This window comes from Euprymna scolopes, chromosome 46 (assembly GCF_053919585.1).
Source record: "Euprymna scolopes isolate OS-2025 chromosome 46, ASM5391958v1, whole genome shotgun sequence".
NCBI classification, from domain to species: Eukaryota; Metazoa; Mollusca; class Cephalopoda; order Sepiida; family Sepiolidae; genus Euprymna; species Euprymna scolopes.
In genome coordinates this window covers 215997852-216069940 of record NC_136527.1, presented here as the reverse complement: position 1 = coordinate 216069940, position 72089 = coordinate 215997852, and the positions used below count along the sequence as shown (strand labels likewise).

At 37.5% G+C, this 72089-nt stretch overlaps 2 protein-coding genes across 3 annotated transcripts; one reads left to right on the top strand and one right to left on the bottom strand.

Annotated features, from left to right (window-relative positions):
• The first annotated feature begins 12644 nt into the window (after positions 1 to 12644).
• Positions 12645 to 44849, top strand: LOC145271049 (uncharacterized). The gene is made up of 2 exons (XM_080126595.1): positions 12645 to 12713; positions 40532 to 44849. Exon 2 carries the CDS (start codon positions 40792 to 40794, stop codon positions 43393 to 43395), a length of 2604 nt encoding a protein of 867 aa, XP_079982721.1. The 5' UTR covers positions 12645 to 12713; positions 40532 to 40791; the 3' UTR covers positions 43396 to 44849.
• LOC145271057 (uncharacterized) lies at positions 16913 to 71169 on the bottom strand. 2 transcript variants are annotated; one of them, XM_080126604.1, is made up of 2 exons: positions 70641 to 71169; positions 16913 to 18290 (listed from the first exon to the last, which is right to left on the bottom strand). In XM_080126604.1, exon 2 carries the CDS (start codon positions 17892 to 17894, stop codon positions 17322 to 17324), a length of 573 nt encoding a protein of 190 aa, XP_079982730.1. In that variant the 5' UTR covers positions 17895 to 18290; positions 70641 to 71169; the 3' UTR covers positions 16913 to 17321. The 2 variants fall into 2 exon arrangements, 1 of the variants encoding a protein (XP_079982730.1); XR_013865674.1 differs by lacking the exon at positions 16913 to 18290 and adding an exon at positions 58949 to 59289.
• Positions 71170 to 72089: the final 920 nt, after the last annotated feature.

The window sequence follows — 72089 nt, the reverse complement described above, 5'->3', positions numbered from 1 at the left end:
CTTAAGGGTGCGGTTTATCAGGAATTTGTTTATGTTGGACTTGAAGACAATCAAATTGGAGATTTTATAAATTGGATTACTTAAGGGTGCGGTTTATCAGGAATTTGTTTATGTTGGACTTGAAGACAATCAAATTGGAGATTTTATAAATTGGATTACTTAAGGGTGCGGTTTATCAGGAATTTGTTTATGTTACACTTGAAGACAATCAAATTGGAGATTTTATAAATTTGATTACTTAAGGGTGCGGTTTATCAGGAATTTGTTTATGTTGGACTTGAAGACAATCAAATTGGAGATTTTATAAATTGGATTACTTAAGGGTGCGGTTTATCAGGAATTTGTTTATGTTGGACTTGAAGACAATCAAATTGGAGATTTTATAAATTGGATTACTTAAGGGTGCAGTTTATCAGGAATTTGTTTATGTTGGACTTGAAGACAATCAAATTGGAGATTTTATAAATTGGATTACTTAAGGGTGCGGTTTATCAGGAATTTGTTTATGTTGGACTTGAAGACAATCAAATTGGAGATTTTATAAATTGGATTACTTAAGGGTGCGGTTTATCAGGAATTTGTTTACGTTAGACTTGAAGACAATCAAATTGGAGATTTTATAAATTGGATTACTTAAGGGTGCGGTTTATCAGGAATTTGTTTATGTTGGACTTGAAGACAATCAAATTGGAGATTTTATAAATTGGATTACTTAAGGGTGCGGTTTATCAGGAATTTGTTTATGTTGGACTTGAAGACAATCAAATTGGAGATTTTATAAATTGGATTACTTAAGGGTGCAGTTTATCAGGAATTTGTTTATGTTGGACTTGAAGACAATCAAATTGGAGATTTTATAAATTGGATTACTTAAGGGTGCGGTTTATCAGGAATTTGTTTATGTTGGACTTGAAGACAATCAAATTGGAGATTTTATAAATTGGATTACTTAAGGGTGCGGTTTATCAGGAATTTGTTTACGTTAGACTTGAAGACAATCAAATTGGAGATTTTATAAATTGGATTACTTAAGGGTGCGGTTTATCAGGAATTTGTTTACGTTAGACTTGAAGACAATCAAATTGGAGATTTTATAAATTGGATTACTTAAGGGTGCGGTTTATCAGGAATTTGTTTACGTTAGACTTGAAGACAATCAAATTGGAGATTTTATAAATTGGATTACTTAAGGGTGCGGTTTATCAGGAATTTGTTTACGTTGGACTTGAAGACAATCAAATTGGAGATTTTATAAATTGGATTACTTAAGGGTGCGGTTTATCAGGAATTTGTTTACGTTAGACTTGAAGACAATCAAATTGGAGATTTTATAAATTGGATTACTTAAGGGTGCGGTTTATCAGGAATTTGTTTACGTTAGACTTGAAGACAATCAAATTGGAGATTTTATAAATTGGATTACTTAAGGGTGCGGTTTATCAGGAATTTGTTTATGTTGGACTTGAAGACAATCAAATTGGAGATTTTATAAATTGGATTACTTAAGGGTGCGGTTTATCAGGAATTTGTTTATGTTGGACTTGAAGACAATCAAATTGGAGATTTTATAAATTGGATTACTTAAGGGTGCGGTTTATCAGGAATTTGTTTATGTTGGACTTGAAGACAATCAAATTGGAGAGTTTGATACCCCCAAATTCAACGACAGGTACTTGTGCTCCCTTTTTTTTTTCTCATTTTTCTTCCTTGACATGTGTGTATGTGTGTGAGTCTATATGCTTGTGTGTGTGCACATGTGTTTTTGTGGGTGTGTGAGTGTCTGTAAATGTCTGTGTGTATTCGGGTGCATGTGTGTGTGTGTGCATATGTGCATGCATCCATGTGTCTGTTTTTTTTTAATTTTTATTTTTTATTTTTCTTCCTTTGAAGATTATAATGCTGGGTATGGGACAGCCAAACCAGCTGCCAACGTTCCCCTGCTTTTTATTGAAACCAACCGAGAGCTCTTTTTAGTATCCTCGCTGTTCCCTTAAGTGCAATTGTCTGAATCTCTTTTGCACTTGGTCCACCAGGAATATTAGTTAGGTAGGACTTCAGGTTCTTCTTCATAAGTCCTGTGGCACCTATGATGACTGGTATGATCGATATCCCCTTTAGGTTCCAGTTTTTTTTTACACGGTGGTCACCACTTATCAAGGCCCGGAAGCCACTCAGGGATAAGGGTTATTGCAAGTACATTATGTTAGTGTGGAGATTTGATGAAGTGTTTACTTAAGGGGGCGGTTCATTAGGAATTTGTTAACATTGGACTTGAACACATCCAAGTTGTAGTCCGGTGGGAAGCAGGCAGACGGAACAGAGTAGGACCAGGTTCTTCTTCATAAGCCCTGTGGCACCTATGATAACTGGTATGATTGATATCGCCTTAAGATTCCAATTTCTTTTCATATAATAGATGAGACCTTGGTATTTGGTCTGTTTCTCTTTTTCAGCTCTGTTCAGACTGCCATCATTAGGAACACTCACTTCAATCAAGGTTGCAACTCTCTCTCTGACTTATTCCATATAACTATGTTAGGTTTCACAGCAGCATTTTCAAGGTAGGTGGCTGTAGGGATTACATGGTCGTAATGTATGGTATATAAGTCATTTCCAACTGTTCTTTCAGGTTGATGTTCCCAGGACTTGCTGCTACACTGGATGTTTAATTTTTTACAGATAGTCCAGTGGAGGTACTTGCATACTCCATCATGTCTCACTGTATAGTAGCCGTCCCCTAGAAGAACTTTGCAACTTGATATCAGATGACTAACACTTTCCAATTCTGTATGGCAGAACCTGCATTTATTGTCATTACTGATCCCTGCCATCTTCTTGAATGCATTGGTCATCAATCCCTGGTCTTGAGCAGCCGTTATGACCCTTTCCTGATAGTGGTGGAGGGCTCCCCTTTTGAGCCAGTCCAAGTAGTCCACTGTCAATAATTTTCCCCACTCTCTACCTGTGCCAAAATCAAAACGTAGATTCCATGAACAAAGTTTCTTTCTTCTTAGTACCAAATAAAATTGGTGAACTCGACGTGATATGAAAACACAACCCCCTTGATATTTTCAAGTCTAACATAAACAAATTCTTGATGGACCGCCCCTATTCTGCAGATCCCCATACCAGCCTCCCAACCAAGTATAGTAGCCCCACCCCCAAATACATTGCAACTTGATATCCCCCTTTGCTGATGTTGGTCACATTCTTTATATATATATATATATGTGTGTGTGTGTGTATATATATATATATGTAAACTCTGTAACATTATCTTTGTATAGATACTTCCTCAGGCATTTGTCTATAAAAATTGTCCGTGGCGATGGAAAAAATGTCACGTGTGTAGCCCTGAAATGCTGGAAGCATGTAATAATTGATCTGCCATGTGTGTATGTATGTATGTTAATATGTTAAAAATTATGTCAGGTCATGTCATATGCTACTGGTACCATGTAACCCAGTACTACCTGCCTCATGGTCGGGTCACCGGCGACTAAACTGGTTCCCCCACCAGACTTGTTTGGTGAGGAGGGTGGCTAGTCTCCCTGAAGGATTAAAAACAAAACTTTCCAAAGGGCGAATGAACTCTTTTTCTGGGTCAACGGCCAACTAGCACCGTGTATATTTATGTGTGTGTATAGGTGTATTGGGATGGAGAGGGCTCCCGTAAGCCGTGGTGAAGGCAACCTTTCTAGGAGAAGCAAATCTTTGATTTAAAAAACCATAAAGCGGAAGACCATTACCCGCATTAAGCTGGTCTGCAGTTTAACTTGTTGCTGCTTATCTTGCTCTTGCTTGTTGCTGGATCTCAACATTTTGAACCGAGAGAGAGACTTAGCTGTCGTACAAAGCTAAGACTCTGTAACATCATCTTTGTATAGATACTCCCTCAGGCATTTGGGCTCATGGATTTCAAATGTCTGAGGGAGTGGCACTCGTCTGACAAGACGTTGCAATCATCATCATCATGTTAATATATGTACTAGTGTATGGATGTGTATGTATACCTATTTGTATATGTATGTATATATGTATGTGTGTATATATTTTTATTTATTTATTGTGTATACATGTTTATGTGTGTTTGCATGTATATACGTATATATATTTGTGTGTATGTATATGCATATGTACATATGCATATATATGCATGCGTATAGGTGCATATATATGTATGTGTATGTATATGTAGGTAACTTTATGTGTATGTATTTATATGTGCATACATGTGTACATATATATATGTGAATATGTATGTATATGCGTGTATGTATTTGTATATGATAGTATATATGTGTATGCATATATATGTATATGTGTGTGCTTGTGTGTATGTATATGTTTGTATGTATGTGTTATATGTATTGTGTATGTATGGATGTATGGATGTGTGCATGTGTGCATGTTTATGGGTATGTATATGTATATATATATATATGTATGTACATATGTATGTATGTATGTATGTATGGCCCGCATTAAGCTGGTCTGCAGTTTAACTTGTTGCTGGCTATCTTGCTCTTGCTTGTTGCTGGATCTCAACATTTTGAACCGAGAGAGAGACTTAGCTGTCATACAAAGCTAAGACTCTGTAACGTCATCTGTGTATAGATACTCCCTCAGGCATTTGTCTATAAAAATGGTCCTGTGGCGATGGAAGTCATTTTTTGGGCTCATGGACTTTAAGTGCCTGAGGGAGTGGCACTCGTCTGACAAGACATTGCAATCATCACATCATGTATATATGGATAGATGTGTGCATGTGTGTATGTTTATGGGTATGTATGTGTATGTATGTGTATATATATGTATATATGACTCAGAAGTCATGGAACTACGCACGCGGGACATGAACTGGGAGCACGGGAGGGAGGGGGGCGGTCACCAACAAGGTTATCCTGCAGAATATGCGGCAAACTGTGCAGGCCGGGTGGGGGCTATGTGGAATCATATGCGGACTCACTCACACGCCATCATATCGTGAGGGTTGGCCGTCTTCTGTAAAGAAGTGGCAGTCACCATATATGTATATATATGTATGTATGTATGCCAAGGACCGTCTTTAATGTCATGTCTGCTTGAGCGTGTGAATTCGCTGGTAGGACTAAAAAAGAAAAAAGAAAAAAGGTTATTTTCGGGCTCATGGACTTTCAGTGACTGAGGGAGTGGCACTCGTCTGACAAGACGTTGCAATCATCATATATATATATGTGTGTGTGTGTGTGTGTGTGTGTGCATGTTTCATTGAAGAGGGGAGACAACTCTTGTTTGTTTCTTTTGCAATCCTTTTTTTCTTTTTGATGGACTTGTTTCCAAACATTCTGCTCAAGTGTCAAAACAAATTTATCGTATTCGCAAACGTTTTCGACCCCCACAGGTCATCCTCAGGCGATTGATAAAGATTAATAAAAAGTAGAAAATAAAAATCCAAAACATCATTTTTTTTTTTTTAAGTTAGGAGTTTTCCTGGAAAATCTGTTCCGTTACTTTTTTACTTTTGCAGTTTAATTTACCATTTTTCCGTAAGTAAAGCGACGACATTTACCAAGTGGAATACGGTTCAACATTTCACAAAAATTCTGTTTACATTGGAGAGGCAAGTGGTTGAGGAACGCGAGTGCATTAAAAACTACATAACACACAGACAAAAAATGAACCACATTGGGGTTTTGTTTTTTGCAGGGCCGCTGCAAGAAAGGTAGGCTCTCTCTACCGTGCTAGAAAACTACTAACACCCGAAAGTATCCTGTACCTCTATAAGGCCACCATTCGCCCATGTATGGAGTATTGCTGCCACATCTGGGCTGGTGCATCTGCTACTAGTCTCTCGCTCCTTGACAAGGTTCAAAAGAGAGTCGCAAATCTGATAGGCCCTGAACTGGCATCTAAGCTTCAGCCTCTGTCCCATCGACGAAATGTTGCATCCCTCTGCCTGTTCTACAAGTATTTTAGTGGTGAATGCTCTGATGAACTGCAATCACTTGTGCCCCCACGACGCGAGCACCCTCGACAAACCCGACAGGCTACTAGATCCCACCCCCACACTGTAGAGGTCCCTAGATGTAAAAGATCTTTTTACTCCAATAGTTTCTTCCCCAGAACCGCAAGACTCTGGAATTCCATTCCAGGTCCCTGCTTCCCCAACAGTACTGACGTGCAGAAGTTCAAGTGTAACGTGAACCGACACCTTGCTGCCCAAATCCCTACATAGTACCCCAGTAGTTGTTGCCCCTGATAGTAGCCCCCTACACCAAAGTGGCAATTTGCCTTGTTTGGGGTGAAAATGTAATAAAAAAAATAAAAAAAAATAAAAAAAAATTTAATGTCTACTAAAGATTCCTCCATGAAGTGATGATTCACTTCCCTATTGAAGGCGGTAAAATGGTGCAAAATAGTCCCAGGGCCCAGGGGTTCATACCATTCAAATGGTAAATTTGCGATGGGTTTGATTATCAGCGACCTCGAATCCCCCTAAAAAAACAAATTAGAGTGGTCGGTGTTCTGTTGTAGCGTAAGGTAATGTTTACCAGTTTTGGCACGTGTGGCCTTGTTTTCAATTATATAGAACTTGTGTAGTTTTTAACAGGTGCTTCTGCAGTTTAAACAACTGGTTTTCCGTAAGTGACGTGCCAAAATTAATTTTTGGCAATCTTGTTTCCGAACATTCTGCTCAAGTGTAAAAAGAAATTTGTCGTATTCACAAACGTTTTCGACCTCACAGGTCATTCTCAGAGTGGTCTCAGAGATTCACTACCATCTACGGCAGCGCATCAAAGGCCTTAAATAACCAAGTTCTCTCTGATTCTCTCTCCTCTGATCTTGAACATGTGGTACAATGGGGAAAAAAGTGGCTGGTTACTTTTAATGCATCTATCTGTTCGCGGTTATTATTATTTTTTTAAAAAATTTAACAAAAAAAAAATGTAGATCAGAGATGCGCCACTGTACAACTCATACTCTCTGCTGGTCCATTTAATGACAACAGGACCATTGCCAGCACCCTCAAAATGCAAATACGTACGGTTAAATCTATTTAAAGGGTGGAACAATCAAATTGGCTTTCTAGAAAGAGTAGCATGGGTGCCCGGCATTGCCCAGGTGTTTGGAGGCGTGCGTTGAGCAAAAACAAAAAAAAAATGTGACTGGTTACTTTTAATGCATCTATCTGCTCGCGGTTATTATTATTTTTTTTTAAATTTAACAAAAAAAAATGTAGATCAGAGATGCGCCACTGTACAACTCATGCTCCCTACTGGTCCATTTAATGACAACAGGACCATTGCCAGCACCCTCAAAATGCAAATACGTACGGTTAAATCTATTTAAAGGGTGGAACAATCAAATTGGCTTTCTAGAAAGAGTAGCATGGGTGACCGGCGTTGCCCAGGTGTTTGGAGGTGTGCATTGAGTAAAAACAAAAAAAAAATGTGGCTGGTTACTTTTAATGCATCTATCTGTTCGCGGTTATTATTATTTTTTTTTTTAATTTAACAAAAAAAAAATGTGACTGGTTACTTTTAATGCATCTATCTGTTCGCGGTTATTATTATTTTTTTTTTTTTAATTCAACAAAAAAAAAATGTGACTGGTTACTTTTAATGCATCTATCTGTTCGCGGTTATTATTATTTTTTTTAAAAATTTAACAAAAAAAAATGTAGATCAGAGATGCGCCACTGTACAACACATGGTCTCTACTGGTCAATTTAATGACAACAGGACCATTGCCAGCACCCTCAAAATGCAAATACGTACGGCTAAATCTATTTAAAGGGTGGAACAATCAAATTGGCTTTCTAGAAAGAGTAGCATGGGTGACCGGCGTTGCCCAGGTGTTTGGAGGCGTGCGTTGAGCAAAAACAAAAAAAAATGTGACTGGTTACTTTTAATGCATCTATCTGTTCGCGGTTATTATTATTTTTTTTTTTTAAATTTAACAAAAAAAAAAAAAATAATAATAATAACGTTGAGCAAAAACAACAAAAAAAAAGGTAATCTCCAAAAATACCGTTAGGGCTTACAACATGGCCGCCAGAAGAGTCAACAAAAAACTTCGAATAAAATATAAAAAAAACTCGTAATTTCTGTTTTTAAAGTGGGTTGTCAATTTTCTTTATGAAATATACTTCCAAAATAAACTATTACAGTCGTTTAAAACATAATAGAAGTATTATTTTTTATTTTTTAAAAACAATGTTTACAAAATGTCTACGCATGTTCGTTTAAATATAAACTGTTTTTTTTTTACATCATATTTTTATAACATTACATCTTAAAAAAAATGAACACCTTGTTTTAAATACCATTTTTATGAAAAACTCTGAATAAAATATTTTTTATAAACACTGTTTTAAAAAACAAACAAACTGTGATTGTTTCTCAACAAAAAATTAAATGACCGTTCTAAATAGGCAAACTTTGAGAAACAATCTTAGGTTGTTTTTAGTTAAAACAGTGTTTTAGGCGGAATTTTTGACACCCCCAACAAAAAACTGGGAATAAAATATATAAAACTCGTAATTTCTGTTTTTAAAGTGGGTTTAACTTTATGAAATATACTTCCAAAATAAACTATTACAGTCGTTTAAAACATAATAGAAGTATTATTTTTTTATTTATGTTGTAAGCCCTCACGGTATTTTTGGAGATTACCAAAAAAATGTAGTAGTAGGCAGACAGACTCGAACCCATGAATGTGGATAGAAAAAAAAGTGGTACTAGGAAAATCTGACGTCTTAGCTGATGTCTCCATAACGCGACCGGAAGACAAAAACGTTGAAATTAACCAAAAAAAGTTGATGAACAAAAATCCTGGCCCAACCCTCTTCCTGATCTACATCAATGATCTCCCGAAACACATACTTAAATCATTCGTTGACATCTATGCTGATGACACGACCATCTACGGCAACACTTTCTTAGAACTGCACGCCTGTGGAACTCTGTTCCGTCTGCCTGCTTCCCACCTGACTACAACTTGGATGTGTTCAAGTCCAACGTAAACAAATTCCTAATGAACTGCCCCCTTAAGTAAACACTTCATCAAATCTCCACACTAACGTAATGTACTTGCAATAACCCTTATCCCTGAGCACGGTGAAATGGTGCAAAATAGTCCCAGGGCCCAGGGGTTCATACCATTCAAATGGTAAATTTGTGATGTTTTTTTTTGTTTTTTTTTACAGAGAGGTCACCACTTACCAAGATTACAAGGGACAAGGGTTATTGCTTGTACAGTAATCAATGAGATAGTATCGAAGAAATCGTTAGTATTGGAGATTTGATTAATTGGATTACTTAAGGGGACAGTTCATCAGGAATTTGTTTATGTTGGACTTGAAGACAGCAAAAGTTTGTCAAAACACGGGGCCTCTCTCAGACGAGAGCCATCCATCACAATTGATGCCAGATGGGGATCAGAGCGTTGATGATGTAAGGATAGGAGTTTGGTCTTAGATGCATTAAAGGTAACCAGCCACGTCTTCCCCCACTGAACCATGCGCTCGAGATCAGAGGAGAGAGAATCAGAGAGAACTTTGTCATTAACAGCCTTTGATGTGTTGCCGTAGATGGTCGTGTCATCAGCATAGATGTCAACGAATGATTTAAGTATGTGTTTAGGGAGGTCATTGATGTAGATCAGGAAGAGAGTCTGTTTGTTTGTTTGTTTTCATATTTTCAAACTTTATCTCCTCCGAAACTAAAAGCTGCAAAGCGGCGCTAGGGGCCTATGGACCATTCTTTTATGGGTGTTTAGCCAGGTAACGTGAGATAATATTTACCAGAAAGTAGTGTCTTTAGGTCTGGCCATATCGGTGTCAAACGAAAACCTCTTTTTTTACCACTTATCAAGGCCCAATGGCCACTCATGGATAAGGGTTATTGTGTGTGTACAGTAACCAAAGGGATAGTGTAGCAATAGTATTGGAGAATTGGTAAGGTGTCATTACTTAGGGGGGGGCGGTTCATCAGGAATTTGTTTGTGTTGGACTTGAAGACATCCAGGTTGAAGTCGGAAGGGAAACAGGCAAGCGGAACAGAGTTCCACAGGCGTGCAGTTCTAAGAAAGAAGTTTTGTTCATGGTATCTACGTTTTGATTTAGGCACAGATAGGGAGTGGGGAAAATTATTGACGGTGGTTTCAGCTAGTCGGGTGTTTTTTGAGAAAGATTGGCGAGGGGGGACCAGAGAATGGAGCTCAGACGAGCACCTGCCATGGAAATAATGATAGAACACTGACAGGCTCGCTACGTTTCTTCTGTGGGAAAGAGGTTGCAGGGTAGAAAAAAGGGCATCCCCTACCAAGCCACAGATCCCCATAAGATGAGTGGGTTATGGGCAGAAATCAGAGGCCCACAGTATTAATGCTGGAGTCCCTCAATCCTGGGCCCAACTCTCTTCCTGATTTACATCAATGATCTCCAAAAACACATACTTAAATCATTCGTCGACATCTATGCTGATGACCATCTATGGCAACACGTCAAAGGCCGTAAATGACGAAATTCTCTCTGGTTCTCTCTCCTCTGATCTCAAGCGCGTGGTACAGTGGGGGAAGAGGTGGCTGGTTACTTTTAATGCATCTAAAACCAAGCTTCTATCTTTACATCATCAACGCTCTGATCCCCATCTGGTATCAATTGAAATGGATGTTTTGATAAGCTTCTGGGTTTGACCTTTACTCCTGATCTGAAATGGAACACGTACATCAAGTCTGTTGCCAAGGTCGCTGTAAAGATAGTGGGATCCTTCTACCGCTCCAGAAGATATCTCACTACTGATGCAATTTTTTATCTATATAAAAACCAAGTATGTCCAAGGATAGAAAACTGTTGCCACATCTGGGCGGAAGCTGCTAAAAACAGCCTATCCTGCCTTGACAGAGTACAAAATAGACTTTGTGGCTTAGTGGGGGATGCCCTTTTCTTTTCCCTGCAACCTCTCCCACAGAAGAGATGTTGCGAGCCTGTCTTTGTTTTATCATTATTTCCATGGCAGGTGCTCGTCTGAACTCCAGTCTCTTGCCAATCTTTTACGAAAAATACTCGTCTAGCTGAATCCATTGCCTGAGCTCAAATTTCTGACCCACCCCCGCCAATCTTTCACGAAAAACATGCAAAACCACTGTCAATAATAATTTTCCCCCACTCTATATCTGTGCCAAAGCCAAAACGTAGATTCCATGAACAAAGCTTCTTTCTTCAAAATGCACGACTGTGGAACTCTTTTCCATTTGCCTGTTTCCCATCTGACTACAACTTGGATGTCTTCAAGTCCAACATAAACAAATTCCTGATAAACCGCTCCCTTAAGTAAGACACTTTATCAAATCTCCATTACTAACGATTACTACGATATTATCCCATTGATTACTGTACACAAAATAACCCTTATCCCTGAGTGGCTTCCGGGCCTTGATAAGTGGTGACTGATAGCATGTTGCTAAAAAAGAAAGGTTAAATTTTTATGGAGCAGTTCTGATTTCTGATTGGTTGGTAGCAGAACGTGAATTAATTTGATTCGTCAGTTCCTAGCAGTATCATTTATAAATAGAATCTCCCAACTAGAGTACTCGTCAAGGATCCGTTCTTGACACTCAGCCCGACAGGTGAGGTGCGGGGCCAGGAACCGGCCCTGTACCTATCAAACTGAGGTACACCGCTTGGGTATCATACTTGACAGAGTACAAAGTAGACTTCGTGGCTTAGTGGGGGATGCCCTTTTCTCTACCCTGCAACCTCTCTCCCACATAAGAGACGTTGCGAGCCTATCCTTGTTTTATCGTTATTTCCATGGCAGGTGCTCGTCTGAACTCCAATCTCTGGTCCCCCCTCGCCAATCTTTCACGAAAAACACCCGTCTAGCTGAATCCACTGTGAAAAATTTCCCCCACTCTATATCTGTGCCTAAATCAAAACGCGGATTCCATGAACAAAGCTTCTTTCTTAGAACTGCACGCCTGTGGAACTCTGTTCCGTCTGCCTGCTTCCCACTGGACAACAACTTGGATGTGTTCAAGTCCAATGTTAACAAATTCCTAATGAACCGCCCCCTTAAGTAAACACTTCATCAAATCTCCACACTAACGTAATGTACTTGCAATAACCCTTATCCCTGAGTGGCTTCCGGGCCTTGATAAGTGGTGATCACTGTGTAAAAAAAAAAAAAAAAAAAAAAATCATCCAGGAGGTCCACCCTCCCAGGCCTTGCCACCCGGCTTTCGGGTGGGGCAAATTTATTGCTTGTTGCCTAAGGTGCCCCGACCGGGGAATGCCGACGGGGATGCCCAGGCAATACTTGTTGAAGCAAGAGTGTCCCTCCTTTAGGGGAGCTAATCTATCCACCACTTTCTTGACCTTGAGTCACACATTGCTCTGGTGGGAAGCAATCAAAGATCCACCCGTATGAGCAGTTGTTCGGCCTTTGTCAAATTAAATGTATTTCAAAAATGAAAATAAATATTTATCCCCATGAATAGTCCAAAATATTGCACCAACCCCGATTTTAAATTGAAAAAAAAAAAAAAAAGTACCGAATTATCTCCCTTGTAATCTCTATACCGAATTATCTCCCTTGGAAACTTCATACCGAATTATCTCCCTTTAAAACTCTTCTGTTTTATTGTTGTTGTTTTTTTTTTTTTTAAACAACCCAACAACACGTGGTTATTTTTATTAATTTCATGTTTTCGCGGATTACACAAACCAGGTAAGTCGACTGAAAATATTTTGCTATACACATAGATTCGAAAAAGTGGTAAAAAAAAAAAAAAAAAAGGGGTTTGTATTACTGTACACATAGATTCGAAAAAGTTGTCAAAAAACCAAATATATAACAAATAAATGTTATCAAAGGCAAGATAAGTTACTTTTTTGCCAAACTGGATATATTTTACGTGTTTTTATTCAATGTAACATGTTTATTCAGATCGAAAAACATGCAGTGTTTATCGATGTATTGGAACATTCAAAATGGCGCCCGACTGTTTCTTTAACACGGTAAGTTTGGGAAAAGGTGTTATAAATATAAAACTAGACAAAATACTGTTAGAAATTTGCTCAATATATGTTACCGTGACATAGGTTGACATATATTCGGTGTTTTTTAATAGTATTTTGTCAAGTTTATTATTTATAACACCTTTTCCCAAACTTACCGTGTTAAAGAGAGAGTCGGGCGCCATTTTGAATTTTCCAATCCATCGGTAAACACTGTATGTTTTTCGAGCTGAATAAACATGTTACATTAAATAAAAACACTAAAAACATATCCAGTTTGGTAGAAAAGTAACTTATCTTGCCTTTGATAACATTTATTTGTTATATATTTGTTTTTTGACAACTTTTTCGAATCTATGTGTACAGTAATACAAACCCAATTATATTTAGTGGAGAAAATAAAAAAAATTAAAAATAAAATTTAAAAAAAAGCAAAGAAATAAAAGTATGAATCAAATTCACAAAAGTAAAAATAAAAAAATAAATAAATGATCGGTGTTTACTGATGTATTGGAAAATTTAAAATGGCCCCCGACTCTCTGTTGAACACGGTAAGTTTGGGAAAATGAGTTCAAAATAAAAAATTAGACAAAATACTGTTAAAAACTCACCGAATATATGTCAGAAACTACGTGAAAAATATTTTTAATTTTCAAATAAACCGATAACACTGTATGTTTTTCGAGCTGAATAAACATGTTACATTAAATAAAAACACAAAAATTATATCCAGTTTGGTAGAAAAGTAACTTATCTTTCTACCAAACTGGATATGTTTTTAGTGTTTATATTTAATGTAACATGTTTATTCAGCTCGAAAAACATACAGTGTTTACCGATGGATTGGAAAATAAAAAATGGCGCCCGACTCTCTCTTTAACATGGTAAGTTTGGGAAAAGGTATTATAAATAATAAACTAGACAAAATATTATTTTAAAAAAAACACCGAATATATCAACTTATGTCACGATTGAGCGAATTTCTAACAGTATTTTAAGATGTAATGTTATAAAAATATGATGTAAAAAAAAACAGTTTATATTTAAACGAACGTGCGTAGACATTTTGTAAACATTGTTTTTAAAAAATAAAAAATAATACTTCTATTATGTTTTAAACGACTGTAATAGTTTATTTTGGAAGTATATTTCATAAAGAAAATTGACAACCCACTTTAAAAACAGAAATTACGAGTTTTTTTTATATTTTATTCGCAGTTTTTTGTTGGGGGTGTCAAAAATTGCGCCTAAAATTCTGATACACCTAGTCGACCACTTGTTTGTTCTGAATAAAATACTTTTTATAAACACTGTTTTAACTAAAAACAATCTAAGATTGTTTCTCAAAGTTTGCCTATTTTTATAACAAAATTATATCAACAAAAAATTAAATACAAACAAATTGTGATTGTTTGTCAAAGTTTGCCTTCAAGGCTGCGTTTTCCATTTGCACGATTCATGTTTTGGATCAACCGGATCACGTGACTCTTCTGGCGGCCATGTTGTAAGCCCTAACGGTATTTTTGGAGATTACCTGATAACATTTATTTGTTATATATTTGTTTTTTTTTTTGTTGTTTTTTTGGTACTAGTGCACTTATTGATCCGTGCTGAAATAATAACGTTATTATTTAAAAAGCCGTTCTTAACATAGGGAGGTTTTGTATACGATTTAAAAAATAGCGCGGATCTTTTTTTTTTTTTTTTTTTGACAACTTTTTCGAATCTACAAAAATATTTTTATTTTATTTAAAAAAAAAAAGTTGGGTGTTAGAAGCAAAACAAATATATAACAAAAAAAATCGGGTTTGTATTACTGTACACATAGATTCGAAAAAGTTGTCAAAAAACAAATATACAACAAATAAATGTTATTAAAGGCAAGATAAGTTACTTTTCTATCAAACTGGATATGTTTTTTGTGTTTTTAGTCAATGTAACATGTTTATTCAGCTCAAAAAACATACAGTGTTTACCGATGTATTCGAAAATTCCAGATGGCGTCTGATTCTCTCTTTAACACGGTAAGTTTGGGAAAAGGTATTATGAATAAAAAATTATTTAATGTAACATGTTTATTCAGCTCGAAAAACATAGTGTTTACCGATGTATTGGAAAATTAAAAATGGCGCCCGACTCTCTCTTTGACACGGTAAGTTTGGGAAAAGGAGTTAAAAATAGTTTGTACTGATTATTCCAGCGTCCCAAATTATATCTTGCAAAATATGCTTATTTTTGTTATGTCCATGGTGATTTATCTCCCTTAGATTTAAGGATCCGTTGACATAAGCGCCGAATACTGGAAGGGTGTAGTGAGTTCAATCTCGGCTGAGACCGCAAGATTATGATTTTTTCCTTATTATGGTTATTATTGCTGTAGAATATTGCTTGTCCAATGAAGATGTTGTGCTGAATGGATGCGATAATTGACTGGCAGAAGTCTAGAACAGTAAAAACCCCTGAATGCCAGAGTAGCTGGCATTTATAGAGTGGCACCTGCCCCTCCTGGCATGTTTAGCCAATCAGGCGCCTCAAAATAGAACAATCCACCATCCCTGACTAATTGTAGGCTGGTCCAATGTCAATTAGCATACCACTAATTGCTATTGAATAAATGTGTTGAAATTAGTTAAATGGTCCATAATGGTGGAGAGGGAGGGTAAGAGCATTCTTGATTCTTCCAGTTGTCCATGCTGGTTATCTCCCTTAGATTTAAGGATCCGTTGACATAAGCGCCGAATACTGAAAGGGTGTACACTGTAATGAGTTCAATCTCGACTCGGACCGCAAGATTATGATTTTTTTCCTGTTCTTTTTTTTTAATTTTTTAAAAATTTTTTATTGGGTTTGTATTACTGTACACATAGATTCGAAAAAGTTGTCAAAAAACAAATATATAACAAATAAATGTTATCAAAGGCAAGATAAGTTACTTTTCTACCGAACTGGATATATTTTACGTGTTTTTATTCAATGTAACATGTTTATTCAGCTCGAAAACCATACAATGTTTACCGATGTATTCGAAAACTCAAGATGGCGTCTTATTCTCTCTTTAACACGGTAAGTGTGGGAAAAGATGTTATAAATAAAAACCCAGATAAAATACTGTAAGAACTCGCTCAATATATGTTACCGTGACATAGGTTGGCATATACTCGGCGGGTTTTTAATAGTATTTTGTATAGTTTTCTATTTATAACACCTTTTTCCATACTTACGGTGTTAAAGAGGGTGTGAGACGCCATCTTGAATTTTCCAATACATCGGTAAACACTGTATGTTTTTCGAGCTGAATAAATATGTTACATTGAATAAAAACACAAAAAATATATCCAGTTTGGCAGAAAAATAACTTATCTTGCCTTTGATAACATTTATTTGTTATATATTTGTTTTTTGACAACTTTTTCGAATCTATGTGTACAGTAATACAAACCCTGTTTATTTTTTTAGTTTAATATTGATTGGACACTAAAATACCAAATAAGCTCATAAAAAAAAGTAAATATTTCGACATTTGAAAACGGTGCTCAATTTTTAGTTATAACGTTATAGTAAATCGATCCCTCATTTCGTAAACAAGGAAATTTTGCATTTTTTTTTTTTGTGGGGGATGTATTACTGTACACATAGATTCGAAAAAGTTGTCAAAAAAACAAATGTATATTTACATATATATATATGGTGTTTGCCGATGTATTGGAAAATTTAAAATGGTGCTGCCGGACTGCCGGACTCTGTTGAACACAGTAAGTCTCAGAAAATTAGTTAAATTTAAAAAACTATACAAAATACTGTTAAAAACCTTCCGAATATATGTCAGCCTATGTCACAGTAACATATATGGAGCGAGTTTCTAACAGTATTTTGTATAGTTTTTTAGTTTTAACTCATTTTCACAAAATCAATCTAAGCACCTAATTACCTTATTTGTTTAAACCCAATATGTTGATTAACAAACACCGGGCCCAGATCAAAGTGTAGTATCTGTTCTTCATTGTTACACTTCAATTTCTTGTTCTCTGTTAGTGGAGGAGAAATCCTTCACGACTGAGACAATTTAAAATTTTTGTTCCTTTTCTCCACTTTAAAAACCGACCCTGGTGTCTAACTCTGTCCGGTGGGGAGGCTTTTTTTTTTTTTTTAAGGAACAAGTACCAGGAAATCCTTCTAGAGTGAGGCAATTCTAAATAATTAGTTAAATTTAAAAGACTATACAAAATACTGTTAAAAACCTACCGCATATATGTCAGCCTATGTCACAGTAACATATATTGAGCGAGTTTCTAACAGTATTTTGTATAGTTTTTTAGTTTTAACTCATTTTCCCAAACTTACTGAGAGAATCAACTGCCATTTTAAATTTAACGGTAACATATACATGGTGTTTTAAAAGTCTTGGGAACATAACGATTTTTAATGACTCAAAAACTATTAGGAGTTGAAAAATGAGAACGTCATCACCTCGCCCAGATCTCCCAATCCATCTACCAGGCAGCCTTGTGTTAAGAAACTGCCTTACTCTAAGACTCCAGTGTGGTGGTGCACCATCTTGTTGAAAAATGAAGTCATCAGATTCTGCTTCTTCCAACTGAGCCATTAACCAGTCTTCCAGCATGTTGAGATAGGATTCACCAGTGATAGTTGCCTCTTCAAAGAAGAACGGTCCATAGACACCTTTCTTGGAAATTGCACAAAACACGTTCACTTTTGGCGAATCTCGCTCGTGCTCAAGAAGTTCATGAGGATTCTCAGTACCCCATATGCGAGTGTTATGCTTGTTAACTTTGCCATTCAGATGGAAGGTCGCCTCATCGGTAAAAACAAGCCGGTCATCAAAGCCGTTATCTTCCAACTTCTCTTGCTTGCATTGCAATGCAAAAGTCATGGCGAAGTGGCTTATCAGTGTCCTTCAACTTTTGGACCAACTTGAGCTTGTAAGGTACCATTTGCAGTCGTTTCCTTAAGACACGCCAGACAGTTGCTGGAGCAAGCTGAAGTTCCCTGCTGGCTCTTCTCACTGATTTACGGGGGCTCCGCTGAAAGGCTGTCCGAACTTGCTCATCTGCATCTTCTGAAGTTGAAGGGCGACCTGTTCGCTTACTTGGGCACAAACACCCATCTTTCACAAATTTAGCATGCCATCTGACAATGGATTTCCTTTCGGGGGCTTCTTTTTTAAATTTCCTGCGAAATGCACGCTGAACACATGTCCACGATTCCGTCTGTGCAAATCTGAGGACGCAAAATGCCTTGTCTTGTTTAGAGAACGCCATTACTGCACCTGGAAAGATAAGACGAACATCATTAGTATGACCAAAAACTTGATTAAGCAAGCTTTAAAATGGCACCAGTTTCATTTTTCTACCTGGAATAGTTCATGAGATATACGCATTTGTAATGTTCCCAAGACTTTTGAAACACCCTGTATTAAGCGGGGTTTGTGACCTATTTGCGTTAACAAATTTTTTTTTTTTTTTCAATTTTCACCCCAGACAAGGCACAGTGCCACTTTGAAGTTGGGGGCTACTATCGGGGGACATGAGTTGCAAGGGCAGTATTAAGGGAGATGAGTAGCGAGATGTTTGTTCACATTACACTTGAACTTCTGCATGTCAGTAAAGTTGGGAAAGCAGAATCCCGGAAGGGAATTCCAAAGTCTAGCAGTTCAAATAAAGAAACTATTGGAGTAGAAAGCTTTCTTACACCAAGGGATCTCCACTGTGAAGGGGTGGGATTTAGGTGCTTCTCGGGTCTGTCGGAGGTATTTACGTCGAGGAGGTACAAGTGCTTGTAGTTCATCAGAGCATTCACCACTAAAATACTTGTAGAACAGGCAGAGGGATGCAACATTTCGTCGATGGGACAGAGGCTGGAGCCTAGATGACGGTTCAGGACTTATCAGGTTGGCGACTCTCTTTTGAACCCTGTCCAGGAGCGAGAGACAAGTAGCAGATTGACCAGCCAAAATGTGATAACAATATTCCATACATGGGCGAATCGCGGCCTTTCGGGTGTTAGTAGCTTTCTAGCATGGTAGAGAGAGCCCACCTTCTTCGCAGCAGCCCTGGCAATGCTCTCAATATGTCTGTGCAAACTCGTGTCCCTGTGAACGCTAGGCAGAGGCGTTTAAAAGAAGTTAAAAGAAACTAAAAATAATGATCAATTAATGTAAAACTTGTGGAGAATGCTCTGTTTTACGGTCGTTTTAAAAATGGAACGGAAATCTAAATTTCGTTCCATTTTAATCTTTTTTTAAACTGGCTTTAAGAATATCTTTCAGAATAGACATCTCCAACCTCCGCATGTTAAGAACGGCTTTCAGAATAGACACCCCCCAGCTTCCCATGTTAAGAACAACTTTCAGAAGAGATGCACCCAATCTCCCATGTTAAGAACGACTTTCGGAATAGACACTCTCCAAACCTCCCCATGTTACGAACGGCTTTCGGAATAGACACTCTCCCAACCTCCCTATGTTAAGAACGGCTTTCGGAATCGACACTCGCCCAACCCCCTCATGTTAAGAACGGTGTTGCAATATTTTGAAGCTATAATGGAGTATGATCACACACAGTCGGACGATTCTATATATAAAAGATGCTGCTAAGAACTGACGAATCAAATTAACTACATTCTGCTATCAACCAATCAGAAACCAGAATTGCTTCATTGAAGCTTTTTGGTGCATTTTCCATTGGATAGTAATAGTCGATTTGATAATCTTTTATAGTGTCGACCACAACAAAATCGGATCGTCTTCTATTTCTTTTGGGATATCTTTCGACTTTATCATCATCATCATGGACACTCGTCTCCGTCATTTTTATTGTTTTCATTTGTTCTAATTATTTGAGGTAATATAATTTCATCCTCTTCATATGACGGGTTTTCGTCTGTAAAATTAAACGTATCCGTGAATTTTACACACCGGATTCTTTTTATTTTATTTTTTTCGGGAAAAAATATTAAATTGGCTGGACTGTTTTTATCGTATCCAAGAAATATACCTCTGTCGGCTTTAATATTCAATTTACTCTTTTTATCTATATATGCGAAGCAAGTTGAACCAAATATATGCATTCTGCTTAAATTTGTTTTTTTACCACAGAAAGATTCATATAGAGTTTTAGATAGTGTTTTGTTAAAGCACCTGTTACGTATATAGGCTGCCGCCATAAGTGCATACGTCCAGAGGTTTTTAGGGAGTTTTGATTCAATGAGTAGGCATCTTGCCATTTCAAAAAGTGTCCGCCACGCATGTTCAGCAGTCCCGTTTTGGTGTGGCGATCTAGGAGCTGATGTTTCATGCCTGATATGATGGTTAATTAGTAAAAGTTCAAAGTCTTTATTGGGGAATTCCGTACCATTGTCAGAGCGAATACACTTGATTTGCAATATTTTGATCCTATAATGGGGTATGATCCCACACAGTCGGACGATTCTATTTATAAACGATGCTGCTAAGAACTGACGAATCAAATTAATTCACGTTCTGCTACAAACCAATCAGAAACCAGAATTGCTTCATAAATATTAAACCCTTTCTGGAGCAATTTCACATGTTCTTTTCCCGGGTTTCGACACGGTAAGAATATTTTGTTCTGTGGAACTGTCTACTACAAACAAGTCACCTCCCAGGACTTGTGTGTAACAGCTAATGACAGAATGGAATGGACACTCTCCCAACCTCCCCATGTTAAGAACAGCTTTCGGAATACGCTCACCCAACCTCCTCATGTTAAGAACGGCTTTCGATATGGACACTCGCCCAACCTCCTCATGTTAAGAACGGCTTTCAGAATAGATACTCTCCCAACCTCCCCATGTTAAGAACGGCTTTCGGAATAGACACTCCCAACCTCCCCATGTAAAGAACGGCTTTCGGAATAGACACTCTCCCAAACTCCCCATGTTTAGAACGGCTTTCGAAATGGACACTCGCCCAACCTCCTCATGTTAAGAACGGCTTTCGGAATGGACACTCTCCCAACCTCCCCATGTTAAGAACAGCTTTCGGAATACGCTCGCCCAACCTCTCCATGTTGAGAACGGCTTTCGGAATAGACACTCGCCCAAACTCCCCATGTTTAGAACGGCTTTCGAAATGGACACTCGCCCAACCTCCTCATGTTAAGAACGGCTTTCGGAATGGACACTCTCCCAACCTCCCCATGTTAAGAACAGCTTTCGGAATTCACTCGCCCAACCTCTCCATGTTGAGAACGGCTTTCGGAATAGACACTCGCCAAACCTCCTCATGTTAAGAACGGCTTTCAGAATAGATACTCTCCCAACCTCCCCATGTAAAGAACGGCTTTCGGAACAGACACTCGCCCAACCTCCTCATGTTACGAACGGCTTTCGGAATAGACACTCCCAACCTCCCCATGTAAAGAACGGCTTTCGGAATAGACACTCTCCCAAACTCCCCATGTTTAGAACGGCTTTCGGAATAGGCACTCTCCCAAACTCCCCATGTTAAGAACGGCTTTCGGAATAGACACTCTCCCATCCTCCCGATGTTAAGAACGGCTTTTGGAATGGACACTCGCCCAACCTCCTCATGTTAAGAACAGCTTTCGGAATAGACACTCTCCCAACCTCCCAATGTTACGAACGGCTTTCGGAATAGACACTCTCCCAACCTCCCCATGTTAAGAACTGCTTTCGAAATGGACACTCTCCCAACCTCCTCATGTTAAGAGCTGCTTTCGAAATGGAAACTCTCCCAACCACCCATTGTTTAAGAACGGAGGCCTCTTCAGTCTTGGATGACAACCTTCCTAGAGCTGGTGACTCAAACAAATTCACCGGTTTGCAAACCTAAATTGCTTAACGAGTAGATAGGCTCTGTCTATCGCCCGGCTTCCATACTCCTTCTTTGCCTATTAGTCAAGCGCAGAGACACTATCTCAGTGATTCGACAGAAACACCCAGCGGTAGATCTTGTTTCCTGGCTAGGGCAATGAACGCCGTTCTTCCCCATTCCCAGCATGCCCCACCCCTAAAACTAAACATTTGGGAGTGCTTGAGTATAAGATATGCCTGAGCGATTAGATTGGGTTGACCTTCTTCTAAAGGGTTGAGGGTACCGGATTGACAGTTCCTGGCTGCTGTTCCCGACTGGTAGTACAGGAGCCCTAATCCTTTGGTAGCGCTTAGAGCGGCTGCTCCATCAACAGTTGAATAATATCGGGTTGTTTGCAGTGCCATGACGCGCATGGAAAGGGACCCTGCACTCATCCTCGGTGGGCTTTCCTGAGGCCACAATCCTAATTGGAGAAAGGTCAGCTGATGGTCTACTTGTGATGCATGTCTGAAGCTCCGCATAACCTCTTGTTTAGCTCCCCCTTACCGAAACTCTTAAAAAAAAAATATGACGACAGTACAATCTAAAAATAAGCTTAAACCAGGATTAGGGACAAACAAATTCAACTTGCCTCCTCCCTTGAGGCTCTCATTCACAAATATCCGTGGGCTTAGAACTAACTTAGCTGATGTTGAAGCATTTCTCTTAACAAATACCCCGGATATCTTAGCACTAAGTGAGACTAACCTACACTCCTCCATTCCCTCTAACCACTTTAACATGCCTGGATATCTCCCACTCTGCCGTAAGGACTCTGACAGACATATGCACGGACTTGGAGTTTACATTCGTAATACCCTTCCCTTGACTAGAGAAACAAACCTAGAAACAGATGATCAAGCCTTTATGTGCTTTAGACTAAACGTGCAACACAGTATTAGCTACTATTATTTTCTCTACCGCTCTCCCTCGACTCAGGACTGCTCCATAATAAACAAAGTATCTGACAGCATAGACACGGCACTGTCCCTCGACACTAGCGCACAAATACATGTGTTTGGTGACTTTAATGTCCACCACAAAAACTGGCTTGGATTCTCTACTCACACAGATGCAGCGGGCAGCACAACCCATAGCTTCGCTATATCTCACTCCCTATCACAAATTGTTACGTTTCCAACCCGTTTCCCTGACCAGGAAGAACAACACGCATCACTTCTAGATCTGTTTTTGACCACAGTTCCCGATGACTGCATAACGAAGGCCCACAGCCCACTCGGGAACGCTGACCATGCAGTGATAATGGTTGAAATCGCCCTAAACTCTACACCCAAAACTGAAGAGCCAGTGCTCAAAACAATGAGATATTATAATAAGGCTGACTGGGAAGCCATCAGGGAACTAATTAGAGATGCTCCATGGAAAAATATTTTCTCTCTCCCTGCTGAACAATGTGCAAACGAGACCACTGACTGGTTCAAAACTGCAATCGAAGCGCATGTTCCCATGCGGAAATTTTATAGTAAGCCCCACTCTCCCCAATGGTTTACGTCGACTTGTGCAACTGCCATTACTCAAAAGCAGCATGCATACCGTAGGTTTAACCGACATAAGTCCAGTTCAAACAGACTGAAGTATATAGAAGCTAGAAATAACGTTAAGAAAGAAATAGCGACAGCTAAGAGAGAATTTACGGAAACCACTAAAAAGCGCATCGAAGCACAAAAACTAGGAACTCGAGACTTCTGGAAAATCTACAACAGTGTAGTAAATAATGGGCAATCAACAATTCCCCCACTAACCAACAATCACGAGGTTGTCTCCTCAGCAACCGACAAGGCTAACATGCTTGCCAGTCGGTTTGCCTCAAACTCCACACTGAACCCTTCCAACCACCCCCTACCTGACTTTCCTATGCGGACAGACGCCACAGTAGACGATCTGAAAACCACCCCTGCTCAGGTGCATGCTATCATAAAAAACCTTGACACCTCAAAAGCATGTGGACCCGATCTTATCCCAGCTGTGCTATTAAAAAAGTGCTCAGCCGAAGTAGCTCCAGTTCTCTCCAAACTCTACAACAAATGTCTTAATGAAGCTTGCTTTCCGGGCTGTTGGAAAACTGCTTCTGTTGTACTGGCGAAAGGACAGACCCATCAAATTATCGCCCCATTAGCCTCCTCCCACTTTTTGCCAAAATATTTGAGACCATAATTAACCATGCTCTAGTCCATCATCTTACAGATGCTAAACTACTGACTGACAAACAATATGGATTTAGACGAGCCCGTTCCACAGCAGACATCCTCACTGTGATCTCTGAACGTATATACCATTCACTGGACAAAGCGGGGGAAGGCAGAGCGGTAGCTCTAGATATATCTAAGGCTTTTGACAGGGTATGGCATGAGGGTCTCCTCAGTAAAATCAGATCATACGGTATCACTGGTAGAATACTTAACATAATTAAATCCTTCTTAGATAAGAGAAAAATCCAGGTAGTCCTCGACGGTCGCACATCTAAACAATATGATATAAATGTGGGAGTGCCCCAGGGTTCTATCCTTGAACCTCTATTGTTCCTGATATTCATAAATGACCTCCCCGACAACATTGCCTCTGAGATGGGTATATATGCTGATGACACTACACTCTATGGCAGACACGACAGGAAGACGAATGAACATATTTCTAAAGAAATAGCAGAAACACTAGAGGAAGACCTCCAATCTGTAGTGGAATGGGGACAAAAGTGGTTGGTCGCATTCAATGCTGCCAAGACTAAACTAGTTTCATTCAATAATTACAAGAAACCCTCTCTACCACCCATAGCAATGGCCAACGACTCTTTATCTGAGAGTCCATCTTTCAAACTCCTTGGCCTAACGTTCACAGGAAACATGAGTTGGAACAATTACATTGAAGGCATTGCCAGGGCCGCTGCAAGAAAGGTAGGCTCTCTCTACCGTGCTAGAAAACTACTAACACCCGAAAGTATCCTGTACCTCTATAAGGCCACCATTTGCCCATGTATGGAGTATTGCTGCCACATCTGGGCTGGTGCATCTGCTACTAGTCTCTCGCTCCTTGACAAGGTTCAAAAGAGAGTCGCAAACCTGATAGGCCCTGAACTGGCATCTAAGCTTCAGCCTCTGTCCCATCGACGAAATGTTGCATCCCTCTGCCTTTTCTACAAGTATTTTAGTGGTGAATGCTCTGACGAACTGCAATCACTTGTGCCCCCACGACGCGAGCACCCTCGACAAACCCGACAGGCTACTAGATCCCACCCCCACACTGTAGAGGTCCCTAGATGTAAAAGATCTTTTTACTCCAATAGTTTCTTCCCCAGAACCGCAAGACTCTGGAATTCCATTCCAGGTCCCTGCTTCCCCAACAGTACTGACGTGCAGAAGTTCAAGTGTAACGTGAACCGATACCTTGCTGCCCAAATCCCTACATAGTACCCCAGTAGTTGTTGCCCCTGATAGTAGCCCCCTACACCAAAGTGGCAATTTGCCTTGTTTGGGGTGAAAATGTAATAAAAAAAAAAAAAAAAAAAAAAAAAATAGACACTCTCCCAACCTCCCCATGTTAAGAACGGCTTTCGGAATAGACACTCTCCCAACCTCCCCATGTTAAGAACGGCTTTCGGAATAGACACTCTCCCAACCTCCTCATGTTAAGAACGGCTTTCGGAATAGACACTCTCTCAACCTCCCCATGTTACGAATGGCTTTCGGAATAGACACTCCCAACCTCCACATGTAAAGAACGGCTTTCGGAATAGACACTCTCCCAAACTCTCCATGTTTAGAACGGCTTTCGGAATAGACACTCGCCCAACCTCCCCATGTAAAGAACGGCTTTCGGAATAGACACTCTCCCAACCTCCCCATGTTAAGAACGGCTTTCGGAATAGACACTCTCCCAACCCCCCAATGTTAAGAACAGCTTTGGGAATAGACACTCTCCCAACCTCCCCATGTTACGAACGGCCTTCGGAATAGACAATCGCCCAACCTCCTCATGTTAAGAACGGCTTTCGGAATGGACACTCTCCCAACCTCCCCATGTTAAGAACTGCTTTCGAAATGGACAATCGCCCAACCTCCTCATGTTAAGAACGGCTTTCGGAATAGACACTCTCCCAACCTCCCCATGTTAAGAACTGCTTTCGAAATGGACAATCGCCCAACCTCCTCATGTTAAGAACGGCTTTCGGAATGGACACTCTCCCAACCTCCCCATGTTAAGAACTGCTTTCGGAATGGACACTCTCCCAACCTCCCCATGTAAAGAACGGCTTTCGGAATAGACACTCTCCCAACCTCCCCATGTTAAGAACGGCTTTCGGAATAGACACTCGCCCAATCTCCTCATGTAAAGAACTGCTTTCGGAATAGACACTCTCCCAACCTCCCCATGTTAAGAACGGCTTTCGGAATAGACACTCTCCCAACCTCCCCATGTTAAGAACGGCTTTCGGAATAGACACTCTCCCAACCTCCCCATGTTAAGAACGGCTTTCGGAATAGACAGTCGCCCAATCTCCTCATGTAAAGAACGGCTTTCGGAATAGACACTCTCCCAACCTCCCCATGTTAAGAACGGCTTTCGGAATAGACACTCGCCCAATCTCCTCATGTAAAGAACTGCTTTCGGAATAGACACTCGCCCAATCTCCTCATGTTAAGAACGGCTTTCGGAATAGACACTCTCCCAACCTCCCCATGTTAAGAACGGCTTTCGGAATAGACACTCTCCCAACCTCCCCATGTTAAGAACGGCTTTCGGAATAGACACTCGCCCAATCTCCTCATGTAAAGAACGGCTTTCGGAATAGACACTCTCCCAACCTCCCCATGTTAAGAACGGCTTTCGGAATAGACACTCGCCCAATCTCCTCATGTAAAGAACTGCTTTCGGAATAGACACTCTCCCAACCTCCCCATGTTAAGAACGGCTTTCGGAATAGACACTCTCCCAACCTCCCCATGTTAAGAACGGCTTTCGGAATAGACACTCTCCCAACCTCCCCATGTTAAGAACGGCTTTCGGAATAGACACTCGCCCAATCTCCTCATGTAAAGAACGGCTTTCGGAATAGACACTCTCCCAACCTCCCCATGTTAAGAACGGCTTTCGGAATAGACACTCGCCCAATCTCCCATTGTTTAAGAACGGCTTTCGGAATAGACACTCTCCCAAACTCCCATTGTTTAAGAACGGCTTTCGGAATAGACACTCTCCCAACCTCCCCATGTTAAGAACGGCTTTCGGAATAGACACTCTCCCAACCTCCCCATGTTAAGAACTGCTTTCGGAATAGACACTCTCCCAACCTCCCCATGTTAAGAACAGCTTTCGGAATGGACACTCTCCCAACCTCCCCATGTTAAGAACTGCTTTCGGAATAGACACTCTCCCAACCTCCCCATGTTAAGAACAGCTTTCGGAATAGACACTCGCCCAATCTCCTCATGTTAAGAACGGCTTTCGGAATAGACACTCTCCCAACCTCCCCATGTTAAGAACGGCTTTCGGAATAGACACTCTCCCAACCTCCCCATGTTAAGAACGGCTTTCGGAATAGACACTCTCCCAACCTCCTCATGTTAAGAACGGCTTTCGGAATAGACACTCTCCCAACCTCCCCATGTTAAGAACGGCTTTCGGAATAGACACTCTCCCAACCTCCCCATGTTAAGAACGGCTTTCGGAATAGACACTCTCCCAACCTCCTCATGTTAAGAACGGCTTTCGGAATAGACACTCTCCCAACCTCCCCATGTTAAGAACGGCTTTAGGAATAGACACTCTCCCAACCTCCCATTGTTTAAGAACGGCTTTCGGAATAGACACTCTCCCAACCTCCCATTGTTTAAGAACGGCTTTCGGAATAGACACTCTCCCAACCTCCCCATGTTAAGAACTGCTTTCGGAATAGACACTCTCCCAACCTCCCCATGTTAAGAACGGCTTTCGGAATAGACACTCTCCCAACCTCCCCATGTTAAGAACTGCTTTCGGAATAGACACTCTCCCAACCTCCCCATGTTAAGAACGGCTTTCGGAATAGACACTCTCCCAACCTCCCCATGTTAAGAACTGCTTTCGGAATGGACACTCTCCCAACCTCCCCATGTTAAGAACGGCTTTCGGAATAGACACTCGCCCAATCTCCTCATGTTAAGAACGGCTTTCGGAATAGACACTCTCCCAACCTCCCCATGTTAAGAACGGCTTTCGGAATAGACACTCTCCCAACCTCCCCATGTTAAGAACTGCTTTCGGAATAGACACTCTCCCAACCTCCCCATGTTAAGAACAGCTTTCGAAATGGACACTCTCCCAACCTCCCCATGTTAAGAACTGCTTTCGGAATAGACACTCTCCCAACCTCCCCATGTTAAGAACTGCTTTCGGAATGGACACTCTCCCAACCTCCCCATGTTAAGAACTGCTTTCGGAATGGACACTCTCCCAACCTCCCCATGTTAAGAACTGCTTTCGGAATAGACACTCTCCCAACATCTCCATGTTAAGAACTGCTTTCGGAATAGACACTCTCCCAACCTCCTCATGTTAAGAACTGCTTTCGGAATGGACACTCTCCCAACCTCCCCATGTTAAGAACTGCTTTCGGAATAGACACTCTCCCAACATCTCCATGTTAAGAACTGCTTTCGGAATAGACACTCTCCCAACCTCCTCATGTTAAGAACTGCTTTCGGAATGGACACTCTCCCAACCTCCCCATGTTAAGAACTGCTTTCGGAATAGACACTCTCCCAACATCTCCATGTTAAGAACTGCTTTCGGAATAGACACTCTCCCAACCTCCCCATGTTAAGAACTGCTTTCGGAATAGACACTCTCCCAACATCTCCATGTTGAGAACTGCTTTCGGAATGGACACTCTCCCAACCTCCCCATGTTAAGAACTGCTTTCGGAATAGACACTCTCCCAACATCTCCATGTTAAGAACTGCTTTCGGAATAGACACTCTCCCAACCTCCTCATGTTAAGAACTGCTTTCGGAATAGACACTCTCCCAACATCTCCATGTTAAGAACTGCTTTCGGAATGGACACTCTCCCAACCTCCTCATGTTAAGAACTGCTTTCGGAATAGACACTCTCCCAACATCTCCATGTTAAGAACTGCTTTCGGAATGGACACTCTCCCAACCTCCTCATGTTAAGAACTGCTTTCGGAATAGACACTCTCCCAACATCTCCATGTTAAGAACTGCTTTCGGAATAGACACTCTCCCAACATCTCCATGTTAAGAACTGCTTTCGGAATGGACACTCTCCCAACCTCCTCATGTTAAGAACTGCTTTCGGAATAGACACTCTCCCAACATCTCCATGTTAAGAACTGCTTTCGGAATAGACACTCTCCCAACATCTCCATGTTAAGAACTGCTTTCGGAATGGACACTCTCCCAACCTCCTCATGTTAAGAACTGCTTTCGGAATAGACACTCTCCCAACATCTCCATGTTAAGAACTGCTTTCGGAATGGACACTCTCCCAACCTCCCCATGTTAAGAACTGCTTTCGGAATGGACACTCTCCCAACCTCCCCATGTTAAGAACTGCTTTCGGAATAGACACTCTCCCAACATCTCCATGTTAAGAACTGCTTTCGGAATAGACACTCTCCCAACCTCCCCATGTTAAGAACTGCTTTCGGAATAGACACTCTCCCAACATCTCCATGTTAAGAACTGCTTTCGGAATGGACACTCTCCCAACCTCCCCATGTTAAGAACTGCTTTCGGAATAGACACTCTCCCAACATCTCCATGTTAAGAACTGCTTTCGGAATGGACACTCTCCCAACCTCCCCATGTTAAGAACTGCTTTCGGAATAGACACTCTCCCAACATCTCCATGTTAAGAACTGCTTTCGGAATAGACACTCTCCCAACCTCCTCATGTTAAGAACTGCTTTCGGAATAGACACTCTCCCAACATCTCCATGTTAAGAACTGCTTTCGGAATGGACACTCTCCCAACCTCCTCATGTTAAGAACTGCTTTCGGAATAGACACTCTCCCAACATCTCCATGTTAAGAACTGCTTTCGGAATAGACACTCGCCCAACCTCCCCATGTTAAGAACTGCTTTCGGAATGGACACTCTCCCAACCTCCTCATGTTAAGAACTGCTTTCGGAATAGACACTCTCCCAACATCTCCATGTTAAGAACTGCTTTCGGAATGGACACTCTCCCAACCTCCTCATGTTAAGAACTGCTTTCGGAATAGACACTCTCCCAACATCTCCATGTTAAGAACTGCTTTCGGAATAGACACTCTCCCAACATCTCCATGTTAAGAACTGCTTTCGGAATGGACACTCTCCCAACCTCCTCATGTTAAGAACTGCTTTCGGAATAGACACTCTCCCAACATCTCCATGTTAAGAACTGCTTTCGGAATAGACACTCTCCCAACATCTCCATGTTAAGAACTGCTTTCGGAATGGACACTCTCCCAACCTCCTCATGTTAAGAACTGCTTTCGGAATAGACACTCTCCCAACATCTCCATGTTAAGAACTGCTTTCGGAATGGACACTCTCCCAACCTCCCCATGTTAAGAACTGCTTTCGGAATGGACACTCTCCCAACCTCCCCATGTTAAGAACTGCTTTCGGAATAGACACTCTCCCAACATCTCCATGTTAAGAACTGCTTTCGGAATAGACACTCTCCCAACCTCCCCATGTTAAGAACTGCTTTCGGAATGGACACTCTCCCAACCTCCCCATGTTAAGAACTGCTTTCGGAATAGACACTCTCCCAACATCTCCATGTTAAGAACTGCTTTCGGAATGGACACTCTCCCAACCTCCCCATGTTAAGAACTGCTTTCGGAATGGACACTCTCCCAACCTCCCCATGTTAAGAACTGCTTTCGGAATAGACACTCTCCCAACATCTCCATGTTAAGAACTGCTTTCGGAATGGACACTCTCCCAACCTCCCCATGTTAAGAACGGCTTTCGGAATAGACACTCTCCCAACCCCCAATGTTAAGAACTGCTTTCGAAATGGACACTCTCCCAACCTCCCCATGTTAAGAACAGCTTTCGGAATGGACACTCTCCCAACCTCCCATTGTTTAAGAACGGCTTTCGGAATAGACACTCGCCCAATCTCCTCATGTTAAGAACGGCTTTCGGAATAGACACTCTCCCAACCTCCCCATGTTAAGAACGGCTTTCGGAATAGACACTCTCCCAACCTCCCCATGTTAAGAACTGCTTTCGGAATGGACACTCTCCCAATCTCCTCATGTTAAGAACTGCTTTCGGAATGGACACTCTCCCAACCTCCCCATGTTAAGAACGGCTTTCGGAATAGACACTCTCCCAACCTCCCATTGTTTAAGAACGGCTTTCGGAATAGACACTCTCCCAACCCCCCCATGTTAAGAACGGCTTTCGGAATAGACACTCTCCCAAACTCCCCATGTTAAGAACGGCTTTCGGAATAGACACTCTCCCAACCTCCCATTGTTTAAGAACGGCTTTCGGAATAGACACTCTCCCAACCCCCCCATGTTAAGAACGGCTTTCGGAATAGACACTCTCCCAAACTCCCATTGTTTAAGAACGGCTTTCGGAATAGACACTCTCCCAACCCCCCCATGTTAAGAACGGCTTTCGGAATAGACACTCTCCCAAACTCCCCATGTTAAGAACTGCTTTCGGAATAGACACTCTCCCAACCTCCCATTGTTTAAGAACGGCTTTCGGAATAGACACTCTCCCAACCCCCCCATGTTAAGAACGGCTTTCGGAATAGACACTCTCCCAACCCCCCCATGTTAAGAACGGCTTTCGGAATAGACACTCTCCCAAACTCCCCATGTTAAGAACTGCTTTCGGAATGGACACTCTCCCAACCTCCCATTGTTTAAGAACGGCTTTCGGAATAGACACTCTCCCAACCTCCCCATGTTAAGAACGGCTTTCGGAATAGACACTCTCCCAACCTCCCCATGTTAAGAACTGCTTTCGAAATGGACAATCGCCCAACCTCCTCATGTTAAGAACGGCTTTCGGAATAGACACTCTCCCAACCTCCCCATGTTAAGAACTGCTTTCGGAATGGACACTCTCCCAACCTCCCCATGTTAAGAACGGCTTTTGGAATAGACACTCGCCCAATCTCCTCATGTTAAGAACGGCTTTCGGAATAGACACTCTCCCAACCTCCCCATGTTAAGAACGGCTTTCGGAATAGACACTCTCCCAACCTCCCCATGTTAAGAACTGCTTTCGGAATGGACACTCTCCCAACCTCCCCATGTTAAGAACAGCTTTCGGAATGGACACTCTCCCAACCTCCCCATGTTAAGAACGGCTTTCGGAATAGACACTCTCCCAACCTCCCCATGTTAAGAACGGCTTTCGGAATAGACACTCTCCCAACCTCCCCATGTTAAGAACTGCTTTCGGAATGGACACTCTCCCAACCTCCCCATGTTAAGAACAGCTTTCGGAATGGACACTCTCCCAACCTCCCCATGTTAAGAACGGCTTTCGGAATAGACACTCTCCCAACCTCCCCATGTTAAGAACAGCTTTCGAAATGGACACTCTCCCAACCTCCCCATGTTAAGAACTGCTTTCGGAATGGACACTCTCCCAACCTCCCCATGTTAAGAACTGCTTTCGGAATGGACACTCTCCCAACCTCCCCATGTTAAGAACTGCTTTCGGAATGGACACTCTCCCAACCTCCCCATGTTAAGAACGGCTTTCGGAATAGACACTCTCCCAACCTCCCCATGTTAAGAACTGCTTTCGGAATGGACACTCTCCCAACCTCCCCATGTTAAGAACTGCTTTCGGAATAGACACTCGCCCAACCTCCCCATGTTAAGAACGGCTTTCGGAATAGACACTCTCCCAACCTCCCCATGTTAAGAACGGCTTTCGGAATAGACACTCTCCCAACCTCCTCATGTTAAGAACGGCTTTCGGAATAGACACTCTCCCAACCTCCCCATGTTAAGAACGGCTTTCGGAATAGACACTCTCCCAACCTCCCATTGTTTAAGAACGGCTTTCGGAATAGACACTCTCCCAACCTCCCCATGTTAAGAACGGCTTTCGGAATAGACACTCTCCCAACCTCCCCATGTTAAGAACGGCTTTCGGAATAGACACTCTCCCAACCTCCCCATGTTAAGAACGGCTTTCGGAATAGACACTCGCCCAACCTCCTCATGTTAAGAACTGCTTTCGGAATAGACACTCTCCCAACCTCCCCATGTTAAGAACGGCTTTCGGAATAGACACTCGCCCAATCTCCTCATGTAAAGAACTGCTTTCGGAATAGACACTCTCCCAACCTCCCCATGTTAAGAACGGCTTTCGGAATAGACACTCGCCCAATCTCCTCATGTAAAGAACTGCTTTCGGAATAGACACTCGCCCAATCTCCTCATGTTAAGAACGGCTTTCGGAATAGACACTCTCCCAACCTCCCCATGTTAAGAACGGCTTTCGGAATAGACACTCTCCCAACCTCCCCATGTTAAGAACGGCTTTCGGAATAGACACTCTCCCAACCTCCCCATGTTAAGAACGGCTTTCGGAATAGACACTCTCCCAACCTCCCCATGTTAAGAACGGCTTTCGGAATAGACACTCGCCCAATCTCCTCATGTAAAGAACGGCTTTCGGAATAGACACTCTCCCAACCTCCCCATGTTAAGAACGGCTTTCGGAATAGACACTCGCCCAATCTCCTCATGTAAAGAACTGCTTTCGGAATAGACACTCGCCCAATCTCCTCATGTTAAGAACGGCTTTCGGAATAGACACTCTCCCAACCTCCCCATGTTAAGAACGGCTTTCGGAATAGACACTCTCCCAACCTCCCCATGTTAAGAACGGCTTTCGGAATAGACACTCGCCCAATCTCCTCATGTAAAGAACGGCTTTCGGAATAGACACTCTCCCAACCTCCCCATGTTAAGAACGGCTTTCGGAATAGACACTCGCCCAATCTCCTCATGTAAAGAACTGCTTTCGGAATAGACACTCGCCCAATCTCCTCATGTTAAGAACGGCTTTCGGAATAGACACTCTCCCAACCTCCCCATGTTAAGAACTGCTTTCGGAATGGACACTCTCCCAACCTCCTCATGTTAAGAACTGCTTTCGGAATAGACACTCTCCCAAACTCCCCATGTTAAGAACGGCTTTCGGAATAGACACTCTCCCAACCTCCCCATGTTAAGAACTGCTTTCGGAATGGACACTCTCCCAACCTCCTCATGTTAAGAACGGCTTTCGGAATAGACACTCTCCCAACCTCCTCATGTTAAGAACGGCTTTCGGAATAGACACTCTCCCAACCTCCCCATGTTAAGAACGGCTTTCGGAATAGACACTCTCCCAACCTCCCCATGTTAAGAACTGCTTTCGGAATGGACACTCTCCCAACCTCCCCATGTTAAGAACTGCTTTCGGAATGGACACTCTCCCAACCTCCCCATGTTAAGAACGGCTTTCGGAATGGACACTCTCCCAACCTCCCCATGTTAAGAACTGCTTTCGAAATGGACACTCTCCCAACCTCCCCATGTTAAGAACTGCTTTCGGAATGGACACTCTCCCAACCTCCCCATGTTAAGAACGGCTTTCGGAATGGACACTCTCCCAACCTCCCCATGTTAAGAACGGCTTTCGGAATAGACACTCACCCAACCTCCCCATGTTAAGAACGGCTTTCGGAATGGACACTCTCCCAACCTCCCTATGTTAAGAACTGCTTTCGAAATGGACACTCTCCCAACCTCCCCATGTTAAGAACGGCTTTCGGAATGGACACTCTCCCAACCTCCCCATGTTAAGAACGGCTTTCGGAATGGACACTCTCCCAACCTCCCCATGTTAAGAACTGCTTTCGAAATGGACACTCTCCCAACCTCCCCATGTTAAGAACGGCTTTCGGAATGGACACTCTCCCAACCTCCCCATGTTAAGAACGGCTTTCGGAATGGACACTCTCCCAACCTCCCCATGTTAAGAACTGCTTTCGGAATGGACACTCTCCCAACCTCCCCATGTTAAGAACTGCTTTCGAAATGGACACTCTCCCAACCTCCCCATGTTAAGAACTGCTTTCGGAATGGACACTCTCCCAACCTCCCCATGTTAAGAACTGCTTTCGGAATGGACACTCTCCCAACCTCCCCATGTTAAGAACTGCTTTCGAAATGGACACTCTCCCAACCTCCCCATGTTAAGAACTGCTTTCGGAATGGACACTCTCCCAACCTCCCCATGTTAAGAACGGCTTTCGAAATGGACACTCTCCCAACCTCCCCATGTTAAGAACTGCTTTCGGAATGGACACTCTCCCAACCTCCCCATGTTAAGAACTGCTTTCGGAATGGACACTCTCCCAACCTCCCCATGTTAAGAACGGCTTTCGAAATGGACACTCTCCCAACCTCCCCATGTTAAGAACGGCTTTCGGAATGGACACTCTCCCAACCTCCCCATGTTAAGAACGGCTTTCGAAATGGACACACTCCCAACCTCCCCATGTTAAGAACGGCTTTCGGAATGGACACTCTCCCAACCTCCCCATGTTAAGAACTGCTTTCGGAATGGACACTCTCCCAACCTCCCCATGTTAAGAACGGCTTTCGAAATGGACACTCTCCCAACCTCCCCATGTTAAGAACGGCTTTCGGAATGGACACTCTCCCAACCTCCCCATGTTAAGAACTGCTTTCGAAATGGACACTCTCCCAACCTCCCCATGTTAAGAACTGCTTTCGGAATGGACACTCTCCCAACCTCCCCATGTTAAGAACTGCTTTCGGAATAGACACTCTCCCAACATCCCCATGTTAAGAACTGCTTTCGGAATAGACACTCTCCCAACCTCCCCATGTTAAGAACTGCTTTCGAAATGGACACTCTCCCAACCTCCCCATGTTAAGAACGGCTTTCGGAATGGACACTCTCCCAACCTCCCCATGTTAAGAACGGCTTTCGGAATGGACACTCTCCCAACCTCCCCATGTTAAGAACTGCTTTCGAAATGGACACTCTCCCAACCTCCCCATGTTAAGAACGGCTTTCGAAATGGACACTCTCCCAACCTCCCCATGTTAAGAACGGCTTTCGGAATGGACACTCTCCCAACCTCCCCATGTTAAGAACTGCTTTCGGAATGGACACTCTCCCAACCTCCTCATGTTAAGAACTGCTTTCGGAATAGACACTCTCCCAACCTCCCCATGTTAAGAACTGCTTTCGGAATGGACACTCTCCCAACCTCCCCATGTTAAGAACTGCTTTCAGAATAGACACTCTCCCAACCTCCCCATGTTAAGAACTGCTTTCGAAATGGACACTCTCCCAACCTCCCCATGTTAAGAACTGCTTTCGGAATGGACACTCTCCCAACCTCCCCATGTTAAGAACTGCTTTCGAAATGGACACTCTCCCAACTTCCCCATGTTAAGAACTGCTTTCGGAATAGACACTCTCCCAACCTCCCCATGTTAAGAACTGCTTTCGAAATGGACACTCTCCCAACCTCCCCATGTTAAGAACTGCTTTCGGAATAGACACTCTCCCAACCTCCCCATGTTAAGAACTGCTTTCGAAATGGACACTCTCCCAACCTCCCCATGTTAAGAACTGCTTTCGAAATGGACACTCTCCCAACCTCCCCATGTTAAGAACTGCTTTCGGAATGGACACTCTCCCAACCTCCCCATGTTAAGAACTGCTTTCGGAATAGACACTCTCCCAACCTCCCCATGTTAAGAACTGCTTTCGGAATGGACAATCTCCCAACCTCCCCATGTTAAGAACTGCTTTCGGAATGGACACTCTCCCAACCTCCCCATGTTAAGAACTGCTTTCGGAATAGACACTCTCCCAACCTCCCCATGTTAAGAACTGCTTTCGGAATGGACACTCTCCCAACCTCCCCATGTTAAGAACTGCTTTCGGAATAGACACTCTCCCAACCTCCTCATGTTAAGAACTGCTTTCGGAATAGACACTCTCCCAACCTCCCCATGTTAAGAACTGCTTTCGGAATGGACACTCTCCCAACCTCCCCATGTTAAGAACTGCTTTCGGAATAGACACTCTCCCAACCTCCCCATGTTAAGAACTGCTTTCGAAATGGACACTCTCCCAACCTCCCCATGTTAAGAACTGCTTTCGGAATGGACACTCTCCCAACCTCCCCATGTTAAGAACTGCTTTCGAAATGGACACTCTCCCAAACTCCCCATGTTAAGAACTGCTTTCGGAATAGACACTCTCCCAACCTCCCCATGTTAAGAACTGCTTTCGGAATAGACACTCTCCCAACCTCCCCATGTTAAGAACTGCTTTCGGAATGGACACTCTCCCAACCTCCCCATGTTAAGAACGGCTTTCGGAATAGACACTCTCCCAACCTCCCATTGTTTAAGAACGGCTTACGGAATAGACACTCTCCCAACCTCCCCATGTTAAGAACTGCTTTCGGAATAGACACTCTCCCAACCTCCCCATGTTAAGAACTGCTTTCGGAATAGACACTCTCCCAACCTCCCCATGTTAAGAACGGCTTTCGAAATGGACACTCTCCCAACCTCCCCATGTTAAGAACTGCTTTCGGAATAGACACTCTCCCAACCTCCCCATGTTAAGAACTGCTTTCGAAATGGACACTCTCCCAACCTCCCTATGTTAAGAACTGCTTTCGGAATAGACACTCTCCCAACCTCCCCATGTTAAGAACTGCTTTCGAAATGGACACTCGCCCAACCTTCTCATGTTAAGAACTGCTTTCGGAATAGACACTCTCCCAACCTCCCCATGTTAAGAACGGCTTTCGGAATAGACACTCTCCCAACCTCCCATTGTTTAAGAACGGCTTTCGGAATAGACACTCTCCCAACCTCCCCATGTTAAGAACTGCTTTCGAAATGGACACTCGCCCAACCTCCTCATGTATAGAATGGCTTTCGGAATGGACACTCTCCCAAGCTCCCCATGTAAAGAACGGCTTTCGGAATGGACACTCTCCCAAGCTCCCCATGTTAAGAACGGCTTTCGGAATAGACACTCTCCCAACCTCCCCATGTTAAGAACTGCTTTCGGAATACACTCGCCCAACCTCTCCATGTTAAGAACGGCTTTCAGAATAGACACTCGCCCAACCTCCTCATGTTAAGAACTGCTTTCGGAATGGACACTCTCCCAACATCCCCAGGTTATATGTATTGTGTATGTATGTATGGATGTGTGTATGTTTATGGGTATTGATGTGTGTACATGTATATATATGTATGTATACATATGTCATGTCTGCTTGAGCGTGTGAATTCACTGGCAGGACAAAAATAAAAAAAAGAAAAGATTATTTTCGGGCTAATGGACTATATATATATATATATATATATATATATATAGCAGTCTTGTGTTGCCTGAAGAGAAGGCCTATACTACTAATTGAAGTAAAAGTTATTTTCCTGAAATGTTAAGATAAATTGAAACGCCAACAAATTTTTTTTGGTTAAATCAAAAAAAAATTTATTCTTAAAAGAGCGACAAACTAACTGCAAAGCGATTATGGCCAGAAATGCATACAAACCCTGCACAGATAGACCTTATTATTGGCTTTTAATTAATTTTGTAATTAGCATTTGGTTATAATTGATATTTGCTTTCTATTTTAATTAAATGTTTGAAATTTAAAAATAAAATTTTTTCTTATTCACAGGTGACAGCAGGGAAAATATTGAAGTGTTATTTTTTATGAAATTTGGAGATAAATTGAAAGAAACGCCAACAATATTTTTTAAAATAAAAAAAAACAAATTTTATTCTTAGAAGAGCTGTCGGGTAAAAATTCATTACAAGTGTTAGTGAGCCTCTTGATTAAACGGACACTTCTTCAGCGTTGCAGATCTTTTGTAATATAAAAAAATATTTTCAAAATCTAGTCCTGCAGATCAACAGTGAGTAGAAACCTTATCTTTGTGAAAATGACGTTATAAAACCTCGATCCATAATTTGTAAATCTTATTTTGAAGATGAACACACAGGAAATAAATTAAAAAAAAAAAAACTTTTTACTTTAAAATGAATTACAAAACAATTTTTTCATTTAATTTAGTGGAACTTATCTCTATATAAATAAAATGAACTCATTTTTTCCCGTCGGATTTTGACCTTAATAGGATTAAAAATCAAGATATTTCATGCAAATATAATATGCACAAACGGCAGAACAATATCTGAGGTGTGTTATAGGCTTATTATTTCTCAAATTCCTCGATAATCTTAGATTTCTATACTTTTTCTGCTGAGAAGTCACGGCCAAAATCGGTTAAGATCAATGGAAGTGGTAAAATATTTTCTCTCTAATAAATTCCTCCTCCCCCTGCCACCACTTAACACCGTTTGGGGATCGTTCACAAGGAACAGTTGAGAAGAGAACACCGGTTTGGCTTCATAGTTCTTTCATGTGAAGTTATTTAAAATCACTAAACTAAGCTGCAGTGCTCTGTGGCGTAGTGGTTAGCGTGCTGGAGAATTCACATTATATTTTCACGTTCGCGCCGACCTACCGTAGTCGTTTTTTTTTTTTTTTTTCTAAACAACTGGAATGGACTTTTCTTGGTGGCCGAACTGTTAACGTTGCAGATGTTTTTTTTTTTTCACACTTTATTTTCCTACTTTTACTCATGACTCTGGATTTGATCCTTCCTACTTACCTACCATAACATTTTTTAAAACTCCCCCCCCCCCCCGTCCCGGAAACAAACACTCGGGCAACGCCGGGTACCCCCGCTAGTATTAAATAAAACAATATTCCAGGAACAAATTTTTTTAAACAGACAACATACATTTCTAAAATTAAAGTAAGTGAACCCCTTTGACATAACGAACCATTTACAAAAAACCTTATTCTTGTTAAAATATTTAACTGTGAAAAAACTCAGTCATTAAACGAACAACATACATTTCTAAAATTAAAGTGAGTCAATCCCTTTGCAATAAAATGTTTGACGCCAGTGGTAGAGTTTTACCAAATAAGGAAATGATACCAAATTGAAAAAAACAAACTTTTTACTTTAAAATGAATTACAAAACAATTTTTTCATTTAATTTAGTGGAATTTATATTAAATAAAGCAATATTCCAGAAACAAATTTTTTTAAACAGACAACAAACATTCCAAAAACTAAGGTGAGTGAACCCCTTTGCAATAACGAACCATTAAAAAAAAATAATTATGCAGACTGACAATGAGCAGAAACCTTAAACTTTTTAAAAAATAGTCGTGCAGACTTTATCCTAATGAGGTTTGTGGTAAATCAAATAAAAATGACGTCATAAAAACACACTTCAACTGAAGAGAAGGCCTATACTACTAATTGAAGTAAAAGTTTTATTTTCCTGAAATGTTCAGATAAATTGAAACGCCAACAAATTTTTTTTGGTTAAATTACAAAAAAAATTTATTCTTAAAAGAGCGACAAACTAACTGCAAAGCGATTATGGCCAGAAACGCATACAAACCCTGCACAGATAGACCTTATTATTGGCTTTTAATTAATTTTGTAATTAGCATTTGGTTATAATTGATATTTGCTTTCTATTTTAATTGTTTGAAATTTAAAAATAAATTTTTTTTTTATTCACAGGTGACAGCAGGGAAAATATTGAAGAATTATTTTTCTTGGTAAATCAAATAAAAATGACGGATATTAAGCAGGCAACATATATTCCTAAAAATACAGTGAGTGAACCCCTTTGCAATAACAAACCATTTACAAAAGATAGTTATGCAGATTATCTTTATGACGTTTGCGGTAGAGTTTTACCAAATGAAAAGGATGTCATAAAACACGTTTTTAAGTGAGTGAACCCCTTCGCTATAAAGAAACACTTTTACGAACTTGTCATGCAGACCGACAATGAGGACAAAATGATACCAAGTGAAAATGTCTTAAAACACATGTCGACCTATACTGGGGAGCAGGCCCATACTGAAGAGGTCAACCATAATGGGGAGGATACCGATACTGCAGAGAATCCCCATACTGGGGAGCAGGCCCATACTGAAGAGGTCAACCATAATGGGGAGGATACCGATACTGCAGAGAATCCCCATACTGGGGAGCAGGCCCATACTGAAGAGGTCAACCATAATGGGGAGGATACCGATACTGCAGAGAATCCCCATAATGGGGAGGAGGCCCATACTGAAGAGAATACCCGATATGACCTCATAAAACACACCTCAACCTCTACCGAAGATACCCATAGTGGGGAGAATCCCCATAATGGGGAGGAGGCCTATACTGGGGAGACTGACAGTGAGCAGAAACCTTATCCTTATGACGTTTGTGATATAGTTTTTCCAAATAAAAAGGATGTCATAAAACGCACCTCGACCCATAATGGGGAGGAGACTTGTACAGAACAGGATGTCAATTATGGGGAGAATATCCATAATGGGGAGGAGACTTGTACAGAAGAGGATACCAATCATGAGGAGGGCGTCCGTACTGAGGAGGATGTCAATTATGGGGAGGATATCGATGTTGGGGAGAATGCCCATAATGGGGAGGAGACTTGTTCTTGTGAAATCTGTGGCAAGTCGCTTCGAACAAAAGTTATTTTAGAACAACACCTTCGGATCCACTCTGGCGTGAAACCGTATTCTTGCAAGACGTGTAGCAAATGTTTCCGAACGAAAGGTAGTCTTCACCTGCATGTGCAGATTCACGGTACAACGAAACCGCATTCTTGCGAAGTATGTGGCAAAGCTTTTCGTACGAAACCGAATCTAAGACAACACCTGCAGGTTCACATGACAGAAAGACCGTACTCCTGCGAGGTTTGCCACAAATCGTTCCCGCAAAAGTATAACTTGCGGATGCATATGCTGATGCACCTGTCGGAGAAACCGTTTTCGTGCGAGACTTGTGGGATGTCGTTCAAACGGAAGTCAGTGTTGCTGAAACACATTGGAACTCACAGCGGAGAGAAGCAGTATACATGCCAGACATGTGATCGATCGTTCAGGCAAAAATCTGATTTGGTCACCCACATCCGAACACACACTGGAGAGAAACCATATTCTTGCGGAGATTGCAGCTCATCGTTTACGACTTCGTCTGGTTTAAAAAGACACCTGCTATCACACACGACAGAAAAGCCGCACCGTTGTGAAGTATGCGGCTCTGCTTTCAAGTGCAACTCGGATTTAAAGGTCCACATACGAACTCACACGGGGGAGAAGGCCCATGCTTGTGGGATTTGTTATAGATTGTTTACAAAAAACTATGATTTAAAGCTACACATGCTAACACATAGTGGTGATAAGCCACATTCTTGCAAGCTGTGTTCGAAATCGTTTCGATACAAGCATTCTGTGAAACAGCACATGATCGCTCACCACGGTGAAGAGCAGCCTTTTTCTTGTGAAGCATGTTGCTCAGCGTTTTTGACTTCAGCTGGTTTAAAAAGACACCTGCTGACACATACGACAGACAAACCACACACTTGTGAAACCTGCGGCTCTTCATTCAAAAACAAATACGATTTAAAGGTGCATCTACGGAAACACAGCGGAGAGAAACCGTATACGTGTGAAATATGCGACAAGTCGTTTGCATACCAATCTTCGATAAAGCTGCACAAGCTGGCGCACAGTGGAGAAAAGCCACATTCTTGTGGCGTTTGCAGTTCGTCATTCAAAACGAAATACGATTTAAAGATGCACATTCGGAAACACACCGGCATTAAACCTTTTTCTTGCGAAATCTGTCAAAAATCTTTTACAACAAAAATCCATCTGAAAGTCCACCGCCGAACGCATGCGGAGAGCGCTTATTCTTGCAACATCTGCGGCCGTCTGTGTTCGAGAAAGTACGATTTGAAAACACACATGAGAACTCACACAGGAGAGAAACCATATTCTTGTCACGTATGTGGTTCATCTTTTTCAACGTCGTCAGGTTTATGCAAACACTCCACGTTGCACACAAAGCAAAACGATAGAAAGATCAAATCCTTAAAAGAGGGCGCGGTTAAAGCCTCCGAAGAGCAAGAGATCGTCTCACATTTAGAAACAAAAAGTGATGACGTCAACAGCAAAACTTGTTCGAAAGCACAAATAAAAACGCAAACCGAAAGCTGGGAGATTGCTTATTCGTGCAATGTCTGTGACTATCTGTGTTCGAGAAAATACGATTTGAAAACTCATATGAGAACACACACAGGTGAGAAACCATACTCTTGTGACGTGTGTGGGTCGTCTTTTTCGACGTCGTCGGGTTTATGCAAACACATCAAATTGCACGCAAAACAAAATAAGAAAATTAAACCAAAGCGGGGAAGAAAAAAGAAACAGCAAAAATCCTTAAAAGAGTGCTCGATGGGAGCCTCCGAAAAGCATGAGATTGTCTCACATTTGAAAGAAAAAAGTGATGAGGCTGATATAAAAACGGAGGAAGAAAATAGTTATGAGATTAATATAAAAACAGAGGCTTTCGATTAGCAAAGTATTTCAAACAACTGATGAACTCTTACCACTTGTGCCCCCTTGATATATAAAAACAGAAGCTTTCGATTAGCAAAATAGCAGTATTTCAAACAACTTTATTAACACATGCTGGTGTTTTACAAGTACTTTATTGGAATGTGCTCTGATGAACTCTAACCACTTGTGTCCCCTTGACATAAAAAAATAATAAACGGGTTCGATCCTCATACTTACTTTTTTTAACCCCCCCTCACTTCCAACCACCCGGGCAACGCCGGGTACCCCTCGCTAGTACCCATATAAAAGACAGGTACGGCCAATGATGGAGTACTGTTGTTAACGTTAAAGGCCTTGTAAATCATCCTCGAGTGGCCTCTAGGCCTTGTAAATGGCGATTGCTATGTAAAAAAAAAAAAAAATCCTTCAAAGAGCGCTTTATTAAAGCCTCTGGAGTGTATGTGATGGGAAGAAAAAGTGAGGAGGACGAAAAAGTGAGGAGTTTGATTTAAAAAAATCCTTAAAAGAGTGCTCGGTCGGAGCCGCTGAAAATCATGAGATTGTTTGTATCTGTGCCTGAACCTAAACATAGATTCCATGAACAAAGTTTCTTTCTTAGAACTGCACACCTGTGGAACCCTCATCCGTTTACCTGCTTTCCAGCTGACTACAATATTGCCATCTTCAAGTCCAATGTAAACAAATTCTTGATGAGCCGTTCCCCTTAAGCAATCCAATTTACCAAATTCACACTTGTAACGATTACTATGATATTGTCCTTTTGACCAATGTACACTCCTTAACAATCATCCTCGAGTGGCCTCTAGGCCTTGTAAGTGGCGATTGCTTTATAAAAAAAAACAACAAAAATCCTTGAGATTGGAAGAAAAAGTGAGGAGGACGAAAAAGTGAGGAGTTTGATATAAAAAAAATCCTTCAAAGAGTGCTCGGTCGGAGGCTCCGAAAATCATGAGATTGTTTGGAATTTGGAAGAAAATATTTGTGAGGTTGATATAAAAACAGGCTTCCGGATAGCAAAATATTTCACACAAATCTGTGGCCATCTGTGTTCGAAGAAACACGATTTGAAAACATAACAAAAGGAGGAAGCCATTCTTAACATGAGAGTGGGGGGTTGTTTCTTCCGAAAGGCATTTTCTTATTTTCAACCTCCCCATGTTAAGAACGGCTTTCAGAATAAACACACCTTCCCAACCTCCCCATGGTAAGAACATTTTTTAGAATAGACACCCCCTCCCAATGTTAAGAACGGCTTTCCGGAAAAAAAACCCTGTCCATGTCAAGAACCACCATTACCGAAAAAAAAAAAAAAAACAATTTATTAATCTTTTTCTTGAAAAAACAAAGTTTTGTTTTGAAATTTTTTGTTGGACAACAAGAAAAAAACAAATTACAGTAAAAAAAAAAACGTGTTACAAAAAAAAATAAAATAAAAAAAACTTGTTACGGTCGGTTGTTGTTTCTTGGTTTATTTTTTGTTTTGTTTATTTCTTCTGTTAAAATTATTAAGTTTCTTTCATTTTTAAGCAACGTTTCTTACGCTTTCATAATCGGCAAAGCTCGGCGGTTAACGTCGTGTTCCGTAAGTAAGGCGCTAGGTGTATCAGAATTTTTGTAAGAATTTTTGACACCCCTAACACGAAACTACGAATAAAATATAAAAACTCGTAATTTCTCTTTTAAAAGTGGGTTATTGGCATTTGGAAGAAAAATTGATTATGGATTATACTTCCAAAATAAACTATTAAAGTTGTTTTAAAAGTAATAGCAATATTTTTTTATTTTTTAAAAAACAATAATGAATTTTACGAACTCATTATTTTTCAATTTTTAAACTTTAAAAATCTATCAAAATTTTGCTATTGATTCTATTTTTACGATATTTTCAGGGTCAATGTGAAATTTTATGCTCTTTCCAATAAACCGAATATATTTTAGACAAACTTTTTTTTTAATTCACGCTCCCCATTTTCAAGTGTCTATTAAAAAGTAAATAATTTACTCACCAAAGTTTTATATATCTCAAGTTGAAGAGAAAAGGTCAATTAATAATATATTCAAATTTAAAACAACAAAAGCTTCTTTTTTTTAAACCACGTTGTTTGTTTTTTCTTTTGTTTTGTTTTTTAATGAAACCTTGGTCCTTGCTCCTTTAATTGAAAAAAAATTAGGGCTTGAATTACATTTTTCGAGTAGTTATAAGCTTGGAAAGACAGGGGGTCGAATAATTCACGTCTCCCATTTTGCAATATCTATTAAAAGTAAATAATTAATTTACTCAGCAAAGTGTTATATATCACAAATTGAAGAGAAAAGGTCAATAAATAATATATTCAAATCTAACACAACAAAAGTAGTGTTTTTTAGACATTTACCTGTAAAGTCCGAAGTTTAAAACCTTTTAAGAAAAAGCACGTTTGTTTTTTTGTTTTGTTTTTTTAATGAAACCCTTGTCCTTGTTCTTTTAATTGAAAAAAAATAGGGCTTGAATTACATTTTTCGAGTAGTTAAAAGCTTGGAAAGACGGGATGGAATTATTCACTATTTTTCACGAAATTTCTAACACACCTAGCTTGGCGGTTAATGTCATGTTCCGAGCAACGCTGATCAGACGTTGAATTACATCTGGCTCAAATTATGCACAACGGCCAATGATGGAGTACTGTTGCCACATCTGGGCAGGAGCTGCTTAGTCGGGGATGCCCTTTTCTCTTCCCTGCCTCCTCGTTCCGACAAAAGCGACATCGCGAGCCTGTCTCTGTGTTATCGTTATTTTCATGGCTATTACTCGTCGTCTGAGCTCTAATCTCTGGTTCCCCCTCGCCAATCTTTCATGATAAACACTTGTCTAGCTGAAACCATTGTTGAATTACATCTGGCTCAAATTAGGCATAACGGCCAAGGATGGAGTACTGTTGCCACATCTGGGCAGGAGCTGCTTAGTCGGGGATGCCCTTTTCTCTTCCCTGCCACCTCGTTCACACAAAAGAGAAGATGCGAGCGTGTCTCTGCTTTATCGTTATTTTCATGGCTATTACTCGTCGTCTGAGCTCTAATCTCTGGTTCGCCCTCGCCAATCTTTCATGATAAACACTTGTCTAGCTGAAAACATTGTTGAATTATATCTGGCTCAAATTAGGCACAACGGCCAAGGATGGAGTACTGTTGCCACATCTGGGCAGGAGTTGCTAGGAACACCTCCTCCTGCCTTGACAGAATTTAAAATAGACTTTGTAACCCTAACCCAACATAACATTAATTCTTTGTAATAATAATCAATATTTAATTTATATTAATACATACTTAAATTTCGAAATAGACTTTGTGGCTCAGTGGGGGATGCCTTCTTCTCTTCCCTGCAGCCTCTCTCCCACAGAAGAGACGTTGCGAGCCTGTCTCTGCTTTATCGTTATTTTCATGGCTATTACTCGTCTGAGCTCTAATCTCTGGTTCCCCCCTTGCCAATCTTTCATGATAAACACTCGTCTACTGAAACCACTGTCAATAATTTTCCCTGCTCTTTATCTGTGGCTAAACCTAAACGTAGATTCCATGAACAAAGTTTCTTTCTGAGAAGTGCACGCCTGTGGAATTGTCTTCCGTTTGTCTATTTCCCACTTGACTACAACTTGGATGTCTTCAAGTCCAACATAAACAAATTCCTGATAAACTGCCCCCTTAAGTAAGACACTATATCAAATCTTTAATACTAACGATTACTACGATACTATCCCATTGATTATTGTACATGCAATAATCCGTATCCCAAGTGGCTTCTGGGCCTTGATAAGTGGTGACCTCCATGTAAAAAAAAGAAGTGGTGATGCCTATGTAAAAAAAAACTTCTGATTAGCAAAATGGATCTCTTCAGTTTCCTGGAATTTGAGTAATACCAAGTCTCTCCAAATTTCCAGTACTCCCTGCCTCTTTCAATAATTGTTACAGATTAATTTATGTTATCGCAACATCCATTTACCATTAATTTCTCGTTGTTGACAACCATTTGTCTTCACTGGAATTTGTGTGACAACCAGCCTCTTCAAGATCCAAGTCAGGTTCTTCTTCATAAGTCCTGTGGCACCTATGATAACTGGTATGATTGATATCCCCTTAAGATTCCAATTTCTTTTCATATAATACATGAGACCTTGGTATTTGGTCTGTTTCTCTCTTTCAGCTCTGTTCAGTCCGCTATCGTTAGGAACACTCACTTCAATCAAGGTTGCCACTCTCTCTGACTTATTCCATATAACTATGTCAGGTTTCACAGCATTTTCAAGGTAGGTGGCTGTAGGGATTACATGGTCGTAATGTATGGTATATAAGTCATTTCCAACTGTTCTTTCAGGTTGATGTTCCCAGGACTTGCTGCTACACTGGATGTTTAATATTTTAGAATGGAGCTCAGCCGAGCACTTGCAACGATAAAGCAGAGACAAACTCGCAACATCTCTTCTGTGAGAAAGAGGTTGCAGCGAAGAGAAAAGGACATTCCCTACGAGGCTACGAAGTCTATTTTGAACTCTATCAAGGCAGGATAAGTTCTTTCTAGCAGCTCCTTCCCAGATGTGGCAACAGTATTCCATCCTTGGACATACCTAGCTCCTATATAGATAGAGAATTGCATCGGTTGATGTGGTTATTACAAAGAGGGGCATCCTATTAGCAAAGTATTTCAAATAAGACCTCTTCAGTGTGGCTATACACTGTTCAAAAGCATACCTCGGGATGGTTTCCTTTTCATGTCGTGACTGTTTTTTTTTCGTATCCAGTTCCGGTAGCATGATTATTTTCTGAGCCCTGATCTTGGACATTACCACATTTCTTTGTTTATGTTCAGCAAATTTAATTGTATGTAATTTACTGTTATACTCTTAATAAAACAGTGGCACTTGTGCAGTTTAAAACACATTTTTCTGTGAGTATCGTAAGCGAGCAGCAGTGAATAAAAAAAAAGAAAGAAAATAAAACAAACAACCTACCGTAATAATTTCATAAATTTTACTGTGTTTATTTATTTTAAGGCAAAAAAAGGGTGGACCTGTCCATTTGTCTGTTTGTTTGTCCATTTGTCTGTTTGTTTGTCCACACTTTCATCAATAACTACGCCTTGTAATTAGCACCCACTGCTAGTAAAAAAAAAAACAGCAAAAATCCTTAAAAGAGTGCTCTGTTGATGAGGCTATTAAAAAAGGGACTTCCTATTAGCAAAATATTTCAAATAAGACCTCTTCAGAGTGGCTAAACACAGTTCAAAAGCACACCTCAAGATGGTTTCGTTTTTTGTGTCTGGACTCTGTTTTATTCTTTATCCACTTGCAGTTACTTTTTACACGGAGGTCACCACTTATCAAGGCCCGAAGGCCACTCAGGGATAAGGGTTATTGCGTGTACAGTAATGAATGAGATAGTATTGTAGTAATCATTAGTATTGGGGGTTTTGATAGAGTGTCTTACTTAAGGGGGCGGTTTGTCAGGAGTTTGTTTATGTTGGACTTGAAGACGTCCAAGTTGTAGTCAGGTGGGAAACAGGCAAGCGGCAGAGTTCGAAATAGACTTCGTAGCTTAGTAGCGGGCCTTTTTATCTTCCCTGCAACCTCTCTTTTCTTTTAAATAAATGTGTGTGTTTATTTTTTTAAATAAATGTGTGTGTTAATTTTTTAAAATGAATATGCGTTTATTTTTTAAATAAATGTGTTTATTTTTTAAATAAATGTGTGTTTATTTTTTAAATAAATGTGTGTGTTTATTTTTTTTAATAAATGTGTGTTTATTTTTTAAAATGTGTGGTTTTGATAGAGTGTTTTACTTAAGGGGCCGGTTTGTCAGGAATTTGTTTATGTTGGACTTGAAGACATCCAAGTTGTAGTCAGGTGGGAAACAGGCAAGCGGCAGAGAGTTCGAAATAGACTTTGTAGCTTAGTAGGGGGGGCCTTTTTATCTTCCCTGCAACCTCTCTCCCACAGAAGAGATGTTGCGAGCTTGTCTTTGTTTTATCGTTATTTCCATGGCAAGTGCTCGTCTGAGCTCCAATCCCTCAATCAAATTTTTTAAATCTTTACCCCTTCAATTAAAAACATATTTTAGTTGTACGATCAATTGGCACCTTCACCTTTAAACCTTCTGCAACACTTATTTAGAATTCAACCTAATTTAAAAAAAAAAATACAGAAAAAATCTCTTATGGTAAACATACCCGTTATAAAACGAAGATTTCATGTTCCAAAAAGCATTTAAAGTGATTAATGTTAAATCAGTAGCATTACAAGGCTGATCTCGCAAGTTTGAACTATTGTAGACTTAACTGCTTTTTTTTTGTTTTGTTTTTTTCAATGTGGCAATGCGAGAAAATCCCTTTTGGCTTACTCATAAAATTTGATTTCCTTTGTTAAAAATAAAACTACGTGATTTTTGGAATATAACATCGTTTTGTCACAGGTAAGTGCATGTTCCTGTTTTCTATTTTTTTTTTTTTTGATTTGGGTGGGAGATGCAACCAATGCCGATACCGATAAAAAGACGCAGGACTATTATGGCAAACGGACGTTAAGTATTTTTAAAATTCATCCTTAATGTTTTACATGTTACCTTGTTTAAACTTGTTTTTCTTGTTTTATTTATGTATTTATTTGTATCTACTTTCCTGTCTTATTCGCACCCCCCCCATGCTACAAAGTAAACAAACGATTAAAAAAAAAATGCCGGGAATTATTTTTCTCTATTAGAGTAGATAAAGTTAGGACTTTTAAATAAAAAAAAACAAAAAAAAAGGTAGAACTTTTTTCTTTTTTTCTTAAAAAAAAAAATGTAATTTTAATATTTACACATCTGAACGTAACGACTTTTATTCTATAAATAGATAGGCACACGTGCACAATTTATCCGGGAATAGAAATCTTGTTACGCTCTAGAAAGACATGACACATGCCAGTTGGCAAAAAGACGCAGGACTATCATGGCAAACGGACGTTAAGTATTTTTAAAATTCATCCTAAATGTTTTTCATGTTACCTTGTTTAAACTTGTTTTTCTTGTTTTATTTATGTATTTGTATTTATTTGTATCTACTTTCCATTGTACAGTATATCGATACTCTATGGCTGACTGGGATAGCTTCCGCACATTTATATCAGATCTACCTCTGCGTTCCATGTTAAAAAGGGATGTGTCCTCTATAGTATCAGACCTGACAGAATGGTTAATTGTAGGCATAGACGATTTCATACCCTCGAAAAAATTAAAGTTATATAATTATTGAATCTCAATTTGAATTGTCACCAAATTAACACATATTAAAATTAAGAAGTTTTACCTGAATTAAAGTTATATAATTATTGAATCTCAATTTGAATTGTCACCAAATTAACACATATTAAAATTAAAAAGTTTTACCTGAATTAAAGTTATATAATTATTGAATCTCAATTTGAATTGTCACCAAATTAACACATATTAAAATTAAAAAGTTTTACCTGAATTAAAGTTATATAATTATTGAATCTCAATTTGAATTGTCACCAAATTAACACATATTAAAATTAAGAAGTTTTACCTGAATTAAAGTTATATAATTATTGAATCTCAATTTGAATTGTCACCAAATTAACACATATTAAAATTAAAAAGTTTTACCTGAATTAAAGTTATATAATTATTGAATCTCAATTTGAATTGTCACCAAATTAACACATATTAAAATTAAGAAGTTTTACCTGAATTAAAGTTATATAATTATTGAATCTCAATTTGAATTGTCACCAAATTAACACATATTAAAATTAAAAAGTGATAACTGAATTAAAGTTATATAATTATTGAATCTCAATTTGAATTGTCACCAAATTAACACATATTAAAATTAAGAAGTTTTACCTGAATTAAAGTTATATAATTATTGAATCTCAATTTGAATTGTCACCAAATTAACACATATTAAAATTAAAAAGTTTTAACTGAATTAAAGTTATATAATTATTGAATCTCAATTTGAATTGTCAGCAAATTAACACATATAAAATTAAGAAGTTTTAGCTTCCGTACATTTATATTGGATCTACCTCTGCATTCCATGTTTAAAAAGGGATGTGTCCTCTATAGTATCAGACCTGACAGAATGGTTAATTGTAGGTATAGACCATTTCATACCCTTGAAAAAATTCCAGCAAAAACCTAACAGCCAGCCGTGGTTCTCTCCAGAATGTGCTGCTACCATTGCGCACAGAAATCACTTGGTAGGGACATCTCCAGAGGGGCTTCTCCATGCCATATTAGTATGTAATTTTGTATTTATTTATTTATACAGCCAATTCTTTATTGATTATTATATTGTACCCGATATATAGTCGTCATTTCAAAAGTAAAAAAGGAATATGACTTGGTTGCCATCAGCTGGAATCGAAACCAAATCATCAGATAAGTACTGTATCTAAATACTTATATATCATATATGTACAGAGAAGCCTTAGACTCTCAAGCAAATTTTCTGTATTCGTATGTATTTTATATGTATAATTCATATATTTCTATATAATTTATATATCATATATGTACAGAGAAGCCTTAGACTCTCAAGCAAATTTTCTGTATTCGTATGTATTTTATATGTATAATTCATATATGTCTATATAATTTATATATCATATATGTACAGAGAAGCCTTAGACTCTCAAGCAAATTTTCTGTATTCGTATGTATTTTATATGTATAATTCATATATTTCTATATAATTTATATATCATATATGTACAGAGAAGCCTTAGACTCTCAAGCAAATTTTCTGTATTCGTATGTATTTTATATGTATAATTCATATATGTCTATATAATTTATATATCATATATGTACAGAGAAGCCTTAGACTCTCAAGCAAATTTTCTGTATTCGTATGTATTTTATATGTATAATTCATATATTTCTATATAATTTATATATCATATATGTACAGAGAAGCCTTAGACTCTCAAGCAAATTTTCTGTATTCGTATGTATTTTATATGTATAATTCATATATTTCTATATAATTTATATATCATATATGTACAGAGAAGCCTTAGACTCTCAAGCAAATTTTCTGTATTCGTATGTATTTTATATGTATAATTCATATATGTCTATATAATTTATATATCATATATGTACAGAGAAGCCTTAGACTCTCAAGCAAATTTTCTGTATTCGTATGTATTTTATATGTATAATTCATATATTTCTATATAATTTATATATCATATATGTACAGAGAAGCCTTAGACTCTCAAGCAAATTTTCTGTATTCGTATGTATTTTATATGTATAATTCATATATGTCTATATAATTTATATATCATATATGTACAGAGAAGCCTTAGACTCTCAAGCAAATTTTCTGTATTCGTATGTATTTTATATGTATAATTCATATATGTCTATATAATTTATATATCATATATGTACAGAGAAGCCTTAGACTCTCAAGCAAATTTTCTGTATTCGTATGTATTTTATATGTATAATTCATATATTTCTATATAATTTATATATCATATATGTACAGAGAAGCCTTAGACTCTCAAGCAAATTTTCTGTATTCGTATGTATTTTATATGTATAATTCATATATGTCTATATAATTTATATATCATATATGTACAGAGAAGCCTTAGACTCTCAAGCAAATTTTCTGTATTCGTATGTATTTTATATGTATAATTCATATATGTCTATATAATTTATATATCATATATGTACAGAGAAGCCTTAGACTCTCAAGCAAATTTTCTGTATTCGTATGTATTTTATATGTATAATTCATATATGTCTATATAATTTATATATCATATATGTACAGAGAAGCCTTAGACTCTCAAGCAAATTTTCTGTATTCGTATGTATTTTATATGTATAATTCATATATGTCTATATAATTTATATATCATATATGTACAGAGAAGCCTTAGACTCTCAAGCAAATTTTCTGTATTCGTATGTATTTTATATGTATAATTCATATATGTCTATATAATTTATATATCATATATGTACAGAGAAGCCTTAGACTCTCAAGCAAATTTTCTGTATTCGTATGTATTTTATATGTATAATTCATATATGTCTATATAATTTATATATCATATATGTACAGAGAAGCCTTAGACTCTCAAGCAAATTTTCTGTATTCGTATGTATTTTATATGTATAATTCATATATGTCTATATAATTTATATATCATATATGTACAGAGAAGCCTTAGACTCTCAAGCAAATTTTCTGTATTCGTATGTATTTTATATGTATAATTCATATATGTCTATATAATTTATATATCATATATGTACAGAGAAGCCTTAGACTCTCAAGCAAATTTTCTGTATTCGTATGTATTTTATATGTATAATTCATATATGTCTATATAATTTATATATCATATATGTACAGAGAAGCCTTAGACTCTCAAGCAAATTTTCTGTATTCGTATGTATTTTATATGTATAATTCATATATGTCTATATAATTTATATATCATATATGTACAGAGAAGCCTTAGACTCTCAAGCAAATTTTCTGTATTCGTATGTATTTTATATGTATAATTCATATATGTCTATATAATTTATATATCATATATGTACAGAGAAGCCTTAGACTCTCAAGCAAATTTTCTGTATTCGTATGTATTTTATATGTATAATTCATATATGTCTATATAATTTATATATCATATATGTACAGAGAAGCCTTAGACTCTCAAGCAAATTTTCTGTATTCGTATGTATTTTATATGTATAATTCATATATTTCTATATAATTTATATATCATATATGTACAGAGAAGCCTTAGACTCTCAAGCAAATTTTCTGTATTCGTATGTATTTTATATGTATAATTCATATATGTCTATATAATTTATATATCATATATGTACAGAGAAGCCTTAGACTCTCAAGCAAATTTTCTGTATTCGTATGTATTTTATATGTATAATTCATATATGTCTATATAATTTATATATCATATATGTACAGAGAAGCCTTAGACTCTCAAGCAAATTTTCTGTATTCGTATGTATTTTATATGTATAATTCATATATGTCTATATAATTTATATATCATATATGTACAGAGAAGCCTTAGACTCTCAAGCAAATTTTCTGTATTCGTATGTATTTTATATGTATAATTCATATATGTCTATATAATTTATATATCATATATGTACAGAGAAGCCTTAGACTCTCAAGCAAATTTTCTGTATTCGTATGTATTTTATATGTATAATTCATATATTTATATATAATTTATATATCATATATGTACAGAGAAGCCTTAGACTCTCAAGCAAATTTTCTGTATTCGTATGTATTTTATATGTATAATTCATATATTTCTATATAATTTATATATCATATATGTACAGAGAAGCCTTAGACTCTCAAGCAAATTTTCTGTATTCGTATGTATTTTATATGTATAATTCATATATGTCTATATAATTTATATATCATATATGTACAGAGAAGCCTTAGACTCTCAAGCAAATTTTCTGTATTCGTATGTATTTTATATGTATAATTCATATATGTCTATATAATTTATATATCATATATGTACAGAGAAGCCTTAGACTCTCAAGCAAATTTTCTGTATTCGTATGTATTTTATATGTATAATTCATATATGTCTATATAATTTATATATCATATATGTACAGAGAAGCCTTAGACTCTCAAGCAAATTTTCTGTATTCGTATGTATTTTATATGTATAATTCATATATGTCTATATAATTTATATATCATATATGTACAGAGAAGCCTTAGACTCTCAAGCAAATTTTCTGTATTCGTATGTATTTTATATGTATAATTCATATATGTCTATATAATTTATATATCATATATGTACAGAGAAGCCTTAGACTCTCAAGCAAATTTTCTGTATTCGTATGTATTTTATATGTATAATTCATATATGTCTATATAATTTATATATCATATATGTACAGAGAAGCCTTAGACTCTCAAGCAAATTTTCTGTATTCGTATGTATTTTATATGTATAATTCATATATGTCTATATAATTTATATATCATATATGTACAGAGAAGCCTTAGACTCTCAAGCAAATTTTCTGTATTCGTATGTATTTTATATGTATAATTCATATATTTATATATAATTTATATATCATATATGTACAGAGAAGCCTTAGACTCTCAAGCAAATTTTCTGTATTCGTATGTATTTTATATGTATAATTCATATATTTATATATAATTTATATATCATATATGTACAGAGAAGCCTTAGACTCTCAAGCAAATTTTCTGTATTCGTATGTATTTTATATGTATAATTCATATATTTCTATATAATTTATATATCATATATGTACAGAGAAGCCTTAGACTCTCAAGCAAATTTTCTGTATTCGTATGTATTTTATATGTATAATTCATATATGTCTATATAATTTATATATCATATATGTACAGAGAAGCCTTAGACTCTCAAGCAAATTTTCTGTATTCGTATGTATTTTATATGTATAATTCATATATTTATATATAATTTATATATCATATATGTACAGAGAAGCCTTAGACTCTCAAGCAAATTTTCTGTATTCGTATGTATTTTATATGTATAATTCATATATTTATATATAATTTATATATCATATATGTACAGAGAAGCCTTAGACTCTCAAGCAAATTTTCTGTATTCGTATGTATTTTATATGTATAATTCATATATTTATATATAATTTATATATCATATATGTACAGAGAAGCCTTAGACTCTCAAGCAAATTTTCTGTATTCGTATGTATTTTATATGTATAATTCATATATTTCTATATAATTTATATATCATATATGTACAGAGAAGCCTTAGACTCTCAAGCAAATTTTCTGTATTCGTATGTATTTTATATGTATAATTCATATATTTATATATAATTTATATATCATATATGTACAGAGAAGCCTTAGACTCTCAAGCAAATTTTCTGTATTCGTATGTATTTTATATGTATAATTCATATATTTATATATAATTTATATATCATATATGTACAGAGAAGCCTTAGACTCTCAAGCAAATTTTCTGTATTCGTATGTATTTTATATGTATAATTCATATATTTCTATATAATTTATATTTATTTTAAGTATTTCTACGTATTTTTAATATATTTCTATGTAATTTGGTTTTTTTTTCGTATTTTATGTATTTCTATGCATATTTAATATATTTCTATGTAATTTATGTATATTTTATATTTTATGTATTTCTATGTATATTTAATATATTTCTATGTAATTTATGTATTTTATATGATTTTTATGTATTTCTATCTATTTTTAATATATTTCTATGTAATTTATGATTTTTATGTATTTCTGTGTATTTTTAATATATTTCTATGTAATTTTTGTATATTTTATATTTTATGTATTTTACATTTTATGTATTATATATTTCTATGTAATTTATGTATATTTTATATTTTATGTATTTTATGCATATTTAATATATTTCTATGTAATTTATGTATTTTATATGAATTTTATGTATTTCTATCTATTTTTAATATATTTCTATGTAATTTATGATTTTTATGTATTTTATGTATTTCTGTGTATTTTTAATATATTTCTATGTAATTTATGTATATTTTATATTTTATGTATTTTATGCATATTTAATATATTTCTATGTAATTTTTGTATATTTTATGCATTTCTAGATATATTTAATATATTTTTATGTATATTTTATATTTTATGTATTTTATGCATATGTAATATATTTCTATGTAATTTATGTATATTTTATATTTTATGTATTTTATGCATATTTAATATATTTCTATGTAATTTTTGTATATTTTATGTATTTCTACATATATTTAATATATTTTTATGTAATTTTACGCATATTTAATATATTGCTATGTAATTTATGTTTTACTATATATTTCTATGTATATTAATATATTTCTATGTAATTTATGTATATTTTACATATTTCTACGTATATTTAATATATTTTTATGTAATTTATGTATATTTTATATCTTATGTATTTCTACGTATATTTAATATATTTCTATGTAATTTATGTATATTTTATATATTTCTACATATATTTAATATATTTCTATGTAATTTATGTATATTTTATGTATTTTATATTCAATATATTTCTATGTAATTTTTCTGTATATTACGTGTATTTTTTATGAACCTGTACGTGCTTACTTTGTTTTAATTTTCTTATCACTTTTTTTTAGCTGGGGATGTGGCATTCTACCGGATGCCAAACATTCTGCCAGTTACTCCAACCAAGAGATATTTTTAAGACTCTAACCGTCCCTTAGTTCCAGTGTGGCATCGCATATGCCTCTTCAAATGCGACGACGTCGTAAACGAAGAGCGACACACTCCACACGAATGCGGTCTCTCCCCCGTGTGGGTGCGCATGTGTATTTTTAAATCGAACTTCCGCGTTAGTGCTGCATCGCAAATGTCGCATGTGTATGGTTTCAGCCCAGAGTGCGTCAGAGCATGTCGCTTCAAGTTTGAGATCGTCTGGAATGAGGAGTCACACACGTCACAAGAGAATGGTTTCGATCCGCTGTGTGACAACATGTGACGTTTTAGAACTGATGACGTTACAAAAGCTGAGTTGCACACATCACAACGGTGCGACTTCTGCCCACTGTGAGATAGCATGTGTCGTTTCAGTGCAGACGCGGTCGTAAACGAGGACCCACATGTCCCGCACGAGTATGGCCTCTGCCCCGTGTGTGACCTCATGTGTCGTTTCAAGTTCGAGTCAATCGTGAACGCAGCGGCACAGATGCTGCATGAGTAGGGACGCTCACCACTGTGCGATCGGATGTGGATCTTGAGGTTGCACGACATCGTGAATGAACATCCACACACATGGCACGAGAATGGACGCTCACCTGAGTGCGATCGCGTGTGCGTTTTGAATGTTGATAAATTTGCAAAGGATAAACCACACACTTCGCATGGAAATGGTTTACGAACCGAGCGGGGACGCATGTTTGTTTTTTTTTACAGCAGATTTTGTTTTTTTTGTATATTTTATGTTTTTATATGTTATTTTTATATTTCTTCTGTATTTGTATGTATTTTTGTTTATTTTGTATTTGTGTATTTTTTATGAATTTGTGATCAGAAGTTTTTGTATTTATATGCATTTTATGTTTTTATGTTATTTTGATGTTTTCTTTATGATTTTATGTGTCTTTTGTGTATTTTATGTGTTTTTAATGTATTTTTTTTATGTTTTATTTTTTGTTTTTTATGTATTTTTTGTTTTGTATGTATTTTGTGTTTTGTATGTATGTTATGCGTTTTTATGAATTTATGTATTTTCTGTGTTTTTTAATGTATTTTGTGTTTTTTAATTTATTTTGTGTTTTTTAATTTATTTTGTGTTTTTTTATGTATTTTGTGTTTTTTATATTTTATGCATTTTGTATGTATTTTGTGTTTTTTAATGTATTTTATGTGTTTATGTATTTTGTGTGTGTGTTTTTAATGTATTTTATGTGTTTTTTATGTATTTTGTGTTTTATATATTTTATGCATTTTTTATGTATTTTGTGTTTTTTTAATATTTTATGTGTTGTTTTTTATGTATCTTGTGCGTTTTTTATGTATTTTGTGTGTTGTTTTTATGTGTATTGTTAAAAAATAGTTATATTCCACAAAGTTTAGGATTGAGTTGAGGTTGAACATTACTTCATCTTCACTTCAAAATGAAAGTTTTCAGCACAAATGAATTGTGAATTCACTTTTTTTTCTTTTTGAAGAAGAAGAACCTTTTATTCCACATGTGTTTGGATATCATTTTCCACCACCTGGCAAGTCACCTGTGAATAAATAAAAGATTTTATTTAACTTCATACATTAATTAAAACTAATATTGTGTATTTTATGTGTTTTTAATGTATTTTGTGTTATTTATGTATTTTTTGTTTTTATGTATTTTGTGTTTTGTATGTATTTTATACGTTTTTATGCATTTATGTATTTTCTGTGTTTTTTAATGTATTTTGTGTTTTTTTATTTATTTTGTGTTTTTTATATTTTATACATTTTTTTATGTATTTTGTGTTGTTTATGTATTTTATGCATTTTTTATGTATTTTATGCATTTTTTATGTATTTTATGCGTTTTTTATTTTATGCATTTTTTATGTATTTTATGCATTTTTTTATGCATTTTAAGTATTTTTTTATGTATTTTATGTATTTTTTATGTATTTTATGCATTTTTTATGTATTTTTTATGTATTTTATGCATTTTTTATGTATTTTATGCGTTTTTTATGTATTTTATGCATTTTTATGCATTTTATGCGTTTTTATGTACTTTATACATTTTTTATGTATTTTATGCATTTTTTATATATTTTATGCATTTTTTTACATATTTTATGCATTTTTTATGTATTTTATGCATTTTTTTTATGTATTTTATGCATTTTTTTATGTATTTTATGCATTTTTTATGTATTTTATGCGTTTTTTATGCATTTTATGTATTTTTTATGTATTTTTTATGTATTTTATTTATTTTTTATGTATTTTATGCATTTTTATGTATTTTATGCATTTTTTATGTATTTTATGCATTTTTATGTATTTTATGCATTTTTTATGTATTTTATGCATTTTTTATGTATTTTATGCATTTTTTATGTATTTTATGCATTTTTTATGTATTTTATGCATTTTTTATGTATTCTATGCACTTTTTATGTATTTTATGCATTTTTTATGTATTTTATGCATTTTTTATGTATTTTATGCGTTTTTTATGTATTTTATGCATTTTTTATGTATTTTATGCATTTTTTAATGCATTTTTTATGTATTTTTTATGTATTTTATGCGTTTTTATGTATTGTATGCATTTTTTATGTACTTTATGCGTTTTTTATGTATTTTATGCATTTTTTTATGTATTTTATGCATTTTTTTATGTATTTTTTTATGTATTTTATGCATTCTTTTATGTATTTTATGCGTTTTTTATGCATTTTATGTAATTTTAATGTATTTTATGTATTTTTATGTATTTTGTGCGTTTTTTTATATATTTTATGCATTTTTTATGTATTTTATGCATTTTTTATATATTTTATGCATTTTTTTATTTATTTTATGTGTTTTTATGCATTGAACATTACTTTATTTTCACTTTGAAATGAAATTTTCAGCACAGTGTCCAAGGGCATATACAAATTTAACAAATGAGAATTATTCTTGTGAATTCACATTTTTTTTAAGAAGAAGAAACTTTTATTCCACATGTGTTTGGATAACATTTTCCACCACCTGGCAAGTCACTTGTGAATAAATAAAAGATTTTATTTAACTTCATACATTAATTAAAAAAAGTGGGGAAAAATCTAATTTTAAAAAGTTCTTTGAAAAATAAAATATGATAGACCCCTGAGGTACTCCCGCATCTATGGCATATTGTTTAGATGTACGACCGTCGAGGACAACTTGGATTTTTCTATTACTTAAGAAGGATTTAATTACATTATGAATTCTTCCAGTGATTCCATATGATCTAATTTTCCTTAGAAGACCATCGTGCCATACCCTGTCAAAAGCCTTAGATATATCAAGGGCCACCGCTCTACCCTCCCCTGTTTTGTATACGTTCAGAAACTACAGTTAAGATTTTTTATTTTTATTTCGTCTTTGTGCCAATATCCTCCACTGGTGAGACTAGACCATTCCCCCCCTTGAGAGTGAGGGAGAAACGAAGAAAAACATTTAACAACACGGAAAAATGTTAAAACGAAAGTGAAAAACGCCTTGAACCTAGCCAAATGAACAGATACTACACTTTGATCTTATTTATCTATTTTATTGCTGTCAAAAATGAAATTATAATAAAAAATTACAAAGACAAAAATAACGAACAACAAATTTAGGCACAAGGCCCTATAAGAAATTGGGGAGGGGGGTTCAGGGTCTTTGTGACTATTTGACAATTAAATAAAATTGGACTTTGAAGTCTCATTCTTGACTGGCAACATTTACCACAATACCACATTCACTCTGTGGATTCTAATCTAACTAATATATCCCCAGCGTTAAGAATAAAAAACATATATACAATTGGTAAAAAACTTGTCTGTATGTCTGTGTATGCATTTTCTTTTTTTTTAAAACAAATATAGTGTGTATATGTGCATTTGTGTGATGTTAAAGGTTCGATTTCATTGGTAAAATAAAATGTTCTCGAATCGGTCTGTATAAAATAGTTCGTGGAGTGGGGAAAATCTTATTTAAAAAAGTTCTTTGAAAAAACTGGAAGTGATGTAGTTTCAATTAAGACTAGAACAGATACTACACTTTGATCTTGTCCCAAGACAATCCAAAAGAGGGTATGACTTTCAAAAATATCGGTTAAAAAAAAAAGTTACTCCTCTTTGTAGAAATGTGCACATTTAAGGGTGAAGGAATTAATGTTTTTTAGCTAATTTTTTGATATTTGTTGTCCGAAGGATCTAGCTTCACAATAATACCGATCTTGTGAAAATCTGTCGCCTCTCTCCAAAGTTTTAGGCAAACATAATACATACATTTATATATTGGGTTGTGCTACTCTGTTTGACTAGACCTCGCCACTGTTTTTCCGGGGAGCCGAAAACAAGCAGGGAGATCCCTATTGGGGGTTGGGGAGAAGCCTTAATGGGAGTAGGGGAAAAAATAAAGCAACGGGAGGAGGGGGTTGGGAGGTGACCTCTGAGTAAGGGAATGACCGGGGGTGTTCAAAACACAAATGGTGTGGTAGGGGGGGAGGGCAGACACAGAGGTTCTCTAGCACCCGAAAAATAAAACCGGGAACAGGATCTCATTTGTACCACCAGTCAAGAGTCTTCTTAAATTGATTAAGCTAAAACCTAGGCGGGATGGGTTCCGAAGGACCCAGCACCGCCTGTGCCATGCTCAAGTAGGGAACACATATTCAAACTTGGCTCCTCAACGGATGCACAAACTAGTGTTGTGTACCCACCTCTTATTAAACTCCGCTCGAGGCACCCTCCTCCAATCGCATCTGATCTTTACTTTAAGCAAATGTTTAAAATAAACAATCAGATCCCGATCTGAAACAGATGTCCCTTCGCAGACCAACTTGAGGCGCGTGATCCAAATCACCATGCACGCTACTGCTAGGATCACCAGGAAAACCATACTTTCCTCCCTGGGGAACGGCGGCTCCATGTTGTAAACAAAACAACCTATGTCGAGATCAAAAAGTTAACCAAAAGTTAACTACCAACTCATTTAATTTACTATTGTATATATATACTAGCAAGGGGTACCCGGCATTGCCCGGGTGTTTGGGGGGGGGGTTAAAAAAAAAGTATGAGGATCGAACCCGAACCCTTGAGGCAAAGTTGTGAAAAAAAAAAAGTGTGACGTTAACCATTGGCCCACCGCGAGATCCTTACCGAAACACGTTTGAATTTATTTAATTACTTGGATTTAGCAGGTGCTCGTTTTAATGAGTTAATGAGGTCAAGTTTGACTGCGGGATTTCATTTACTGCTGAACGCTTTTTTCCTCGCCCCCAAGATGTTATAGGAAAAAGACTAACCCACATGCGGCGAGCGACAAACATTGAATATTTATCTTCCCGAAATCGAGAAAATTAAATAGGCGAGTTTCGTTGTTAACTGTGAGATATTACCATTTATATGTGATATAAAAAGTTTTAAAAAGTTGTTAAGCGACCGACCGCTTCTCTGAAAGAAGCCTTTTGTAGACACACAGAAAAAGTGAACACACATACATACATGATGATATGATACGATGATGATTGCAACGTCTTGTCAGACGAGTGCCACTCCCTCAGACATTTAAAATCCATGAGCCCAAATGTCTGAGGGAGTATCTATACAAATATGATGTTACAGAGTCCTAGCTTTGTACGACAGCTAAGTCTCTCTCTCGGTTCAAAATGTTGAGATCCAGCAACAAGCAAGAGCAAGATAGCCAGCAACAAATTAAACTGCAGACATATACACACGCACAGTTGGTGCTAGTTGGCCGTTGACCCAGAAAAAGAGTTCATTCGCCCTTTGGTAGGTCTTGTTTTTAATCCTTCAGGGAGACTAGCCGCCCTCCTCACCAAACAAGTCTGGTGGGGGAACCAGTTTAGTCGCCGGTGACCCGACCATGAGGCAGGTAGTACTGGGTTACATGGTACCAGTAGCATATGACATGACCTGACATACATACATACATACATACACATACATATATACACGTACATACATACATGATGATTGCAACGTCTTGTCAGACGAGTACCACTCCCTCAGACACTTAAAAATGACTTGACATACATACATAAACACATACATACATACATACATACATACACACATTTTCGCTTTTATATTTTATAGATTTTTCACGTTTTTTTTTTCTCCTTCACGGTACTACCATTTTTTTTTAACACCTCCAAACATCCTGGCAACGCCAAGCACTCTCGCTATAAATATTGTTTCTAGAAAGATCTAATCCTGCCTTGAAAGAGTTCGTTAAAATATGAATAAATTACAATTTCTTACACAAACAATATAATTAACCAAACATAATGATTAATGAATATAATATAGTATGAAAATATTTATTAATATAATTAAATATTGGGTCATTCCATGTCAATTCACCATTACTCCCACCGACACTGAATTACTTGAAATTTGGCACCACTGGATATAGTTTAAGGACATATCCAGGACCATAGGAACGAAAAAAAAAAAAGGTATTGGAGCGCAATCTTGCAGGTGCTCGTCCATTTTTCACAGTGGATTCAGCTAGACGGGTGTTTTTCGTGAAAGATTGGCGAGGGGGGACCAGAGATTGGAGTTCAGACGAGCACCTGCCATGGAAATAACGATAAAACAAGGAAAGGCTCGCAACGTCTCTTCTGTGGGGGAGAGGTTGCAGGGTAGAGAAAAGGGCATCCCCCACTAGTTATTTCCCCTTTTAATAGAAGTTAATGTTTTTATAATAATGTACGTTTTTATCTTTTAGACATAAATGTTTTTTGATCAAATATAATTCAGAAAAATCTACATTCACCATTTTTTTCCAATTTACATATTAATATTTTTGTAGCATTATCAAATCTTTGTATGTGGGATCCATATGTTACGTGTTTTTTTTTGACATAGGCATAACCACTTATCAAGGCCCAGAGACCACTCGAGGATAAGGGTTAAGGGTGTACAGTAGTCAATTGGACAATATAGTAATTTTTAGTAATGGAAATTCGGTAATTTTTTTAACAAGTGGAACGGCTCATCAAGAACTTGTTTACGTTGGACTTGAAGACAACCATATTGTAGTCAGCTGGAAAGCAGGAAAACGGAAGACAGTTCCACAGGCGTGCAGTTCTAAGAAAGAAACTTTGTTGCATTGTTTTCGTTAGCGCTTTCTACTAAAACCCAAGTCGTCTTCAAGGTTGTTTATCTGCTGGGTTTCAGAACGTGTAGTTATTTATAGAAAAGTACATTTGGGAAAATGTGGTCACATGTTTAAGGGCTATTCAATTGTATATGTATTTGATGAAAGAGATTTTTCTCTGTATCTTGTTTGGTTCATATATATATATATTATTCCTTAATTGGAATTCATTTTTTTTTTTTTTTTTTTTGAGATGAGCATTATATATTAATTTATTTTTATTTCGGACTATTAGTCTCATTTTTATTAGTTGTTGATCGCCCTTCGGGGCCCATGTCGCAGTTTATTTATTTTTTTTTTTTTTACAAAGGCATCACCACATTATCAAGGCCCAGAGGCCACTCAAGGATAAGGGTTAAAGAGTGTACAGTAGAAATTGGTCAATATAGTAATCATTAGTAATGAAAATTTGGTAAATTTGATAACTTATATGGAACGGCTCATCAAGAACTTATTTACTTTAGACTTGAACACAACCATATTGTAGTCAGCCGGAAAGCAGGAAAACGGAAGACAATTCCACAGTTGATAGAGACGTTGAATCTCTACGGTTCCAGATGAGCATTGTCTGAAGATAGCGGTTTCAATCCTACCCAAAGCCGGCCAGAGGCTTACTTGGCCAAAACGTGGTGAGACGACAACAACTACGGATGGCAGTGATGGCTGAGAATGCAGTTAGGAGATTCGAAGTTCCTATCCGTCGCGGTTACCACCTGACGAAGGCCAGGGGAATAGTTGGCCGAAACGTTGTGAATAAACAAACCAATAAAAAGATCAAAAAACAACAACTAATAAAGATGAGACTAATAGTCCAAAATAAAAATAAATTAACTTGTTTGGTTCATCGGTTATTTTAACGACTCGAGTTTTTTTGTGTTTTACTTCGGTCGGATTACAAACAGTTTTAGGTCAAGATCAAAGTGTAGTATCTGTCTTCAGATGCTGCACTTCTATTTCTTGTTCTCTTTCAGTGGAGGAGAAATCCTTCACAACTGAGACAATTTTTATTTTTGTACCTTTTCTCCACGTTAAAAAACGACCCTGGTGTCTAACTCTGTCCCGTGGGGAGGCATAGTAAATAGGTACAAACAGGTGTTCGCTTCTCATTGGGTCCCAACGTCGTGTTATAACTGAGTTAAAAATAACGATCATTCGCTATTTATAGTTATCGCTAGAAAAGGTTCTGGAACAAACAGTTTAGAATGTTTTTGTCCCATATTTTGAAAATCTCCAGAGATGCTAGAAAAAACGTTTTATATTCATATTCTTAAGTAATACTTGTTATATTATTTTATATATAATTTTTTATTGTTATTGTTATGTAACAGATGTCTGGGACCATCTGATACATAACGGTTAAAATAAACCTTTTTAAGAAACTCGAAAGGAGGGCATCGAATATCGATTGTCCACCACACAAAAGTAAACAGAAAAATCGGACGACGATTTTTTGTTTATAAAGTAAAGTGATTGTGGGGGAGATCGCATATTTTGCTGGAATGGGACATTCCTTTGCGAGAACAAACAAAGATTGGAATGTCCTGGAAAAAAACAATTATGGTCAAGGCTGGAACGTGTTGTAAAGACCCGTGCAATAAACAAAAACAATAGTCGCCCGACTAAGAGAAAATGGGTTACTGGAGATCTGGGTTAAATGCAAGCAATGCATTTTGTAAACAAAGCTAAAACTTGCCTGGGAATCGAGGAATCGATTATCGACAGTAAATGAATTAACCAATCAAATGCAAGCCAGCGGAGATCGTAATTGTGGAAAAATACGGGAACAAAAAAAATCCTGTGAATATAACGAGGTGATTTTTGGAGTCAGAAGAACAGAAGTAGGTCTGAGGACCGCCGAAGGACGTGCGATTGTCGAAGTGAAATTGCGTTCCCCCCTCCGATCGCTCAATGAAAGGAAAGCCAAGCCACATAAATGAACAGTTTGATAAAATGCATGTAAGGCTTTAGTTAAAAATATATTTTCGCTTTTATATTAATGCTATTATCATTATAATTATTATAATAATTAATTTTTTATTGTTATTTCCTTGTAATTAAGTAATTTATTATTTTCTTATTATTAAAAAAAAAACGACTACGGTAGGTCGGCGCGAACGTGAAAATATAATGTGAATTGTCCAGCACGCTAACCACTATGCCACAGAGCACTGCAGCTTAGTTTAGTGATTTTAAATAACTTCACATGAAAGAACTACGAAGCCAAACCGGTGTTCTCTTCTCAACTGTTCCTTGTGAACGATCCCCAAACGGTGTTAAGTGGTGGCAGGGGGAGGAGGAATTTATGAGAGAGAAAATATTTTACCACTTCCATTGATCTTAACCGATTTTGGCCGTGATTTCTCAGCAGAAAAAGTATAGAAATCTAAGATTATCGAGGAATTTGAGAAATAATAAGCCTATAACACACCTCGGATATTGTTCTGCAGTTTGTGCATATTATATTTGCATGAAATATCTTGATTTTTAATCCTATTAAGGTCAAAATCAGACAAGAAAAAATGAGTTCATTTTATTTATATAGAGATTAAAATATAATAAAAATAATTATTTTTATTATATGTTATTTGATTAATACTTTTGATGAAATGAAGGAAATTTATGGCATCGTGAATTCAAACATGTTATTTTGGAAGATCGGCGCATTACTATTCGCCAAATAGCCCAAGATGAAACAATTACATTGAAGGCATTGCCAGGGTTGCTGCAAGAAAGGTAGGCTCTCTCTACCGTGCTAGAAAACTACTAACACCCGAAAGTATCCTGTACCTCTATAAGGCCACCATTCGCCCATGTATGGAGTATTGCTGCCACATCTGGGCTGGTGTATCTGCTACTAGTCTCTCGCTCCTTGACAAGGTTCAAAAGAGAGTCGCAAACCTGATAGGCCCTGAACTGGCATCTAAGCTTCAGCCTCTGTCCCATCGACGAAATGTTGCATCTCTCTGCCTTTTCTACAAGTATTTTAGTGGTGAATGCTCTGACGAACTGCAATCACTTGTGCCCCACGACGTGAGCACCCTCGACAAACCCGACAGGCTGCTAAATCCCACCCCCACACTGTAGAGATCCCTAGATGTAAAAGATCTTTTTACTCCAATAGTTTCTTCCCCAGAACCGCAAGACTCTGGAATTCCATTCCAGGTCCCTGCTTCCCCAACAGTACTGACGTGCAGAAGTTCAAGTGTAACGTGAACCGACACCTTGCTGCCCAAATCCCTACATAGTACCCCAGTAGTTGCTGCCCCTTATAGTAGCCCCCTACACCAAAGTGGCAATTTGCCTTGTTTGGGGTGAAAATGTAATAAAAAAAAAAAAAAAAAAAAAGATGTCAAGATTAGTACAGGGTCTGTGGAAACTATCATTCATGACCATTTGCATATGCGTAAGGTGTCTGCCAGATGAATTCCCAGGTTGCTTACACCATTCCAGAAGTGAGAACACGCCGAGTGCTCGAGGATGAATTTGGAGATGTGCCAAGAAGATGAGTCAAAATTTTTCAAAAGACTGGTTACACAGGATGAAACCTGGGTCCATCACTATGATCCAGAGACCAAAGCCCAGTCAATGCAGTGAAAGCACTTGGACTCACCACCTCCAAACAAGGCAAGGATGCAGCCCTCCGCTGGCAAGGTTATGCTCACAGTCTTCTGGGACCAGGACGGAGTAGTGATGACAGATTTCCTGGCAAAGGGTACTACAATTACAGGAGCCTATTATGCTTCACTTTTGAGGAAATTAAGGGAAGCTATCAAAATCAAGAGGCGGGGCAAGATCAGCAAAGATAGCCTCCTCCTGCAGGATAACGCTCTGGTCCACAACTCGCATGTCGCCAAATCAGAAGCATGGGCGTGTAGTTATTAAATCTACCCCATCCTCCTTACTCTCCTGACCTTGCACCCTCTGACTTCCATCTCTTCCCAGCCATGAAGTTGTTTTTGAAAGGAAAGCGTTTCTTAGATGATGCAGCCTTGATTTCTGAAGTCACGTCGTGGTTGGAGGACCAACCTGGGGTGTTCTACAAAAACAGTCTCCAGAGCTGCATCAAATGATGGGAGAAATGCATGACTCTGGGTGGTTCTTTCACACCGCTAAAACACTTGGGCAACACCACTAGTTATTTAAAAAGCCATTCTTAACATGGGGAGAGTGTTTTGTAGCTATTCTGTACTTTCACCAAACAATTTAATAAACTGTTACTTATGCAAAGTGTTCATATACCTGGTTCTTTGGGATAATAGGGGCGCTTCAAACCCACCTCCCTTCCAAAAACGACAACTGAAGAAGGTTTTAGTGTTTTTACTATTTTAAAATGCTTTTTGTTTTAAGTTTGAAACACAAGTATGCCCCTGTATTCGCACTCTTTAAGGTGTTCACAATGCAATTTCCCCTAATTTTTTTGTAAAAATCAGTTTTTATCTCTAATCATTTTTCGGGGTTGGGGTTTGTTTTACAATCCGCAGAGGTACAAAAAAAGTTGTCAATCCCCCGCCCCCCCAAAAAAAAACAAACCAAGCAAATATACAACAAATAAACGTTACCAAAGGCAAGATAAGCTACTTTTTTTTACCTAACTGGGTAATTTTTTAGTGTTTTTATTTAATGCTAAGCATTTATTCTGTAAAAAAAAAGGAAAAAAAAAAGTAATGTATTCGGGTTTGTATTGCTGTACACATAGATTCGAAAAAGTTGTCAAAAAACAAATATATAACAAATAAATGTTATCAAAGGCAAGATAACTTACTTTTCTACCAAACTGGATATATTTTTCGTGTTTTTATTCAATGTAACATGTTTATTCAGCTCGAAAAACATACAGTGTTTACCGATGTATTGGAAAATTCAAAATGGCACAAAACTCTCTCTTTAACACGGTAAGTTCGGGAAAAGATGTAATAAATAATAAACTAGACAAAATACTGTTAGAAATTCGCTCAATATATGTTACTGTGACATAAGTTGACATATATTGGGTGTTTTTTAATAGTGTTTTGTCTAGTTTATTATTTATAACACCTTTTCCCAAACTTACCGTGTTAAAGAGAGAGTCGGGCGCCATTTAAAAATTTTTCATTCAGCTCGACCAGAAAATCTCATTAATTCTGATGGGCGCGGGATAAGCATAAGCAAACTTTTCAAAAAGAAAAATATTTCAAAAATATTTAGTTTATGCTTGCAAAAAAAAAAAAAAACGTAAATGTTTTAAAATAAACAAGCAACAACACGTAAATGTCTGGAAAAATAAAACTTAAATATGCTTGCAAAAACAAACAACAAAAAAACGTAAATATGTTTGAAAAAACAAAAAACAAAACTTAAATATGTTTGCACCCCCCACCCCAAAAAAATCAAACCATGTTTAAAATTAAAATATAACAAAAACATTTATTTTTATTTCAAGGGTGGCATTATATACATTTTGTGCTTCCGTAACTGGGTGGACAGACAGTAACGCCACCTATAGTCAAACGGAGGAAACAGGCTCTCTCTTTCTTCACGATTACCTCCTTTGTTATATATTGTTGTTTTTTTTTTTTTTGACAACTTTTTCCAATCTTTGTGTACAGTAAAACAAACCCTGGATTTGTTATCCACTGACGTAGGAAAAAGTTAACTATTCTGTACCTCCACCCAAAAACACTTTTTAAAACATTCACTCGGAAAATGATTGCAGCGAAAACCTTTTCGGTTGACTTACCTTCAATTTGTTTCTTTTTCTTTTTTTTTTTTTTTTTGGACAGAAAATAAATATGAAAATAAAATACTTAATTAAGCTGAAGTTTTTGAAACTATATTTTTCGTTGATTTTTTTTTTTTTTTTTTTGAAGAGTTTTAAAGGGAGATAATTGTGTATTTACTGAACAAGGGAGATAATTGTGTATTTAGTTAACAAGGGAGATAATTCGGTATGAAGCAAAATAATTTAGGTATTTAGCACAGACGCCAAAAAAAAAAAAACGAAAAAAAAAAAAGGTATTTGTATAGTTTACCTATTTACTATGCCTCCCCACGGGACAGAGTTAGACACCAGGGTCGTTTTTTAACGTGGAGAAAAGGTACAAAAATAAAAATTGTCTCAGTCGTGAAGGATTTCTCCTCCACCGAAAGAGAACAAGAAATAGAAGTGCAGCATCTGAAGAACAGATACTACACTTTGATCTTGTCCCGAAGGCCAAGAAAAACAAAAAAATTAAAGGTTATATTTTACGTATCCGTTACGGAATGAAGTTTTCAAAAAAAAAAAAAATTCACTTAATTTCATCAAGTTTTCTTTTTTTCTTTTTTTTTTTACAGCGAAAAAAAAAATAATTTGTTATGATACCGAGCAAAAGGTTCGACTTTTAGGAAGAAAAGCTAGAATAAAAGATGGGGAGGGAGTGTCGGCGCTTTAAACTGAGTTATCTCCCCGTGGCATGTTTTTAACATCCAAACAATGAATTTAGGAAAACTCGTCTCCTGAAAACTCGTCCCCTTTCGCTAGGTAGGAAAACTGGTCCCTTATTGGATAAATATCGATTGAAAACACATTTTATGATCGTTCTTGAAGGAGATATTGTTTTTTTTAAAATAGACTATAGCCCCCCCCCCATAATATTTAAAAAATATATTTTTATTTGTTTAATGTTTATTTTTGTTTTGTTTTTAAAATAAAATCGATTGTCCGTTTTCTACCTAACTGGCTAAGTTCTTAGTGGTTTCACTTATTTTAAAGCGTTTATTATGTTCATACAAAGTTAATTACAATTTTTTTTGTTCTTATTTTAACGATGTTTTTTTGGAGTCATAAAAACAATAATAAAAAACAAAACAAAAAAATTAAAAAACGGAGCGATTCGATTCTTCGTTACTTTTTTGTTTTGGTTTTTTAATTATGATAGTTTTTTTTGTTATGTTTTTGTTTTCTCTCATACCAAATGCAATGCACTCATGCGTTATTTAAAATTATGATTTTATCAATTATCAACATTTATTGTCGTCCTGTCAAATTTTGCAAAAATTAACTAATAAATTAAAAGCGAAATATTTTTTTGGCGCGAGAGATGCCATGTGCTAACAATCTCTCGTTAACTCATTTTTAATTTTTTAAAATTTTTACTTCAAAATTCTAAAATCAATCATTAAGAGAAAAAGGAATCACTAAATAAAT

Coding starts and splice junctions, on each gene's coding strand:
- LOC145271057 (XM_080126604.1), bottom strand. CDS start 17,894: ATGACTTTTGCATTGCAATGCAAGCAAGAGAAGTTGGAAGATAACGGC.
- LOC145271049 (XM_080126595.1), top strand. CDS start 40,792: ATGCAGACCGACAATGAGGACAAAATGATACCAAGTGAAAATGTCTTA.